This window comes from Hevea brasiliensis, chromosome 9 (assembly GCF_030052815.1).
Source record: "Hevea brasiliensis isolate MT/VB/25A 57/8 chromosome 9, ASM3005281v1, whole genome shotgun sequence".
Lineage (NCBI taxonomy): Eukaryota > Viridiplantae > Streptophyta > Magnoliopsida > Malpighiales > Euphorbiaceae > Hevea > Hevea brasiliensis.
Genome location: NC_079501.1, coordinates 64,396,578 through 64,468,666, shown reverse-complemented (window position 1 = coordinate 64,468,666; position 72,089 = coordinate 64,396,578).

Here is a 72,089-nt window from a genome sequence, read left to right as displayed (position 1 = left end):
TTAAATTCTTTTCTCTTCTCCAAATTACTGCTCGAGCTCTGACCCATAGGTTTCTCCCTCTTTTCTATTTCACACGACCCTTGTGGGGGTTGGGTTTGTGCTTGAGCTTGAGCTGACAGAGTATCAGCCATTTGTTGAAAGAAAGTGGCCATTTGCTTGGCCATTTATGCGATAATTTGTATGGTAAAACTAGTACAGTCGGGCCTTCGACACTTTGTGGAGCTGGGGCCTCAACTTGTACTTCTGCCATCATAGACTGTTCTATTGTCTTATTATTCTCTTCCATATCTTTTCACAGATTTTCTATTCCTGTACAACCAATACAAGGAGATTTCTCTCCATTACTTCATATTTATGATGTAAATGTACTATATGTATCAAACATTTGAGCAGTTGTAATTACTGACAAAAAGATTTCAAATTCACAGTTCAAAATGTACTTTAAAACCATTGCTCTAATACCAATAAAAATATCACACCCTACTCCTCCGTAAGATGTAACATGATCTCGTAGTACACCTAATGAATTACCGTACTTCGCCTACCGGTAACCCATTAAATATACTACAAGGGATTTTAAATCAATTTTCGTGAAATTTAAATCATCGATTAAATCTGGTGTTATAAAATTTTTTTTTCAAAATTTCAGTAGAGTGCTAGCTGTATTTTGAGAAAACTGTTCTTCAAACCTGAAAAAGAAAACACTCCCAATATGTTTTCTCAAATACAACTCAAATAAATTTCATTTCATCTCACAATTCAATCTCAATAATCAATCATTTCATTTTCAAACCAACCTCATCATAAAAGAAACATTTCATTGATTACAAGACTCAAAAATTAATATTACAAAACTATTCAGGTAAATGAAACCTCAAATTTACATTTACAATAATTTACATTTAATTACATACCAAAATATTTTATAGGAGTTTTTATACAACTGCTCAAATAATTTATATACATATTATTACGTGCATACATCAAAACCTGTGTACATGGATAAACCTAGAGCTGATCTGAATATCTCTTCAAAGAAGCTTACTCAATTGCTTTATGCACTTTTCACCTACGACAGCATACAAAGCTATCGCTGAGTGGTGAACTCAGTGGTGCACAACTATAATTTAAAACATAATATAATATACTTTAACAAAATTACAGCAAATAATTTGGAAATCTAGATACTCATCAAATTCCAAAACTCAAAATATTCATTGCCAATAATATAAATCATTTGTATAAAATGACTTTGATCACAAAATTCAATTTATCAAATCATAACTAACCATTTAAGGTAATTCCAACAAAATCAATTATACAGAAATATTAATTGAAATCACAATTCTTTATCTCAAAAACCATTCTTGATCTCAAAAGCCATTCTTTATCTCAAAAACCATTCTTTATCTCAAAAATCATTCTTTATCTCACTAACTATGCAAGACTAATCCGAAAGGGCCATCTTCAGGGTGATTCTAACTCCCTATGGTCGGGGAGGTTGAATCATATTCTAACTCCCTATGGTCAGGGAGGTCGAATCATCGTGCACAGTGCACATCACAATAATGAATCTTCCACAAGGGCCATAACATAAAAAACTTAGATCTAACCTCTAATAAGAGGAGAATCTAAGCCTGTGCACGTACTATGGTAATCAAAACACAACTAACTCCATTGTCTTCTCAACAAATGAGAGAGACGAGTAATAACCTAGTTAAGCATCTATAGTGAGATATAAAACAATATCACAATCCTTTCAGTGAGCATAAATCACAATACAATTCGATTCAAAGTCAATTCCAATATCCAATAATTTTTATGCTCATCACAATATAAATAATAAATTTTCATTTTTCCATGCAAATTGCCCATCACAATTCAAAACATGTTCTATCACAATTTTCGAAAACATAATTTATTCAATTCACAACAATGCTTAATACTTGTGGAAATACCATTTCATAAAGCTAAATTCGTACATACTATAACAATTTCAATAATCATTGAATTAAATACAATGCTTGTTAAACATAATACATAAGAAAAATATGTCATTTAATCATATGAAATATTCAGAAAAAAATGAGTTAAAAACTAGTTGTGCACAAACCTCTGATAACTGTCTCTTAGCCCTGACTCAGTGTTTCCTTCCCTTTGCCTGAGTCTTTGCTAACTGAGAAACACAATTTGAAGTGTTTCAGTACTCATGTAAACCGTTTCTAACAATAAGGCTTAATACTTAATTTATTGAATTCTATTATTTCCTTTAGTCAACCTAAAATATTGACCCTCGATGCACTCTAGGTGAATTAGGTTTTAATATTACCAAAATGTCACATTTTATGGCCTTTTAGTGTTGGTATATGTTACCCAATTCATTTTCATGTATAGTGCATTTTATTGCAATTTGTCAGATTCCAGTATACTAATTTGACCTAGCTGGATGACCTAGTTCCCTTGGTTTTCAGGTTTCGGTGTAAACTACAAACTTGTAGGTCTATGTCTTGTTGCACACGGGGCAAAATTTCAGGTCAATTTACCAATGCTGGACAGAATGCATCAAAATGGTCACTTTAGGTCATTTTTAGGTCACTTTTGGTTCGGCTAGTTTTTGGACCCGAATTTGTGCAATCGATTTGGCTTGGTTCTGGCCATTTATGGGCTTTGGTGTCTTCATAAGAATTGTAGAAATATGTCTCATCTATTCATGGTAAAAATTTCAGGTCAATTGGACCTGTTTTGAGTGAGTTATGGCCAAAAAACTAACTACTGCCCAAATGGTCAATTTTCAGGTTTTCCAAAGAACTAATCCAGATTTGGTCATTTTTCAAGTCACCTTCTAAGCAGAATTTTGGTAAGCTTCCTTCATGAAAGTTGGCAAATTTTGTGCCTAGTTTCACCTCCAATTGGTCTCATACCAATTGTAGTCACACACTTAAGGTTCTAAGCTAAAACCGCACTGCCCTGCAACATACTCTTCATCACATACCAAAGGACACATTCAACACTTACCAAGTCACTTCCTTCATGCGATTTCTGTTTTGTACCATAACATAAACACATTTAGCAACTCATTTTTGGTCATTTTGGCAGCTTATAACCACACTCAATATGCACATTATAGCCTAGAATTTTCTAAGTTCAAATTACAAATAATTTAATCACATGACAAGCTCATTTACATGTTCAACCTCAAACCTTTGTACACATATACAAGCTGCCATAACAAGCACCATAATTCAACAATATAATTCTATGAACCAAACCATGAAACAACACATTTTTGTCTACACTTCAAGTTGCCGATTGTACATGTCCTTCAATTAGCTTCCAAGCTTCCAAAATCAAGTGTACCATCACGTACATCTAGTATACATTATCCAATTTATTCCTACACACATAAACACTTACATCAACACTTTAATCTACCATTTACATGCAAGGATAAACTGCTCTTATTGAAGTTCCATGGCTGCCAAAAATATACCTCTCCCTTAACTCATCAAACTTCAAAAATCCTTCCACAATTCAACTACCCATAACCATCATTCAAACTTTAATGAAATAATAACTAAAAATACATACTTACCACTTTTGAAATTTGTCAAAACCTCACTAAAACTTGATTTTCTTATTGCCTATCTACTGCCCAAGTTGTGTAGAACAATTTTAATGAAGGAAAATATAAGAAAATTGGCATGGAGGTGAAGGGATGAAGCTTGCATGAAGCTTGTAACAAGTGGCCATGGAGGTTTTCTTCCTCCTTGGTCTCTGTTGGTCTTAGCAAGGTTGAAGAAGATGAATAATCTGTCCAAAATATGCTGATTACATGTCCACTTAAGTGGAGTTTGTGGACCACTAACTTAGATTAAGTATTTAATATTCTAAAGTTTTCATATTCCCACATTTAACTCCTATCTTTTGCCATTTAAATTAGGTACCACGAATTTAATTTTTCATGACATTTTCCAAGTGTAAAATCATTTATTTTTAATGGACATTTAGGTCAAAAGACAACTCGGGGTGTCAAATGACCACAATGCCCCTGTTCGGGTTGCATTCCTGATTTTTCGGTAACACCGTGTTTTGTCGTCTTCCCAATTTCCCATTTTTTCTTTGTACTAATTAATCAATTTTTTCTTTGATATTTCTAATGATATTTATACTTCAATAGATGTTCATTTAAGTCTTAAAAATATTTTCCAGGGTTCCCTGCAGTCCAGGGCTAGTCAACGGTCCACGCTATAACTTTCCGATACGGTCACCCATCGTAATGGTTCTCGGCTCGTTTAACTTGGTTACATTTCATTGCTATTATTTTTCCTTTGTTTTTCTTGTATTTTCTTTTCTTGTATTTCATTATTTTATGTCTTCTCATCAATATTTAATTGTAGTTCTAAGCATCCTAGCTGTCTGGACCACACTGGTCATCGGAACAGTACAACGCACTACCGACATAGGGGTGTTACAATATTGGCAGCATATTGAATTACAATTTATGACATGTTGATGCTAGAATCAACTTATCCATATTACCTAAAAAGATTAACATTTATATTGACTTGTGAATTACATGATAACTAGTAAACTCAAAGAAATGAAGAATCAAACAATTAATTTGTAATGTGCCTTAGTTTGCCTAGTTGACTAGTTTGGATAGGTTGGTATGCCAATAGGATTCTGACAGCTGTTCTGTAAATGGCTTCATGCCATACTGTGTTTTTATGGCTTATTATGCCGCATTGTGACTTTAATAGTCTACGGCTATACGTATTGTGTTACTATACTTAGCTTATCGCCGGATTGACTATATGGCTTTTTAGCCACACTGTTTGCACACTGAGAGATACTTTGTGACCGATGGTGTGACGGCCCGAGGTATAAGGTACCCAGTGCTAGTATATCCGTGTATCCAGTCTAGTCAATGCATAGGCTACACGGGTAGTTAATTTAAGCATTATTAAATTCAAATAGCTAAATTTAGTTTATTAACATACATCACCAAAATTAGCAAAAATGAAAGGTTAGCAAATAAAAGTAGAATCAATAACTGGAAAGAATATCGATGTAATAAATTCATAAATAATTCATTTATTTTATTTTAGTGTATATTTCTTTATATTTGGCACCACTAAGCAGAATTGCTTAGCGCGTTGCTTTTTCTACGCGTAGGCATTGGAGACACAGTTGGGAAGCCCAGTAGACCTACGACCGGGTGAGACATCAGATCTGTACAGGAGTCCAGAGTCATCTGCACTACACTGCATACATGGTAGGACTTAGGATCTTGTGTAATGACTATCAGTTGTATTTTGACATTTTGTTATGTAATTTTGTATATTCTAAAACTTTAAGGTTTGTAATAATTTGTATATATTAAACTCCTATAGAGAGTGTTTGGATGAATGTAAATTATGATGGATTGTATTTTGAAACTATGAAATAGCTGAGATTTTGAGAATATTATTGTATTGAACTTTTTTTAACAGGTTTAGAAGGATAGTTTGTTCGAATTACAGACGGCACCTTGCCGAATTTTTATTACTATTTTGAAACATTGATATTATTAAAGCATGAAAATAAAACCAGTATGATATGAACTTTACGTAAAAGACTTCTTAAAATCAAATTGAGTTCATGAATTGAGATAATCACAGACTAGGTGTTTCGGCACGCCGTGTAGCACACCTTGCTCGGCTATACTGTTGACGGGTGAGGGGTGTTACATTTAGTGGTATCAGAGCACGATTTAGGTGTTTCTAGACCTAGATAGATTGCATATCATGCATTGCATTGTAAGTGTTAAGATGACTCTAATGCAGATCTTTGGATTTGTTATTTTGATTAGAATATGGACTCTACATCACAGAGAGCAGTCGATGAGGAGGTGGAGAGTCATGCTCCATCTATGACTGAACCAAGAGACAGGAGGGAACCTACTCCACCAGTACCAGATGCACCAGCCACATTTCCACAAATGGCTGAGTTCTTTAGACAAATGGCAAGAGTTAAGCCACCACCACACCTCTACATCAATAATCTCATATGGAGAAACTCAGGAAGTTCGGAGTAGTGGATTTTCTGGGAAAAAGGGAAGATGATTCTGTCACAACTGAAAACTGGTAGGACAGAATTGGAAGAGTCTTAAAACAACTTCATTGTACTCCAGAGCAGAATTTGAAAGTCGCTATATCACTACTGCAAGATGATGCATACCAATGGTGGGATACAGTGACTAGTGAGGTAGCACCAGAACAAATAACTTGGGATTTCTTTCTCACTGAGTTCAAAAAGAAGTATGTGGGTAGTGTATACCTGGAAGAGAGAAGAAGGAAATTTATTACCCTACGCCAGAGACAGCTGACAGTGGCTGAATATGAGAGAGAATTTATCAGACTGAGCCGCTATGGGCAGGAAATAGTCCTTAATGAGGCTAAGAGATGCAAGAGATTTGAGGAAGGACTCAATGATAACATTAAACTAATGATTAAAGCCTTGGGGATTACAGAGTTAGCCAAGTTAGTAGAAGCCGCACTGAAGGTCAAAAAAGTTATAATAAATGAGCAGAACAGAAGGGATAGACAGCAGAAAAGAGGTCAGGGCCAGACCAATACATCTTCTGCCTCTAGTAAGAAATTCAGAGGTTCGCCTACTCAGGGTTTCAGTAGAGCACCAAGTCAAGGTCAGTCACAGAGGCCCAAATCTCAGTTTGCACTAAGGAGAGGCCAGTCCACACCTTCAGTGGCTAGCTCTCCAAGGGCAGGGTTCAGGGGACCAGCCCCAACAGTATCTATTGCTTGCCCACATTGCCAAAAATGGCATAAGGGTGAATGTTGGAGGATGATAAGTGCTTGTTTACGGTGTGGGTCTACAGACCACCTAATCCGAGATTGTCCGCATAGAACTACTCCATCTACTCCGGTATCAACTGGTAGGCTTGCCCCTCCAGCTCCAAGGGGTAGAAAGCCGGGTAAGACTGAGGTAGCCAGTACTTCATAGAAACTTATATCAGAGTCTGTGGAAAGAGCAGAAGGTAGAAAACTAGCCAGAGCCTATGCTATAAGGGCGCAGGGGGAACAGGATGCTCCAGATGTCATCAAGGGTACGTTCCTCCTCTATAATACTTTTGTGCATGCATTAGTGGATCTTGGATCAACTCATTTATATATTTATATCAAGCTGCACATAGAAAAGGGAATACCAGTAAAGGAAAGTGACCAAGACATCCTGGTCACAAATCCGCTGGGCCACAGTAGTAGTAAACAAGGTATATAAGGGCTGTCCATTGAAGATTCAAGGGAAATAGTTCTTGGCAGACTTAATCGAACTACCTTTCCATGAGTTTGATGTGATTTTGGGAATGGACTGGTTATCCCATCATTAGGCAATGGTAGATTGTAAATTGAAGAGAATCTCTCTGAAAACTACTGAGAATAAAGAAATAACAATTGTGGGTGAATGGACAGATTTTTTGTCTAATGTTATCTCAGCTACAGTTGTAAGGAGATGGTTGAGAAAAGGGTGTGAAGCCTATCTAGCACACGTGATTGACACTAGGTAGGGTAAATTTCACTTGTCTGACATACCCACAGTAAGGGATTTCTCTGAGGTATTTCTTGAGGAATTGCCTAGTTTGCCACTAGAAAGGGAAGTTGAATTTGCTATTGAGATTATGCTGGGTACAGCTCTAATTTCAATTGCTCCGTATAGAATGGCACCTGCTGAATTGAAAGAGTTGAAAATACAGCTGCAAGAATTACTAGACAAGGGGTTCATATGCCCTAGTGTGTCACCGTGGAGAGCTCCAGTACTGTTTTTAAAGAAGAAAGATGGGACACTGAGGTTATGTATTGACTACCGATAGTTAAACAAAGTAACAGTGAAGAACAAGTATCTGTTGCCTAGAATTGACAATCTGTTTGATCAGTTGAAGGGAGCCGGTGTGTTTTTTAAGATTGATCTCAGATCAGAGTATCATCAGCTAAGGGTTAAAGATGCAGATGTGCCTAAGACTGCATTCAGAACCCGGTATGGGCATTATGAATTCCTGGTGATGCCATTTGGGTTAACAAATGCTCCAGCAGCATTCATGGACCTTATGAACCATATCTTCCATCCATATTTAGATCGGTTCATAGTGGTCTTCATTGATGACATCCTAGTGTATTCCAAGGATAAAGCAGAACACGATGAGCATTTGAGAATTGTTTTGCGGACTCTTAAAGAAAAGAAATTGTATGCTAAATTGTCCATGTGTGACTTCTGGTTGAATGAGATTGCATTCCTTGGACATGTAGTATCAGCTGAAGGGATTAGAGTGGATCCCAAGAAGATTGAAGCGGTGATGGAATGGAAGCCTCCCAGGAATACAACTGAGATCAAAAGTTTCTTGGGGTTAGCTGGATATTATAGAAGATTTGTAAAGGGATTTTCCCTGATAGCTGCTCCAATGACCAAATTACTACACAAGAATATGAAATTTGACTGGAATGACAAGTGTCAAGCAAGTTTTGAGAGGCTAAAGGTTATATTGATAGAGACACCAATGTTAACACAGCAAGTGTTGGGAAAAGACTTTGTAGTCTACAATGATGCCTCACATAATGGGTTAAGGTGTGCACTCATGCAAGAAGGGAAAGTGGTTGCATATGCTTCCAGGCAGTTAAGGCCACATGAAAAGAATTACCCTACTCATGATTTAGAGTTAGCAGCAATTATCTTCACATTGAAGATATGGAGGCATTACTTGTATGGAGAAAAATGCTACATATACACAGACCATAAGAGCCTGAAGTATCTGCCAACCCAGAAGGAACTTAATTTGAGACAGAGGTGATGGATTGAATTCCTGAAAGATTATCATTGTGTGATTGACTACCACCCTGGGAAGGCAAACGTAGTCGTTGATACCTTAAGCAGAAAATCTATTGTAGCATTAAGATCTCTGAATACCCAACTATCCTTAACTCATGATGGAGTTATTTTGGCTGAGTTGCTAGTGAAGCCGAATTTGTTACAACAGATACAGGATGGGCAAAAGACAGATGAGAAATTAATGGTTGTTATGGGCAAAATCACTGAGGGAAAGGAAACTGAATATGAAGTGAAAGAAAATGGGTGCTTGTACCATAAAAAAAGAGTGTGTGTACCAAATGATAAAAAGTTGAAACCAGTATTCTGAAAGAAGCACATAAAAGTGTGTATACTATGCACCCAGGAAGCACAAAAATGTACCATGACCTGAAACTTCAATACTAGTGGCTAGGTATAAAGAAGGACATAGCTGACTATGTAACTAGATGCTTGACATGTCAGCAAGTCAAGCAGAACATCAAGTTCCATCAGGTTTGTTACAACCTATAAACATACTTGAATGGAAATGGGACCAAATCACTATGGATTTTGTCAGTGGTCTGCCTCTCACTCAGAAGAAGCATGATGCAGCATGGGTAATTGTGGATAGGTTGACCAAATCAACACATTTTCTGCCAGTCAGAACTGACTACTCACTGGAAAAGCTAACAGAATTATAGATTAGTGAGATAGTTAGACTACATGGAATGTCGCTTTCCATTATATCTGATAGAGACCCAAGGTTTACATCTAGATTTTGGAAGAAATTACAAGAATCCTTGGGCACACAACTCCATTTTAGTACGGTTTTTCATCCTCAGACGGATGGACAATCAGAAAGAATAATCCAGGTAAATTTTGAAACTCATTGAGTTATTGCAAATAATAAATTGATAATGATAATAATAACCAAATATATGTGATAGGTCCTCGAGAATATGCGAAGAAGTTGTGTTATTGAGTTTGAGGGAAGCTTGGACAAATACCTTCCACTAGCATAATTTGCATACAATAATAGCTATCAAGCTAGCATACAAATGGCACCCTATGAAGCACTGTATGGTAAATGCAGAAGACCTGTATGTTGGACTGAATTGGGTGAAGATAAGCTAGTGGGACCAAACCTGGTAAAACAGACAGAAGAAAAGGTGAAACTGATAAAAGCCAATTTAAAAGTTGCCTCGGACCGACAGAAATCTTATGCTAACTTGAAAAGAAAGGACATTGAATATGAAGTTGGCGAGAAGGTATTTCTCAAAGTATCACCGTGGAAGAAAGTGCTGAGATTCAAGAAAAAGGGAAAATTAAGCCCTAGGTTCATTGGCCCATATGATGGCATTGAATTATAGACAGTTTATATAATTGCCATGAAAGTGTATGTGTAATATAAGTGTTAATGTACATTGAATTTGGGTGGATGTAGATGTTGAATTTTAATGGTTTATTGTGTGCATTGAGCACTTGAGTGTTCTACCCAAAATGCTTGCTGGAATTGTGTACAATATACATAAAAGTGCCATGATTGAATATTTAAAGTATTGGAAGGAGGAGGATTGTCAAAATTGGAAGTGTGATGTTCAAATGCAGGTTATGTATGTTGGCAACACTTAAATTAGGTCATAAGTGAAAAACTGTTAAACCCAATTGGTATGAGGCCAATGGGGAGTGAAACTAGACACCAAATAGGCCAACTTTCATGTGGAAATGTTGACCAAATTTTGCACTAAAGGTGGAATCTGTCCAGCTTTAGTAAGTTGACCATATCTTAGTCTATACAACTCAGAATGACCTGAAATTTATGCCAAAAGTTCAATAAGACATAGAGCTACAATTTTTCTTCTTTGACCAGAAGCTAAAAACCAAGAGAAATAGGAAATTAAGATAGACCAATCTAGCACACTAAAATTGAAAATTTGACATTTACATACGATGATGCTTGAAGTAATTTAGTAATGAAAGCAAACTTGTGAAAAGGGGAAATTGCACTATATTGGCAGCATATTGAATTATAATTTGTGACATGTTGATGCTAGAATCAACTTATCCATATTAACTAAAAAGTTCAACATTTACATTGACTTGTGAATTACATGATAACTAGTAAACTCAAAAAAATTAAGAATTAAACAATTAATTTGTAATGTGCCCTAGTTTGCCTAGTTGACTAGTTTGGATAGGTTGGCATGCCAATAGGATTCTGACAGCTATTCTGTGAATGGATTCATGCCATACTGTGTTTTTACGGCTTATTATGCTGCACTGTGACTTTAATAGTCTACAGCTATACGTATTGTGTTATTATACTTGGCTTATTTCCGGATTGACTATATAGCTTTTTAGCCACACTGTTTGCACACCGGGAGACACTTTGTGACCAATGGTGTGACGGCCCAAGGTACAAGGTACCCAGTGCTAGTATATCCGTTTATCCAGTCTAGTCAGTGTATAGGCTACACGGGCAGTTAATTTAAGCATTATTAAATTCAAATAGCTAAATTCAGTTTATTGACATGCAGCATTACCAAAATTCGCAAAAAAGAAAGGTTAGCAAATAAAAGTAGAATCAATAACTGTAAAGAATATCGATGTCATAAATTCATAAACAATTCATTTATTTTATTTTAGTGTATATTTCTTTATATTTGGCACCACTAAGCAGAATTGCTTAGCGCGTTGTTTTTGCTACGCATAGGTATTGGAGACATAGCTGGGGAGCCTAGCAGACCTATGACCAGGGGAGACATCAGATCTGTACAGAAGTCCAAAGTCATCTGCACTACACTGCATACATGGTAGCACTTAGGATCTTGTGTAATGACTATCAATTGTATTTGGCATTTTGTTATGTAATTTTGTATATTCTAAAACTTTAAGGTTTGTAATAGTTTGTATATATTAAACTCTTAGGGAGAGTGTTTGGATGAATGTAAATTATGATGGATTGTATTTTGAAACTATGAAATAGTTGAGATTTTGAGAATATTATCATATTGAACTATTTTTAACAGGTTTAGAAGGACAGTTTGTTCGAAATACAGACGGCACCTTGCCAGAGTTTTATTACTATTTTGAAACACTGATTTTATTAAAGTATGAAAATAGAACCAGAATGATATGAACTTTACATAAAAGACTTCTTAAAATCAAATTGAGTTCAAGAAATGAGATAATCACAGACTAGGTATTCCAGCACACCGTGTAGCACTTCTTGTTCGGCTATACTATAGACAGGTGGAGGCTGTTACAGAGCAGGCATATTTTCCAAGATTGATCTCAGATCAAGGTATCATCAGCTGAGAGTAAAGGATGCAGATGTGCCTAAGACTGCATTCAGGACTCGGTACGAGCACTATGAATTTCTAGTGATGCCATTTGGGTTGACCAATGCACCAGCAGCTTTTATGGACCTTATGAACCGTATCTTCCATCCATACTTAGATTGATTTGTAGTAGTCTTCATTGATGATATACTAGTGTATTCTAAGAACAAAGAAGAACATGATGAGCATTTAAGGATTGTTCTGCAAACTCTGAGAGAGAAGAAGCTATATGCTAAGTTATCCAAGTGTGACTTCTAGTTGAGTAAGATCTCCTTTCTTGGACACATAGTATGAGCTAGGATTAGAGTGGATCCCAAGAAAATTAAAGCAGTGATGGAATAGAATCCTCCCAGAAATGCAAATGAGGTAAGAAGCTTTTTGGGGCTAGCTGGTTACTACAGAAGATTTGTGAAGGGGTTTTCCTTAATAGCTGCTCCACTGACCAAGTTGCTGCATAAAAATGATAGGCTTAACTGGAATGATAAGTGTCAAGTCAGTTTTGAGAGGTTGAAGGCTATGTTGACAGAGGCACCAGTTTTAACATAACCAGTGTCTGGAAAAGACTTTGGGGTCTACAGTGATGCTTCCCATAATGGGTTAGGGTGTGTGTTGATACAAGAGGTGAAAGTGGTTGCCTATGCTTCCAGGTAGCAAAGGCCATATTAAAAGAACTACCTTACTTATGATCTAGAGTTAGCAGTGATCATATTTGCACTGAAGATATGGAGGCATTACTTGTATGGTGAAAAGTGCTACATTTATACAAACCACAAAAGTCAGAAATATTTTGTAACACCCTAATTTGTATAGCCTGATATATTTCACTATTCTGGTGATCGGTGTCGGTCCGGACAATTAAGGGGATTAGAACCACACTTAAGACAACTAGATAAGCCCTGAACACAAATAATTAGTAATTGTCAATTAGTTAAGTATAAATAAGAAAAACAGAACACAAGAAGTTAAATGAGCCGAGAGTCACAGCGATGGGTGACCTTCTCGGGAAGGACTGCGAAGTCGATTTAAACTCAAATTTCAAACTGTAAAATGTGACGTCGCGGTCCTTAGGACTATTGCGAACACATTGGAAAAGAGAAAATCATGAAAAATAATTGTTAAGCTGATCAAATAATTAAGTCAGGGATTTGGAAGAAATATTAAATTATTTACAAACTAGGTCGAACCAGCGAGGGGCAATTTGGTCAATTGACCCCAAGAGCTGACTCCTGACCTAACTGTCAAATAAAATCGAAGAAAATAAAATGTCACACCTTACCCCTCTGTAAGGCATAACATGATTGAAGGAACAGAAGCGTGAAAAATACAAGTTTATACCATTGAATTCAAAAATTTTCACCTAGGGTCACATGCATCATGCAAGATTTATTTTTATCTATTTGATTTCAATGATAAAAAACATATTAAAACTCTTTTAATATGTTTTTGGATCTGTATTTGCCATTTAAGATTTTAAAATTAATCAGATTAATTTTAGAACCCTAGATTAAATCAAGAACGATTACACTAACCTCTTGATGCACTGCAGCGTGTCTGCGCCTTTGAGATTCATCTTCAGGACACCAGATGTTGTCCTTCTAGCTTTTCCACACCAAGAACACCTATGGCAGCCCTTGAACAGCTTCTAAAGCCTTTTCTATTAATTAGAAATTCAAGTTCTGCCTTTTAAGAGATTAGAGATGTAAACAGGACACATGAAATAATTTCTAGTGTTCTTAATTCAAGAGATTGATGGCTAATCTCTTTGAATTGATGAGAGATGAAGAAGAATAGAGGGAGGGCTGCAAAATGGCGTGACCAAGGAGTGTGACTGCTGGTTGTATTTTATTTTCTCATAACAACACTTAAATAGCTAGGTTAACACATTAAACCCTTGCCACATGTCACCCTTTGATTAGCTCTAGGTTTAAGTGACCCAATCACATTGTGCCAAGTGTCAAACCTATATTTAATCTTGATTTTAATCATCTTACATGATTAAAAAACATTTGGCAAGCTTATGTGTTATGCCATGTGTCACCATCTCATGGTGCCACGTGTCACACTGTGAAATGACCAAAATGCCCCTGTGTCTTAATTTTGAGTTCTCAACCCAAAATAATTATTTTTCTTCTTCTAATTAATTTATATGAAATATAAATTAATTAATTAATCTCTATTAATTAATTTCTCATTAATTAAATTCATATTTAAACACTTTAAATATAAATTTAACTTATATTATACATCCAATAATCTAGATTTGGTTTAAAGTCATGCTAGGGACTTTGCAAACTAATTGCAAACCAAACCTATTTAATTAATGAATTAAACTCTTTAATTTATTAATTAAATCATATTTAATTAGGTGATAACTTGTGTATGTGTGTGACTTACTAGGCTCATCACTAATTGGCAATGAGACATGATATCAACTCTTAATATCATCAGAACTCTTTCTTACCATAAATGATTTCTATAAATCATTTTATGAACCTCATAGACCATGGTTAACACCTAGCATAGCATGCCATGGCCACCCAATTAGTAATAAGGTTTACCTTAAATGAACCTATAATCATATGTTACCATGCACTAGAATCTCTCTGTTACAAAATCCCAACTCAAGCTGGAGTCATGGTTTATGTCAAACTCCATTTGCCATGAATATTATGTTCTCTTTTAATTCCAGTTCTTGATTAAAAAGATTTTCTCATCAGAAACTCTTTTCTGAATAAATCTATCTGTCCTGGCCAGGAACTTGAAACATCAAGAACAATTAAATGAACATAGGATTTTATCTCTATTTACTTAGAGGAATAGATTCCATCTTGATCAACACCTACCTCCATATATAACTAGTAGAAGCCAACACATGCCCATATACCCATACACAGTACAAGTATGAAAGCAGTATCAAACTCAAACTACCTATATACAAGATAACTGTGCTATCTCAAGTCTAAAGATTATATGCACTGATATGATTTATGACAAAACATTGACAAGAGTAAACTCCATGTGCTTGTCATAAGTGTCACTGGTTCGGCCTACTTATCATATATAAGTGCCTATCATGTTTGTTTTATGGCATGAGACTCACCATTCCATCTTATTTATATCTCATATAAATAACTTGGGAACAAACATGAATACAATCTTTCTGGATAAGTCATGTCCTTATTATGAAGAATCCTTGATTGTGAACCTATTTATGATACTTCATGCTAGAAATATTGTCACTCATATTATTAACAACTTAAGAATAATATTTTTAACAAAATATCAATGGGCCTTTTCTATTACACATAAATATATTATGTAAACGAAAAAGTGGAAATGCCTTTTATTAATAAAAATATGTACAAGATACATACTAAATGATATGCTCTAGGGCATACTACTAACAATGATCCCGTAGTATACCTAATGAATTACCAAACTTCACCTACTGATAACCCATTAAATACACTACAAAGGATTTTAAACCTTTTCTTACTTCTTCTTACAGTGGTGAGCACTATTGACAGGTGTTAAAAATTTTTTTAATTTAAGTGAAACTAGATAACACATTTGAAGTATTAATAATTTCTGTAAAAATTTTCGCAAGTGCCATCTATATTTTGAAAAAAACAGTTCTTCAAAAACCTGTAAAAAGCACTTCCAATATTTTGTTCAATTCTCAAACTCTAATATCCAATCAATACAATAAGTTTCTCAACATTTGCCAACTCAAATCCACAATAATTTTCCAGTGTTTTGAAAAGTTGAAATAAAAGAAATATAACACAATATTTACAAGCCAAAATAATTTACAAATTTAGTTTACAATTTTAATGTACAATTTTAATTTACAACTGCTCAAAACCAAGAACAATATATACATACAGTGAACATACATTACAATACAAAATGCAAAATATAGTATACTCAATATGCCCGATGAACTCTCAATGTAGCACTAGCAGCCTAGTCTACTACCCTATCAGTCTGTCTACCTGCAACAGCAATGAAAAGCTATTGCTGAGCCAATGTCTCAGTAGTGCACAAAATTAACAAAATACAACTTTAAGTCATAAATTATAAGTCATATAAATAGTGGATACTTAAAACCATAGTTAAATTCAAAGACAGTGAATGTCATAAAGAATTTAAATTCCATTTCACAATATCACAATAAATATCAATAAATCACACACACAGCTTAATCATGTTCCAAAGTCCAATTCGTTACAAAAGCCGATGGCTAGTGAGGAATAACATAGCTAACTAGTAATAATATGAGTACTCATTCTATTCGTCCTCAACAGGCACACACCTCAACACTTCAGCCAGAGTGGGAATTCAAAGTCAATTCGTCCCACTAGACAAGCTAGCGAGGATTCAATTAATATACATGATAGTTGTGGTTTCAAATCATTTACAATGTTTTTCAAGCAATAAGTATCCATCAAATATCATTGAAACAAATTTTGACAATTTAAACAATACTAGACAAATTATCATAATTCATTTCAATTAAAAATTCAAAAGAAATATCTGTTATGCACAAACCTCTGATAAATGTCTCTTAGCCCTGACTTAGTGTTTTCTTCCCTTTTTCTGAGTCTTTGCTAATTGAAACACACAATTTAAAGTATTTCAGTACTCATTTAAACTGTCTCTAGCAATAAGGTTTAATAATTAATTTATTGAATTCTATTATTTTCCTTAGTCAACCTAAAATGTTGACCCTCGATGCACTCTAGGTGAATTAGGTTTAATGTTACCAATATGTCACATTTTGTAGCTCTTTAGTGTTGGTATATGTTACCAAATTCATTTTCAAGTGTATTGCAATTCATTGCAATTTGCCGGATTTCGGTATACTAATTTGACCTAGCCGGATGACCTAGTTTCCTCGGTTTTCGGGTTCCGATCCAAAATAAAAACTTTTAGGTCTATATCTTATTGCACGCGGGACAAAATTTTAGGTCATTCTGAGTTGTGTAGACAAAGTTATGGTCAATTTACTAATGCTGGACAGAATGCACCAAAATTGTAGGTTTAGGTCCTTTTTAGGTCACTTTTGGTTCGGCCAGTTTTGGTATCTGAACTTTTGCAAGCTATTTGGCTTAGTTCTGGCCATTTCTGGCTTTGGTGTCTTCATAAGAATTGTAGATATATGTCTAAACTATTCATGGTAAAAATTTCAGGTCAATTGAACCTGTTTTGAGCAAGTTATGGTCAAAACACTAACTACTGCCCAAATAGTCAATTTTCAGGCTTTCAAGTCACTAATCCGAATTTGGTCATTTTTTAAGTCACCTTCTAGGCAGAATTTAGGTAAGCTTCCTTCATGAAAGATGGCACTTTTTGTGCGTAGTTTCACTTTCAATTGGTCTCATACCAATTGGAGTCATACACTTAAGGTTCTAAGCTAAAACATACACTGCCCTGCTACACACTCTTCATCACATACCAATTACACATTCTATCCTTACCAAGCTAATCCTTTCATGCCAATTCTGGTTTGTACCATAACATTAACAAAATTTACATCACATTTTGATCATTTTGGATAGCTTGTAACCATTCTCAATATGCACACTATAACACAAAATTTTCTAAAGTCCATTTACACCTTTTAACTACATGAACATACCCCATTTACATACCCAATTCCAAAGAATTATACACATATACATGCTGCCATCAATAACAACATAATTCAATAAACCAAACCATGAAACAACACATTTTAAACTACACTTTAAAGTTGCCAATTTACACATCTCCTTCAAATAGCTTCTAAGCTTCCAAAACTAAGTGCACTATCACACATACACATAGTATACATTATCCAAATTATTTCTATATACATAAACACTTATATTAACATCTTAAACAACCATAAACAAGTAAGAACAAGCTACAAATAGTGAGTTTCCATGGTTGCCGAAATGGTGTACCACCAATACTCCATCAAACTTCAAAATCTCTTCCACAAAACAACTCTCTACAACATCCACTCAAAGTTTAATGAAGCAAGATTGAAAAATACACACTTACCTCTTATGGACTTCTTCAAAACTCCACCAAATCTTGTTTTTCTTGTTGCCAATATCTTCCCCAAGGTAAGTATGCAAGGTTGAATGAAGGAACCAAGTGGAAAAAGTGGCTAGAACATGATTGCATAGAACTTTAAGTTTGGCCGGCCATGGAGTTTTTAGGAAGAATTTGGTTCGGCCATGGGGAGAATTTGAGGAAGAAGAAGGTTTACAGAAGTTAGTGGAGAGTGACAGAATTTTTATTGATTTTCCAACTGTTTAGTGGTCCACTAATGTAAGAATATTATTACTTTAATTCAACTTTCAATTATTCAACATTATACCCCTTTTTTTTCACTATTTAAACTATGGACCACCATTTTAATTTTCATGGTATTTTCAAAGTTTATTACCATTTATTTTTAATGAACATTTTGGTCAAAAGGCAACTCGGGGTGTTAATTGACCATAATGCCCGTATTCGGGTTACTTTTCAGCTTTTTCGGTAACACCGATTTTTATTAGTTTCTCAATTTTTCATTTTTATTTGTACTAATTAATTAATTTTTCTTTGATATTTCTAATGAAATTTATATTTCAATAGATGTTTATTTAAGTCTTAAAAATATTTTCCATAGTTCTCCGCGGTCAAGGGCTAGTCAACGGTCCACGTTGAAACTTCCCGGTGCGGTCAGCCATCGCTATGGTTTTCGGCTCGTTTAACTTGGTTACATTTCATTGCTATTATTTTTCCTTTGTTTTTCTCGTATTTTCCTTTCTTGTATTTCATTATTTTATGTCTCCTCACTAACATTTAAATGTAGTTTTAGGCATTCTAACTGTCCGGACAACACTGGTCACCGGAATAGTAGAATGCATTACCGAACATAGGGGTGTTACAATTCTCCCCCCCTTAAAATAAATTTTGTCTCAAAATTTTACCTGGCATCAGTTTCTGAATAGCTGTGGGTGCTGTCTCCTCATATCCTCTTCACGTTCCCAAGTAGCTTCCTAGCTTGAATGATGGTTCCACAACACTTTAACCAGGTGTATCTGTTTATTCCTCAGCTGCTTCACCTCATATGCAAGAATTTTTATGGGTTCTTCCTCATATGAGAAGTCTGGATTTACCTCAATCTCTTCAACTGGTAGTACATGAGATGGGTCAGATTTGTACCTCCTTAACATGGACACATGGAAGACACTGTGTATCCTTTCTATGTCACACCCTACCCCTCTGTAAGGTATAACATGATCCTGTAGTATACCTAATGAATTACCAACTCCGTCTACTGATAACCCATTAAATATACTACAAGGGATTTTAAAAACTTTTCTTATTTCTTTTATAGTGGTCAGCACTATTTACAGGTGTTAAAAACCTTTGTGAACTGAAGTGATAGAACTAACACATTTGGACAATTAGTAATTTCTATAAAAATTTTGGCAGAGTGCCATCCGTATTTTGGATAAAACAGTTCTTCAGAAAACCTGTAAAAAGGCACTTCAATATATTTTCAAATTTCAACTCCAACATATTTCTCAACACAACATATTTCTCAACTCAAATCCACAGTGATTTTTCAAAGACTGAGATAAAAGAAAAATAATGCAATTTTTACAAGTCAAAATAACTCATAATTTACTTGACAACTTCAATGTACAATTTTAATTTACAACTGCTCAAAACCATAAATATTATGTACATACAGTGAACATACATTACAGTACAAAATGCAAAATGTGGTATACTCGTTATACCCGAAAATCTCTCGCTGGATGTACTAGCAGCCTAGTCTCACGCCTCGTCTGTCTATCTACTGCGACAAAGAATAAAGCTATCATTTGAGACAATGTCTCAGTGGTGCACAACATTAACCAAATACAACTTTAAATCACAATTCACAAATTATATAAATAGTGGATACTTAAAACCATAGTAAAATTTAAGACAGTAAATGTCAACAAGAATTTAAACTCCATTTCTCAATATCACAATAATTTCAATAAATCAAATCATGATTAAATTCAAAAGACAGTGAATGTCAATAAGAATTTAACTCCATTTCACAATCTCATAATACATATCAATAAATCACACACAGCTTAATCATGTTCCAAAGTTCAATTCGTCCCAAAAGCCGATGGCTAATAAGGTATTCAATTCGTCCCAAAAGTCAATGACTAATAAGGAATAACATAGCTAGCTAGCAAAAATATGAGTACTCATCCAATTCGTCCTCAACAGGCACACACCTCAACACTTCAGCCAGAGAGGGAATTCAATTCGTCCCACTAAACAAGCTAGCGAGGAATATAATTAATATACATGATAGCTGTGGTTTCAAACTTTTTCTAATATTTTTCAATCAATAAGTATCCATCAATATCATTCAAACAATTTCTCACAGTTTCAAACCATTTACACTGCTTTTCAAGCTATAAATATCCATTCAAACACATTTCCACAATTTAAAACAATAATGTACAAATAGTCATAATTCATTTCAATTGAAAAATTCAAAAGAAATAGTTGTTATGCACAAACCTCTGATAATTGTCTCCTGGTCTTGACTCAGTGTTTCCTTCCCTTTTCCTGAGTCTTTGCTAACTGAGAAACACAATTTGAAATGTTTCAGTACTAAATTAAACTGTCTCTAACGATAATGTTTGATAATTAATTCACTGAATTCTAATATTTGCTTAGTCAACCTAAGATGTCGACCCTCGGTGCATTCTAAGTAAATTAGGTTTTAATGTTACTAACATGTCATATTCGATAGTCTTTTAGGGTTGGTACATGTTACCAAATTCATTTCCGTGTATACTGCATTTTCTTGCAATTTGCTGGATTCCGGGATACTATTTTGACCTAGCCGGACGGCCTAGTTCCCTCGGTTTTCGAGTTTCAGTCAAAACTACAAACTTGTAGATCTATGTCTTATGGAACGCGAGGCAAAATTTCAGGTCATTCTGAGTTATGTAGACCAAGTTATGGTCATTTTACTATTGCTGGTCAAATTGCACCAAAATTGGTCATTTTAAGTCACTTTAGGTCATTTTAGGTTCGGCCAGTTTTTGGACCCAAATTTGTGCAACCTGTTTGACTTGCTTATGGTCATTTATGGGCTTTGGTGTCTTCATAAGACTTGTTTATATGGGTCTTAACTATTCATGGTTAAAATGTCAGGTCAATTGGACCTGTTTTGAGTGAGTTATGGCCTAAATACTAACTGCTGCCCAAATGGTCAATTTTCAGGCCTCATTTGCACTTAATCCGGATTTGGTCATTTTTCAAGCTACCTTGCAAGCAGAATTTTGGCAAGCTTCCTTCATGAAAGTTGGTACATTTTGTGCCTAGTTTCACCTCCAATTGGTGTCATACCAATTGGAGCCACACACTTAAAGTTATAGGCCTAAAACTCAAACTGCCTTATTGAAATTCTTGCATACACATCAAGCATCACTTTTAACACTCACCAAACTTAACATTCAAACCAATTTTGGTTGTACCACAACCTAAACATAATTTATAACATATTATAGGTCATTTTGGCAGCTTGCAATTACATTCAATGTGCACCAACAAGTGCAGAATTTGTCCAACTCAATTTACAACAATTCAATCACCGATTCATGCTTATTTACATGTCCCACTTCACACCACCATACATACACTCAAACTGCCATAACAACCAACACATTTTAACATCATTAATCCATAAACCAAGCATGAATTCCAGCATTCTTCAAGAGTTAGCAAACTGCCACAATGGTACACTTACATTCCATTACTTTCCAAGCTTTAAATTTTATTTTACATTTACATATACTAAGTATACATCACCCAAACAATTTCCTACATAATATACATTTAATCAATCATTTAATTCACCTTTTACAAGCACAAATAAACTGCCTTCAAAGTGTTTCCATGGCTGCCAAAAGTACACACCATCATAACTCACCAAAAACTCAAAATTTCTTCATCAATCATTTTATCTCAAGCTTCCCATAAACTTTACTTAAGAAAAAACATAATTTAAACACTTACCTATTATTGGGGCTTGTTAAATCTTCACCAAATTTCTTCCTTTTTGTTCCCTATAATCTGCCCAAGAGGTGTGGACCAAGTTTAATGAAGAGAATTTATGGTTTTATGTTGAAAATGGGAGAGAATTAAGCTTTGCATGGAAAATTTCCCATGGAGAATTGGGAGTGACAATCGGCCATTGTTGGAAGCTTAAAGAAAATGAGTTAGTTAGTGGAGAAATCTGCCCATTTAATGGTTATTATAATCCTTAGTGCTCCACTCACCAATTATAAACTATATTATATGTTTAAATGTGTTAATTAGTCAATTTACCCTCCATTTTTACTATTTACATTAGGTACCCCTAAATTAATTTTTCATTATATTTTCCAAGTGTAATATTATTTATTTTTAATGGAAATTTAGGTCAAAAGACAACTCGGGATGTCAAATGATCACAATACCCCTGTTCGGGTTGTATTCCCGATTTTTCGATAACACCGGGTTTTGTCCGTTTTTCGATTTCTCACTTTTCTTTGTATTAATTATTTAATTTTTATTTAATATTTATAATGATATTTATACTTCAATAAATATTTATTTGAGTCCTAAAAATATTTTTCAGGGTTCCCGGCTAGTCAACGGTCCACGCCGTGACTTCCCAGTGCGATCACCCATCGCTAGGGTTCTCGGCTCGCTTAACTTGGTTAGATTTCTTTGCTATTATTTTTCCTTTGTTTTTCTTGTATTTTCTTTTCTTATATTTCATTATTTTATGTCTCCTCACTCATATCGAAGTGTAGTTCTAGGCATCCTAGCTGTCCGGACAACCCTGGTCATCGGAAGAGTAGTACGCACTACCGAACATAGGGGTGTTACAATTCTCCCCCCCCCCCCTTAAATAAATTTTGTCTCGAAATTTTACCGGGCATTAGTCTCTGAATAGCTGTGGGTGTTGTCTCCTCATATCCTCTTCATGTTTCCAAGTAGCTTCCTAGCCTGAATGATGGTTCTATAGCACTTTAACCAGGTGTATTTGTTTGTTCCTCAGTTGCTTCACCTCATAAGCCAGAATTTTTATGGGTTCTTCCACATATGAGAGGTCTGGATTTTCCTCAATCTCTTCAACTGATAGTACATGAGATGGGTCAGATCTGTACCTCCTTAACATGGACACATGGAAGACATTGTGTATCTTTGCTAATTTTGGAGGTAATGCCAACCAATATGCCAAAGGACACACTCTTTCTAGAACCTCATATGGTCCGATGAAATGAGGACTCAGTTTCCCCTTTCTGCCAAATCTCATAATCCTCTTCCAAGGAGAAACTTTGAGGAATACCTTATCACCCACTGCATATTTAATATCTCTTCTCTTCATATCAACATAGGACTTCTGACGGTCTGATGCAGCCTTGAGTCTATCTCTGATCAATCTAATCTTTTCCTCTGTTTGCTGAACAATTTCTGGCCCAATCATCTTCCTTTCACCTACTTCATCCCAACATAAGGGAGTTCTGCACTTTCTGCCATACAAAGCTTCATATGGAGGCATCCCAATGCTTCATTGGTAGCTGTTGTTATAAGCAAACTCAATCAAAGGCAAGTGTGTATCCCAACTACCTTCAAACTCAATCACACAAGCCCGTAGCATATCTTCCAATATCTGAACAACCCTCTCAGACTGGCCATCTGTCTGTGGGTGGATGAAGGAACGGAAGCGTGAAAACACAAGTTTATACCATTGAAATTCAAAATTTTTCACCTAGGGTCACATGCATCATGCAAGATTTATTTTTATCTATTTGATTTCAATGATAAACAACATATTAAAACTCTTTTAATATGTTTTTGGATCTGCATTTGCCATTTAAGATTTTAAAATTAATCAGATTAATTTTAGAACCCTAGATTAAATCAAGAACGATTACACTAACCTCTTGATGCAATCGCAAATGTCTGCGCTTTGAGATTCATCTTCAGGACACCAAATGTTGTCCCTCTAGCTTGTCCACACCAAGAACACCTATGGCAGCCCTTGAACAGCCTCTAAAGCTTTTTCTATTAATTAGAAATTCAAGTTCTGCCTTTTAAGAGATTAGAGATGTAAACAGGACACTAGAAACAATTTCTAGTGTTCTTAATTCAAGAGATTGATGGCTAATCTCTTTGAATTGATGAGAGATGAAGAGAAATAGCTGGAGAGGCTCAAAGTGGCGTGACAAATGAAAGGAGAGGCTGCTGGTTGTATTTTATTTTCTCATAACAACACTTAAATAGCTAGGTTAACACATTAAATCCTTACCACATGTCACCCTTTGATTAGCTCTAGGTTTAAGTGACCCAATCACATTGTGCCAAGTGTCAAACCTATATTTAATCTTGATTTTAATCATCTTACATGATTAAAAAACATTTGGCAAGCTTATGTGTTATGCCATGTGTCACCATCTCATGGTGCCACGTGTCACACTGTGAAATGACCAAAATGCCCCTGTGTCTTAATTTTGAGTTCTTAACCCAAAATAATTATTTTCTTCTTATAATTAATTTATATCAAATATAAATTAATTAATTAATCTCTATTAATTAATTTCTCATTAATTAAATTCATATTTAAACACTTTAAATATAAATTTAACTTATATCATACATCCAATAATCTAGATTTGGTTTCAAGTCATGCTAGGGACTTTGCAAACTAATTGCAAACCAAACCTATTTAATTAATCAATTTAAACTCTTTAATTAATTAATTAAATCATATTTAATTAGGTGATAACTTGTGTATGTGTGTGACTTACTAGGCTCATCACTAATTGGCAATGAGACATGATATCAACTCTTAATATCATCAGAACTCTTTCTTACCATAAATGATTTCTCTAAATCATTTTATGAACCTCATAGACCATGGTTAACACCTAGCATAGCATGCCATAGCCACCCAATTAGTAATAAGGTTTACCTTAAATGAACCTATAATCATATGTTACCATGCACTAGAATCTCTCTGTTACAAAATCCCAACTCAAGCTGGAGTCATGGTTTATGTCAAACTCAATTTGCTATGAATATTATGTTCTCTTTTAATTCCAGTTCTTGATTAAAAAGATTTTTCTCATCAGAAACTCTTTTCTGAATAAATCTATCTGTCCTGGTCAGGAACTTGAAACATCAAGAACAATTAAATGAACATAGGATTTTATCTCTGTTTACTTAGAGGAACAGATTCCATCTTGATCAACACCTACCTCCATATATAACTAGTAGGAGCCAACACATGCCCATATACCCATACACAGTATAAGTATGAAAGCAGTATCAAACTCAAACTACCTATATACAAGATAATCTGTGCTATCTCAGTCTAAAGATTATATGCACTCGATATGATTTATGACAAAACATTGACAAGAGTAAACTCCATGTGCTTGTCATAAGTGTCACTGGTTCAAATTTACTTATCATTTATAAGTGCCTATCATGTTTGTCATATGGCATGAGACTCACCATTCCATCTTATTTATATCTCATATAAATAACTTGGGAACAAACATGAATACAATCTTTCTGGATAAGTCATGTCCTTATTATGAAGTATCCTCGATTGTGAACCTATTTATGATACTTTGTGCTAGAAATATTGTCACTCATATTCTTAACAACTTAAGAATAATATTTCTAACAAAATATCAATGGACCTTTTCTATTACACATAAATATATTATGTAAACGGAAAAGTGGAAATGCCTTTTATTAATAAAATTATGTACAAGATACATACTAAATGATATGCTCTAGGGCATACTACTAACAATCTCCCACTAGCACTAGAGCCATTCATTACAATATCTTAGACCTATCTTCTCAAGATGTCGGCCTAACTGAGCCTGTGACATAGGCTTAGTGAATGGATCAACTAGATTTTCAGCTGATGCTATTTTCTGCATGGCTACATCGCCTCGCCCAACTATATGTCTGATAATGTGGTAGTGCCTTTCTATGTGTTTGGATTTTGGGTGAGACCTTAGTTCCTTAGCTCAGATGATCGCTCCATTATTGTCACAAGGTAGTGGAACCGCCGACTCAATGGAAGGAACTCTGTAAGTTCTGTCATGAACTTCTTTATCCAAAGCGACTTCCTTTGCAAAGATCTGATGCAGCAATATACTCAGCCTCAGTAGTGGAATCTGCAGTCGTGCTCTGTTTGGAACTCTTCCAACTGACTACACCTCCATTACAAATGAACACATATCCAGAGGTAGACTTTCTATCATCGATATCTGATTGGAAATCATAATCAGTATAACCATCCAATTGTAAGTCTCCACCTCCATAAATCAAGAATAAATCCTTAGTTCTTCTCAAGTACTTAAGGATATTCTTGACAGCTATCCAGTGTTCCAAACCTGGATTGGATTGATACCTGCTAGTCAAACTAACAGCATATGCAATTTCTGGCCTAGTACACAACATTGCATACATTATACTTCCAATAGCCGAAGCATATGGAATCCTGGCCATCTTATCTCTTTCTTCAGGTGTCTTTGGAGACATCTCTTTAGAAAGATGGATACCATGTCTCACTGGTAACAATCCTCTCTTGGAATCAAGCATGTTAAACCTCTTTAACACCTTTTCCAAGTATAGACTTTGGGATAAACCAATTATTCTTTTCGCTTTATCTCTATAGATGCGAATCCCAAGAATATAGGTTGCCTCCCCCAAGTCTTTCATGGAGAATGTATTTGACAACCATACCTTTATAGTCGTCAACATACCTATGTCATTACCTATCAACAGTATGTCATCCACATATAAGACAAGGAAAGTGATAGCTCTGTCACTAACTTTCTTATATACACATGGCTCATCCTCATTTTTGATAGAAACCAAAGGATTTAATGGCTTCATCAAAACGGATGTTCCAACTCCTCAAAGCTTGTTTCAACCCATAAATGGATCGCTTTAGCTTGCATACCTTGGAACCATCTTGGGATTCAAATCCCCTAGGTTGTTCCATGAAAATGTTTTCTTCAATGTATCCATTGAGAAAAGCTGTTTTGACATCCATCTGCCAAATCTCATAATCATAGTATGCAGCTATTGCTAATAAAATCCTAATTGATTTAAGCATGGCAACAAAGCAGAAAGTCTCCTCATAGTCTATTCCTTGCCTTTGGCGAAACCCTTTCGCTACTAGCCTTGCCTTATAGGTCTCTACCTTTCCATCAGAACCAATTTTCTTCTTGAAAACCCATTTGTTCCCTATAGGTACAATACCTTTAGGTGGGTCAACAAGATCCCAAACTTGATTCTTATACATGGAATCAATCTCAGATTTCATAGCATCAATCTATTTTGAAGAGTCTATATCTGATATAGCTTCTTCATAGGTAAGTGGATCATCTCCATGATCTACTTCTTCATGAGTAGACAACTCTTGTTCTTCTTCATGAAGAAAACCATATCTCACTGGTGGGTGAGATACCCTGGTTGTTCTACGAGGAACAGCTTTAGATGTTTCATCAACGGGTATAGGTTGACTAGATGGATCTATATCCATCTGATATGTTGGTTAGTCAGAATTCTCCAATTCTAACTCTATTTGCCTTCCTTTGCCTCCTTCTTGAACAAACTGTTGTTCAAGAAATGTGGCATCTCTACTTATCACAACCTTTTGTGAAGTAGGCAAATAAAAATAATATCCAAAACTATCTTTTGGATATCCAACAAATCGATCCTTTTCTGATCTGGTCTCCAATTTATCAGTGTTCAGCTTTTTGATATAAGCTGGACAACCCCAAATCTTAACATGCTTAAGACTTGGTTTTCTTCCATGCCATATCTCATAAGGTGTGGAAGAAACTGATTTTGATGGAATCCTATTTAGAATATACAAAGCTGATTCTAATGCAAATCCCCAAAAGGAGATTGGCATATCAGTATAGCTCATCATACTACGTACCATATCCAATAGGGTACGATTTCTCCTTTCAGATACACCATTCACCGTATGGCGTTCTCGGAGGAGTCACCGAGAAACAATGCCATGCTCTCTCAAGTATTCATCAAATTTAGTACTCAAATATTCACCTCCACGATCCGATCAAGAGCTTTAATATTCTTTCTGTTTGATTTTCTACTTCAGATTTAAATTCTTTGAACTTTTCAAAAGATTCATGTTTGTATTTCATCAAATACAAATACCCAAACCTTGATTTATCATCAGTAAAGGTAATAAAATAATGAAAACCCCCTCTAGCCATTTCTTTGGACCACATACATCACTATGTATTAGCTCTAAAAATTTTCAGCTCTTAGCCCCTGTCCAACAAAGGGTGATCTAGTCATTTTGCCCTGAAGACAAGATTCACAAGTTGGAGTAGGCTCAGAGCCCAATGAGGATAGAATCCCCATTTTCTCCAGTTTTGCAATCCTATCTTCTGCAACATGACATAACCTTAAGTGCCAAATATATTTTGAACTTGAGTTGGTTTTCACCATGGCATTGCATTCTTTTAGATTGCTATACTCTAGCCATTGGAAACACTTTCTTACTGGCAATGGAAACACTTTCCTATTGGCAGTGGAAACACTTTCCTTTGCCTTTGTCAGCTTTGGTCTTCCCTTTCTGTTTAGCTATTTTCTTGGAAGGACCAGAATCAAGTTTCTTTTTCTTATTGCCCTTCTTCTTGTTGGACTTTCCAGCAGAAGAAGATGCAACCAAAGCTACCTCTTTTCCTTTATTGCCTGGCATATTCTTTTGGGCAATAACCAGCATGTTGAGTAAACCAGCTAAGGTGCATTCTTGTTTAGTCATATGGAAATTTGTCACAAAATTCCCAAAAGACTCAGGAAGGGACTGAAGGATCAAATCCGTCTGTAGTTGAAAATCCATGTTAAAGTCAAGATGTTCCAACTGCTCAATCAGCCGAATCATCTTGTGGACATGATCCCCAACATTCTGTCCCTCAGACATCCTCATACGGAATAGCTGTCTAGATATCTCATACCTAGCATTCCTGTTGTGCTCACCATACAACTCTTGTAGGTGAAGGAGGATCTCACTCGCACTCTGCATGTTCTCATGTTGCTTCTGTAACTCATTACTCATGGAAGCAAGCATGTAACACTTAGCTCTCATATCATGCTCCTTCCACTTGTCCAAAGTTTCATGTTCCTCTTGTGTGGCCTCTGGAGGTAAGGGACCAGGAACATTTGAATCTATAACATATTCTATATGTTCAAGGTTCAGGACAAGTTTCAAATTTCTTAGCCAATCAGACAGATTAGGTCCTGTCAACCTATTGTGATCAAGTATGCTTGCAAGGATATAGGATGGTGGTGGTTGTTTTGTGCTCATTTTTATCAGAAAATTAACTGCAGAAAATAACCAGATTTATTAGTAAATGTATCATGTAATTAACCAAAATTATTATGGTCTTTTAATCAAATTGGTCCTCCCACTAACTTAGCGAATCCTACACTTCCAAAGTAGAAAACGGAAATCCTAGTTGGATGGATTTCTAGTGGGTGATTGAATTCTTATAATTCTATTGATCATCCTCAGGTACATCCATTATTGGAATTACAATAAACTATAAGTGAGCAACTCTTTGCCCATCACATCTCATGTGAGGTTCAATCCTTTACCTAGCCCCTAATGCTCAAAATCTCATGTACATCCATTATTGACTTATCTTGCATTAGTTAAGTTGATCCCATTGAGCCAGTAATTATGCAAATAATTTTAATGTCCTCAGGTACATCCAATATTGGCCACTAAACCATTTACATATTTACAACATCTCATGCTTAACAATTATTCTTAAGAAAATCTCTTAAATAAATTGCATCTTATGCAACTATTTAAAATTTCTTAAAATAATTGCCCCAATGGAGGGCCTATGTTATAATTACTTTAATTATAGCATTTCCAACTTAATCATTTGTTTGGAAGATTTTATGGTCATTCTATTTACTATTAAGGTCTCACTTTGCACATTATCCATTTAGCATGCATATATCATATAATTGCATACATTCCCATACATCTCATGCATTCATGGATAAGCAGTAAATATGGTATGATCATGGACTTTCTAAGGGATTCAATTCTGAGCCACCAAGAATTGAATCAGGGCATTCCTAGGTGCATTTCATTCATTCATTTTACAGGAGTTGCTGAAGGAGTACATAATCAACACTTGATCTTGAATTCCTCCCACTGGTCTCACCAATGCTCTTGACCTCCTTGAACTTCTTGCAATCCAATATTACATAGTAATCCTTGGCATACCAAGGCGAATTTACAAGAACTTAAATAAATGAAATTACAACCCAAAAATTATTACAAACTTAATAATACATGCCCAAAATAAATTAAAATAAATTAATTAATTTACAATCCCAAAGAAACATAAAAGAAATAAATCCAATCACATTGGTCATTTATAGTCCATGATCATCCATCATGCATATCACTATTTAACAATTAAATAAAACATATATACTTAAATTAAATTGAATATCTCATATTCAACTTAAAAATTCAGATTTGAATATGATTCAAATAAATTTAAAAATTCAGATTTGAATCTCATTCAAACAAATTTAAAAATTCAGATTTGAATCACATTCAAACATTTTTTAAAAAATCAGATTTGAATCACATTCAAATATTTTTTAAAAAATCAGATCTGAATTTTATTCAATCAATTTTAAAAAATCAGATTTAAATATGATTCAAACAACTTTAAAAATTCAGATTTGAATCACATTCAAACAACTTTTAAAATTCAGATTTGAATCACATTCAAACAATTTTTAAAATTCTGATTTGAATCATAATTTAATTGTGTGATAAAAATTCTAATTAAACAATTTAATTAGACATAAAATGGATCTTAAATCATACAACAAATGCACATTCACCATCCATTTACCTTTGCACACCATTGTGATGCATCAACCATGCACACCATGGTGTTCATCATTTATCCCGCCACTTTTACTTTGCAACCAGCAATAAACTCTTAATCTCATGATCAAACACACAATTAAATCATATAAACATCAATCTAAATGGCAAATATAGTGGCTCTGATACCAATTGAAGGAACGGAAGCGTGAAAACACAAGTTTATACCATTGAAATTCAAAATTTTTCACCTAGGGTCACATGCATCATGCAAGATTTATTTTTATCTATTTGATTTCAATGATAAACAACATATTAAACTCTTTTAATATGTTTTTGGATCTGCATTTGCCATTTAAGATTTTAAAATTAATCAGATTAATTTTAGAACCCTAGATTAAATCAAGAACGATTACACTAACCTCTTGATGCACTACAGCGTGTCTGCGCCTTTGAGATTCATCTTCAGGACACCAAATGTTGTCCCTCTAGCTTGTCCACACCAAGAACACCTATGGCAGCCCTTGAACAGCCTCTAAAGCTTTTTCTATTAATTAGAAATTCAAGTTCTACCTTTTAAGAGATTAGAGATGTAAACAGGACACTAGAAACAATTTCTAGTGTTCTTAATTCAAGAGATTGATGGCTAATCTCTTTGAATTGATGAGAGATGAAGAGAAATAGCTGGAGAGGCTCAAAGTGGAGTGACAAATGAGAGGAGAGGCTGCTGGTTGTATTTTATTTTCTCATAACAACACTTAAATAGCTAGGTTAACACATTAAACCCTTGCCACATGTCACCCTTTGATTAGCTCTAGGTTTAAGTGACCCAATCACATTGTGCCAAGTGTCAAACCTATATTTAATCTTGATTTTAATCATCTTACATGATTAAAAAACATTTGGCAAGCTTATGTGTTATGCCATGTGTCACCATCTCATGGTGCCACGTGTCACACTGTGAAATGACCAAAATGCCCCTGTGTCTTAATTTTGAGTTCTTAACCCAAAATAATTATTTTCTTCTTCTAATTAATTTATATCAAATATAAATTAATTAATTAATCTCTATTAATTAATTTCTCATTAATTAAATTCATATTTAAAAACTTTAAATATAAATTTAACTTATATCATACATCCAATAATCTAGATTTGGTTTCAAGTCATGCTAGGGACTTTGCAATCTAATTGCAAACCAAGCCTATTTAATTAATCAATTTAAACTCTTTAATTAATTAATTAAATCATATTTAATTAGGTGATAACTTGTGTATGTGTGTGACTTACTAGGCTCATCACTAATTGGCAATGAGACATGATATCAACTCTTAATATCATCAGAACTCTTTCTTACCATAAATGATTTCTCTAAATCATTTTATGAACCTCATAGACCATGGTTAACACCTAGCATAGCATGCCATAGCCACCCAATTAGTAATAAGGTTTACCTTAAATGAACCTATAATCATATGTTACCATGCACTAGAATCTCTACATTACAAAATCTCAACTCAAGCCGAGTCATGGTTTATGTTAAACTCCATTTGCTATGAATATTATGTTCTCTTTTAATTCCATTCTTGATTAAAAGATTTTTCTCATCGTAAACTCTTTATGAATAAATCTATCTGTCTGGCCAGAACTTGAAACATCAAGAACAATTAAATGAACATAGGATTTTATCTCTATTTACTTAGAGGAACAGATTCCATCTTGATCAACACCTACCTCCATATATAACTAGTAGGAGCCAACACATGCCCATATACCCATACACAGTACAAGTATGAAAGCAGATCAAACTCAAACTACCTATATACAAGATAATCGTGCTATCTCAGTCTAAAGATTATATGCACTGATATGATTTATTACAAAACATTGACAAGATTAAAATCCATTGGCTTGGCATGATAGTCACTGATTCGGCCTACTTATCATTTATAAGTGCCTATCATGTTTGTCATATGGCATGAGACTCACCATTCCATCTTATTTATATCTCATATAAATAACTTGGGAACAAACATGAATACAATCTTTCTGGATAAGTCATGTCCTTATTATGAAGTATCCTCGATTGTGAACCTATTTATGATACTTTGTGCTAGAAATATTGTCACTCATATTCTTAACAACTTAAGAATAATATTTCTAACAAAATATCAATGGACCTTTTCTATTACACATAAATATATTATGTAAACGGAAAAGTGGAAATGCCTTTTATTAATAAAATTATGTACAAGATACATACTAAATGATATGCTCTAGGGCATACTACTAATAGTGGAATGTTGTGCTGAAGTTCAATCTAGTTCCTAGGGCTCTCTGAAGACTACCCTAGAATCTAGAAGTGAACCTAGGATCTCTGTTAGACACAATTGATACTGGCACTCCATGCCGTTTTACAATCTCATATATGTACAATTTGGTCAATCTTTCCAAGCTATACTGCATCCGCACTGGCAAAAAATGAGCATACTTGGTCAATCTGTCAACTATAACCCATATTGCATCATGACTACTCTGTGTCCTTGGAAGTCCTGTAACAAAATCCATAGTTATTCATTTCCATTTCCACTCTGGTACTGACAAAGGGTGTAACAAACCAGCTAGAACTTGATGTTCTACCTTTACTTGCTGACAAGTTAGGCATTTGGAAACAAATTCAGCTATATCTCTCTTCATACCCATCTACCAGTAATGCTCTTTCAGCCCTCTGTACATTTTAGTTCCACCAGGGTGCATAGCAAAAGGAGGCTCATGTGCTTCCTTCATAATGATTTGTCTCAATTCCACATCACTAGGAATGCACATTCTGCCCTGATGTAGCAATAAACCATCATCTTTCACAGAAAATTCAGGTTTCTTGCCCTGCTGGACTTCTTTCAGTAGCTTCTGATATTTTTCATCACTCTGAGCAGCCATTTTGATCTGATCAATCAACACTGGCTATACATGCCATGCAACTACTGTCTGTCCCTCATCATCAATCTCTAAACTAGCATGCTATGCTTTCAATTCATATACCATGGACAAAGGAAAAACTCTGAGACTTGCCATAGTCTTGCGACTTAAGGCGTCAGCCACCACATTTGCTTTCCCTGGCTGATAGTCTATTAAGCAATCATAATCTTTAATGAGTTCTAACCATCTCCTTTGCCTCAAATGCAATTCCTTCTGGGTGTCTAAATACTTCAAGCTCTTGTGATCTATGTAAATGTAGCATTTCTCCCCATACAAATAGTGTCTCCAGATCTTCAGAGCAAAAACAATAGCTGCTAGCTCCAGATCATGTGTTGGGTAGTTCCTTTCATGCGGTTTCAGCTAGCGTGATGCGTAAGCAATGACATTCCAATCTTGCATCAGTACACAGCCTAACCCTTTGTGAGAAGCATCACTATAAACTGTGTATTCTTTACCCGGAGTAGGTAAAGTGAGAACTGGAGCTTCAGTTAAACACCTCTTTAACTCATTAAAACTCTGCTAGCATTTATCAATCCACTGAAATTTTACATCTTTCCAAAGCAATTTGGTCCGTGGAGAAGATAACATAGAAAACCCTTTCACAAACCGACGGCAATATCCAGCTAAACCCAAAAAACTACGAATTTCTGTGATGTTCCTGGGCGGCTTCCAATTAAGGATAGCTTCTATCTTGCTAGAATCTACCTTGATCCCTTCAGCTGACACAACATGTCCCAAAAAGGAGATTTCTTTCAGCCAAAATTCACATTTCGACAATTTGGAGTATAACTGTTTCTCCCTTAAAGTCTGCAGTACAATCCGTAGATGTCTGTCATGCTCTTCTGCATTCCTCGAGTATATCAAAATGTCATCAATAAACCCCACCACAAATTGATCGAGATATGGTCTGAAGATAGTGTTCATCAGATCCATAAAAGCAGTTGGAGCATTTGTTAACCCGAATGGCATTATTAGAAACTCATAGTGGCCATACCGAGTTCTGAAAGCAGTTTTTGGAATACTCTGCTCTTGCACCTTCAACTGATAATAACCAGATCGCAAATCAATTTTGGAGAATACAACTGCACCCTTTAATTGGTCAAACAGATCATCAATGCGAGGCAATGGATATCTGTTCTTTATTGTCACCTTATTCAACTGCCGGTAGTCAATGCATATGCGGAGAGTACCATCCTTCTTCTTAACAAACAACACTGGTGCTCCCCAAGGTGACACACTAGGGCGAATGAAGCCCTTTCAAGTCCTTCTTGCAATTGTATCTTCAACTCCTTCAACTCTGCTAGTGCCATTCTGTATGGCGTTATGGAGATTGGATCCACACTAGGCATAACATTAATTTCAAACTGCACTTCTCTTTCCGGAGGTAATCCTGGCAATTCATCAGGAAACACATCTAGAAAGTCATATACTGTAGGGATGTCCTTCAATGCTGGACTCCCCACTTGGGTGTCTACCACATGTGCCAACTATGCTTCACACCCCTTTCTGATCATTTTTTGGCTTGTATAGCCGAAATGATGTTTGATGGCAATAACTGCCTCTCCCCATGTATTACCACATCACTGTACTGAGGGAGACCAAAAGTGACTGTCTTCAGCCTACAGTCAATCATGGTATGATGCCTAGCTAACCAATCCATGCCCAAGATGATATCATAATCTCTGAAGGGCATTTCAATGAAATCAGACAGAAAAGTGTGTCCTTGGATCACCAAAGGACAATCCCTATATATTCTATTAACCCTGACCTCCTGTCCTAATGGACTTGTTACTAGCACCTCAAAGTCCATTTTTGTACATGGAACAGCAATGCAATCAATGATACTAGCACTCACATAAGAATAGGTAGAGCCTGGATCAAATAATACAAACACATCTTGATTAAAAGTTGAGAAGGTACCAGCCACAACATCAGATGTCTCTGCCTCTTCCCTCTGTCTCATTACATAAACTCTGACTGGAGCACTGTCTTGCTCTGAATGTTTCACTGTGCCTTGGCTGCCTGCTGGGCTGCCTCTACCCCTGCTTCTACCTCTGCTGGGTGGTTATGAACTTCTGATGACAGGACTCTGAACTGACCCTTCTGCAGTAGTAGGAGGTGGTCCAACTCTGCGACTACTTGTGCAGTCCTTGGCAAAGTGTCCTGTTCCTCCACAGTTATAACAGGCTCCAATAGCCTTGTAGCATATCCCACCATGATTTCTTCTACAAGTTTCACATTGGCGGGGAGGGTAGGAACCTCTGGTACTCTGCTGACCAGATAGAGGAGGCTTCTGTCCTGAATATCTTCCCCTACCAGACTTCTTGCCACCTCTGCCATGTCTCCCATGATTCTTCCTCTTTCCAGTAGGACTACTGGAACTCTGTTCTATTGATTTTCCCTCTTTCTCTATCTTCTCTGATTTCTTTTTCTCAGGAGCTGCTTCAAACTCAATTCTTTCCAACTCTAGGGCTTGAGAAACAAGTTCAGAGAAGTTAGTGTGTTTGAAGCTGACCACTTGTAATCTGATACTGGGCTTCAAGCCAGTTTCAAACCTCTTGCATCTCTCCCTGCTAGTAGAAAGTAAACTCACTGTATAATGGCTTAGGCGAGAAAATTCTCTTTCATACTCAGCCACTGATCTGCTCCCCTATTTCAGACTTAGGAATTCTTGTAATTTCTGGTCTACATAAGCATCAGGGACATATTTTTGTCTGAATTCCCTGAGAAAATCATTCCATGTTAGCACTATAGGTTCTACTAGACTGTGGGGAATGGTTTTCCACCAGTCATAAGCATCCCCCTGTAACAAAGATACTGAGTATTCAAATCTGAGCTCTTCCGTGCAATGCAATTTCTTGAATACCCTATCCATCCTCTTTAACCATTGTTCAGCTTCTAGAGGATCTACTGTCCCCTTGAACTCTGTAGCCCCATACTTCATCAATTTGTCATACTGCCTAGTAGGAGACTGTGGTTGTACCACTGGTGTCTGTATTGGGACCTGAGTAGGCACATTACCAGCCATTTATTAGAACATTGTAGCCATCTCTGGCGAGCGAGCGAGCGTAGTGCTGCAAGGGTGGTGCTACTGAATCACTGACATTATGTAGGCCTAGGGCATCCCCTTGCACCTCAGCCTCAATAGATTGATCGACTGAACGATCACCCTCTTCCATAGTCAATGCGAGGATTTTAGATCTCCTGAACAAATAACACAAGGAGATTTCCTCCCGTTAGTGCATATTTATAATGTAATGTACTGTATGTATCAAACAATGATGTTGAGCAGTTGTACTATGAAGAAAGAATATTCAAATAACATGTGAAAAAAGAATTTAAAAACTTTGCTCTGATAGCACTAAAACATGTCACACCCTACCCCTCTGTAAGGCATAACATGATCCGTAGTATACCTAATGAATTACCAACTCCGTCTACTGATAACCCATTAAATATACTACAAGGGATTTTAAAAACTTTTCTTATTTCTTTTATAGTGGTGAGCACTATTTACAGGTGTTAAAAACCTTTGTGAACTGAAGTGATAGAACTAACACATTTAGACTATTAGTAATTTCTGTAAAAATTTTAACAGAGTGCCATCTGTATTTTGGATAAAACAGTTCTTCAGAAAACCTGTAAAAAGGCACTTCAATATATTTCCAAATTTCAACTCCAACATATTTCTTAACACAACATATTTCTCAACTCAAATCCACAGTGATTTTTCAAAGACTGAGATAAAAGAAATACACAACTCAACTCAACTCAACTAAGCCTTTATCCCAAAAATTTGGGGTCGGCTATATGGATTCGTTTTTCCACTCTGAACGATTTTGGGTTAAATCCTCAGAAAAAAGAAATATAATGCAATTTTTACAAGTCAAAATAACTCATAATTTACTTTACAACTTCAATGTACAATTTTAATTTACAACTGCTCAAAACCAAAAACAATATGTACATACAGTGAACATACATTACAGTACAAAATGCAAAATGTGGTATACTCGTTATACCCGAAAATCTCTCATTTGGATGTACTAGCGGCCTAGTCTGCATACTGTCGTCTGTTTACCTGCGACAGCAATAAAAAGCTATCGCTGAGACAATGTCTCAGTGGTGCACAACATTAACCAAATACAACTTTAAATCACAATTCACAAATTATATAAATAGTGGATACTTAAAACTATAGTTAAATTCAAGACAGTAAATGCCAACAAGAATTTAAACTCCATTTCTCAATATCACAATAATTTCAATAAATCAAATCATGATTAAATTCAAAAGACAGTGAATGTCAATAAGAATTTAACTCCATTTCACAATCTCATAATACATATCAATAAATCACACACAGCTTAATCATGTTCCAAAGTTCAATTCGTCCCAAAAGCCGATGGCTAATGAGGTATTCAATTCGTCCCAAAAGTCAATGACTAATAAGGAATAACATAGCTAGCTAGCAAAAATATGAGTACTCATCCAATTCGTCCTCAACAGGCACACACCTCAACACTTCAGCCAGAGAGGGAATTCAATTCGTCCCACTAGACAAGCTAGCGAGGAATACAATTAATATACATAATAGCTGTGGTTTCAAACCATTTCCAATATTTTTCAATCAATAAGTATCCATCAATATCATTCAAACAATTTCTCACAGTTTCAAACCATTTACAATGCTTTTCAAGCTATAAATATCCATTCAAACACATTTCCACAATTTAAAACAATAATGTACAAATAGTCATATTTCATTTCAATTGAAAAATTCAAAAGAAATAATTGTTGTGCACAAACCTCTGATAACTGTCTCCTGGTCTTGACTCAATGTTTCCTTCCCTTTTCCTGAGTCTTTGCTAACTAAGAAACACAATTTGAAGTGTTTCAGTACTAAATTAAACTGTCTCTAACGATAATGTTTGATAATTAATTCACTGAATTCTAATATTTGCTTAGTCAACCTAAGATGTCGACCCTCGATGCATTCTAGGTAAATTAGGTTTTAATGTTACTAACATGTCACATTCGATAGTCTTTTAGGGTTGGTACATGTTATCAAATTCATTTCCCTGTATACTACATTTTATTGCAATTTGCTGGATTCCGGGATACTAGTTTGACCTAGCTGGACGGCCTAGTTTCCTCGGTTTTCAGGTTTCAATCAAAACTACAATCCTGTAGATCTATGTCTTATGGAACGCGGGGCAAAATTTCAGGTCATTCTGAGTTATGTAGACCAAGTTATGGTCATTTTACTATTGCTGGTCAAATTGGACCAAAATTGGTCATTTTAGGTCACTTTAGGTCATTTTAGGTTCGGCCAGTTTTTGGACCCGAACTTGTGCAAGCTGTTTGACTTGCTTATGGTCATTTCTGGGCTTTGGTGTCTTCATAAGATTTGTAGACATGGGTCTTATCTATTCATGGTTAAAATTTCAGGTCAATTGGACCTGTTTTAAGTGAGTTATGACATAAACACTAATTGCTGCCCAAATGGTCAATTTTCAGGTCTCATTTGCACTTAATCCAGATTTGGTCATTTTTCAAGCTACCTTGCAAGCAGAATTTTGGCAAGCTTCCTTCATGAATGTTGGCACATTTTGTGCCTAGTTTCACCTCCAATTGGTCTCATACCAATTGGAGCCACACACTTAAAGTTATAGGCCTAAAACAAAAACTGCCTTATTGAAATTCTTGCATACACATCAAGCATCACTTTTAACACTCACCAAACTTAACATTCAAACCAATTCTGGTTGTACCACAACCTAAAAATAATTTATAACATATTATAGGTCATTTTGGCAGCTTGCAATTACATTCAATGTGCACCAATAAGTGCAGAATTTGTCCAACTCAATTTACAACAATTCAATCACCAATTCATACTCATTTACATGTCCCAATTCACACCACCATACATACACTCAAACCGCCATAACAACCAACACATTTTAACATCATTATTCCATAAACCAAGCATGAATTCCAGAATTCTTCAAGAGTTAGCAAACTGCCACAATGGTACACTTACATTCCATTACTTTCCAAGCTTTAAATTTCATTTTACATTTACATATACTAAGTATACATCACCCAAACAATTTCCTACACAATATAAATTTAATCAATCATTTAATTCACCATTTACAAGCACAAATAAACTGCCTTCAAGGTGTTTTCATGGCTGCCAAAAGTACACACCATCATAACTCACCAAAAACTCAAAATTTCTTCATCAATCATTTTATCTCAAGCTTCCCATAAACTTTACTTAAGAAAAAACATAATTTAAACACTTACCTATTGTTGGGGCTTGTTAAATCTTCACCAAATTTCTTCCTTTCTGTTCCCTATAATCTGCCCAAGAGGTGTGGACCAAGTTTAATGAAGAGAATTTATGGTTTTATGCTGAAAATGGGAGAGAATTAAGCTTTGCATAGAAAATTTTCCATGGAGAATTGGGAGTGACAATTGGCCATTGTTGGAAGCTTGAAGAAAATGAGTTAGTTAGTAGAGAAATCTGCCCATTTAATGGTTATTATAATCCTTAGTGCTCCACTCACCAATTATAAACTATATTATATGTTTAAATGTGTTAATTAGTCAATTTACCCTCCATTTTTACTATTTACATTAGGTACACCTAAATTAATTTTTCATTATATTTTCCAAGTCTAATATTATTTATTTTTAATGGACATTTAGGTCAAAAGATAACTCGGGATGTCAAATGACCACAATGCCCCTGTCCGGGTTGTATTCCCGATTTTTCGGTAACACCGGGTTTTGTCCGTTTTTCGATTTCTCACTTTTCTTTGTACTAATTATTTAATTTTTCTTTGATATTTCTAATGATATTTATACTTCAATAAATATTTATTTGAGTCCTAAAAATATTTTCCAGGGTTCCCATGATCAGTAGCTAGTCAACGGTCCACGCCGTGACTTCCCGGTGCGGTCACCCATCGCTAGGGTTCTCGGCTCGCTTAACTTGGTTACATTTTTTTGCTATTATTTTTCCTTTGTTTTTCTTGTATTTTCTTTTCTTGTATTTCATTATTTTATGTCTCCTCACTCATATCGAAGTGTAGTTCTAGGCATCCTAGCTGTTCGGACAACACTGGTCACCGGAACAGTAGTATGCACTACCGAACATAGGGGTGTTACATTCTAGCTTTGGAGGTAATGCCAACGGATATGCCAAAGGACCCACTCTCTCCAGAATCTCATATGGTCCAATGAAACAAGGACTCAGTTTCCTCTTTCTGCCAAATCTCATAATCCTCTTCCAAAGAGAAACTTTGAGGAATACCTTATCACCCACTGCATATTCAATATCTCTTCTCTTCAAATCAACATAGGACTTCTGACGGTCTGATGCAGTCTTGAGTTGATCTCTGATCAATATGATCTTTTCCTCTGTCTACTGAATAATTTCTAGCCCAATCATCTTTCTTTCACCTACTTCATCCCAACATAGGGGAGTTCTACACTTCCTGCCATACAATGCTTCATATGGAGGCATCCCAATGCTTGATTGGTAGCTGTTGTTATAAACAAACTCAATCAAAGGCAAGTGTATATCACAACTACCTTCAAAATCAATCACACAAACCCGTAGCATATCCTCCAATATCTAAATTACCCTCTCAGACTGGCCATCTGTCTGTGGGTGGAATGCTGTGCTAAAGTTCAATCTAGTTCCAAGGGCTCTCTGAAGACTACCCCAGTATCTAGAAGTGAACCTAGGGTTTCTATCCGATACAATTGATGTTGGCACTCCATGCAGTTTTACAATCTCATTTATGTACAATCTGGCCAATCTTTTCAGGCTATAGTCCATCCGGACTAGCAAAAAGTGAGCAGACTTGGTTAGTCTATCAACTGTAACCCACACTGCATCATGACTATTTTGTGTCCTCGAAAGTCCCATCACAAAATCCATAGTTATCCGTTCCCATTTCCACTCTAGTACTGGCAATGGATGTAACAAACCTGCTGGTACATGATGTTCTGCCTTCACTTGTTGACAAGTTAGGCATTTGGAAACAAAATCAGCTACATCCCTTTTCATACCCATCCACTAGTAATGCTCTTTCAGCCCTCTGTACATTTTAGTTCCACCAATATGCATAGCAAAAGGAGACTCATGTGCTTCCTTCATAATGATCTGTCTCAAGTCAACATCATTAGGAATGCACATTCTGCCCTGATGTAATAATAAACCATCATCTCTCACAGAAAATTCAGGTTTTTTGTCCTGCTAGACTTCTTTCAGTAGCTTCTGATATTTATCATCACTCTGAGCAGCCATTCTAATCTGATCAATCAACACTGGCTGTACATGCCATGCAACTACTATTTGTCCCTCATCATCAATCTCTAAACTGGCATGCTGTGCTTTCAACTCATGTACCATGGACGAAGGAGAAACTCTGAGACTTGCCATAGTCTTGTGACTTAAGGCGTTAGCCACCACATTTGCTTTCCCTGGCTGATAGTCTATTAAGCAATCATAGTCTTTAATAAGTTCTAACCATCTCCTTTGCCTCAAATTCAATTCCTTCTAGGTGCCCAGGTACTTTAAGCTCTTGTGATTTGTGTAGATGTAGCATTTTTCTCCGTACAAATATTGTCTCCAGATCTTCAGAGCAAAAACAATAGCTGCAAGCTCTAAATCATGTGTTGGGTAGTTCCTCTCATGCGGTTTTAGCTGGCGTAATGCATAAGCAATGACATTCCGATCTTGCATTAGTACACAGCCTAACCCATTGTAAGAAGCATCATTATAAACTATGTATTCTTTACCCGATGTAGGTAAAGTAAGGACTGGAGCTTTAGTCAAACACCTCTTCAACTCATCAAAACTCTGCTGGCATTTATCTATCCATTGAAATTTTACATCTTTTCGAAGTAGCCTGGTCAGTGGAGAATCTAACATAGAAAACCCTTTCATAAATCGGCAGTAATATCCAGCTAAACCTAGAAAACTGCAAATTTCTGTGATATTCCTAGGTGGCTTCCAATTAAGGATAGCTTATACCTTACTGGAATCTACCTTGAACCCTTCAGTCAACACAACATGTCCCAAGAAGGAGATTTCTTTCAGCCAAAATTCATATTTCGACAATTTGGTGTATAGCTGTTTCTCCCTTAAAGTCTGCAGTATAATCCGCAGAAGTCTGTTATGCTCCTCTGCATTCCTCGAATATATTGAAATATTATCAATAAACACCACCACAAATTGGTTGAGATATGTGTTAGTAGTATGCCCTAGAGCATATCATTTAGTATGTATCTTGTACATATTTTTATTAATAAAAGGCATTTCCACTTTTCCGTTTACATAATATATTTATGTGTAATAGAAAAGGTCCATTGATATTTTGTTAGAAATATTATTCTTAAGTTGTTAAGAATATGAGTGACAATATTTCTAGCACGAAGTATCATAAATAGGTTCACAATCGAGGATACTTCATAATAAAAAAGATTGTATTCATGTTTGTTCCCAAGTTATTTATATGAGATTTATCCAGAAAGATTATATTCATGTTTGTTCCCAAGTTATTTATATGAGATTTAAATAAGATGGAATGGTGAGTCTCATGCCATATAACAAACATGATAGGCACTTATAAATGATAAGTAGGCCGAACCAGTGACACTTATGACAAGCACATGGAGTTTATTCTTGTCAATGTTTTGTCATAAATCATATCAGTGCATATAATCTTTAGACTTGAGATAGCACAGTTATCTTGTATATAGGTAGTTTGAGTTTGATACTGCTTTCATACTTGTACTGTGTATGGGTATATGGGCATGTGTTGGCTCCTACTAGTTATATATGGAGGTAGGTGTTGATCAAGATGGAATCTGTTCCTCTAAGTAAATAGAGATAAAATCCTATGTTCATTTAATTGTTCTTGATGTTTCAAGTTCTGGCCAGATGTATAGATTTATTCGTAAAAGAGTTTCTAATGAGAAAATCTTTTAATCAAGAACTGAATTAAAAGAGAACATAATATTCATAGCAAATGGAGTTTGACATAAACCATGACTCACTTGAGTTGGGATTTTGTAATGCATGATTCTAGTGCATGGTAACATATGATTATAGGTTCATTTAAGGTAAACCTTATTACTAATTGGGTGGCTATGGCATGCTATGCTAGGTGTTAACCATGGTCTATGAGGTTCATAAAATGATTTAGAGAAATCATTTATGGTAAGAAAGAGTTCTGATAATATTAAGAGTTGATATCATGTCTCATTGCCAATTAGTGATGAGCCTAGTAAGTCACATATATACACAAGTTATCACCTAATTAAATATGATTTAATTAATTAATTAAAGAGTTTAAATTGATTAATTAAATAGGTTTGGTTTGCAATTAGATTGCAAAGTCCCTAGCATGACTTGAAACCAAATCTAGATTATTGGATGTATAATATAAGTTAAATTTATATTTAAAGTGTTTAAATATGAATTTAATTAATGAGAAATTAATTAATAGAGATTAATTAATTAATTTATATTTGATATAAATTAATTAGAAGAAGAAAATAATTATTTTGGGTTAAGAACTCAAAATTAAGACACAGGGGCATTTTGGTCATTTTGCAGTGTGACACGTGGCACCATGAGATGGTGACACATGGCATAACACATAAGCTTGCCAAATGTTTTTTAATCATGTAAGATGATTAAAATCAAGATTAAATATAGGTTTGACACTTGGCACAATGTGATTGGGTCACTTAAACCTAGAGCTAATCAAAGGGTGACATGTGGCAAGGGTTTAATGTGTTAACCTAGCTATTTTAGTGTTGTTATGAGAAAATAAAACACAACCAGCAGCCACACTCCTTTGTCACGCCACTTTGAGGGTTTTTATCACTTCTTCTTCATCTCTTATCAATTCAAAGAGATTAGCCTTCAATCTCTTGAATTAAGAATACTAGGAATTGTTTCTAGTGTCCTGTTTACATATCTAATCTCTTAAAAGGCAGAACTTGAATTTATAATTAATAGAAAAGGCTTTAGAAGCTGTTCAAGGGCTGCCATAGGTGTTCTTGGTGTGGACAAGCTAGAGGGACAACATCTAGTGTCCTGAAGACGAATCTCAAAGGCGCAGACACGCTGCAGTGCATCAAGAGGTTAGTGTAATCGTTCTTGATTTCATCTAGGGTTCTAAAATTAATCTGATTAATTTTAAAATCTTAAATGGCAAATACAGATCCAAAAACATATTAAAAGAGTTTTAATATGTTGTTTATCATTGAAATCAAATAGATAAAAATAAATCTTGCATGATGCATGTGACCCTAGGTGAAAATTTTTGAATTCAATGGTATAAACTTGTGTTTTTCACGCTTCCGTTCCTTCAATTGGTATCAGAGCCACTATATTTGCCATTTAGATTGTTGATTATATGATTTAATTGTGTGTTTGATCATGAGATCAAGAGTTCATTGCTGGTTGCAAAGCAAGTTGGCGGCATACTTGAAAAAACACCATCAATGGTGCGCATGGTTTAGCTTCCATGGGTGGTTTAACGTTTGGCTTTTAATTCTGCAATTGTTGTATGATCTAAGGCCTATTCTTTGACTAATTAAAGTGTTTAATTAGTAGTTTTTATCACACAATTAAATTATGATTCAAATCAGAATTTTAAAAATTGTTTGAATGTGATTCAAATCTGAATTTTAAAAGTTGTTTTAATGTGATTCAAATCTGAATTTTTAAAGTTGTTTGAATCATATTTAAATCTGATTTTTTAAAATTGATTGAATAAAATTCAGATCTGATTTTTAAAAAAATGTTTGAATGTGATTCAAATCTGATTTTTTAAAAAAATGTTTGAATGTGATTCAAATCTGAATTTTTGAAGTTGTTTGAATGTGATTCAAATCTGAATTTTTAAATTTGTTTGAATGAGATTCAAATCTGAATTTTTAAATTTATTTGAATCATATTCAAATCTGGATTTTTAAGTTGAATATGAGATATTCAATTTAATTTAAGTATGTATGTTTTATTTAATTGTTAAATAGTGATATGCATGATGGATGATCATGGACTATAAAAGACCAATGTGATTGGATTTATTTCTTTTATGTTTGTGATTGGATTTATTTCTTTTATGTTTCTTTGGGATTGTAAATTAATTAATTTATTTTAATTTATTTTGGGCATGTATTATTAAGTTTGTAATAATTTTTGGTTTGTAATTTCATTTATTTAAGTTCTTGTAAATTCGCCTTGGTATGCCAAGGATTACTATGTAATATTGGATTGCAAGAAGTTCAAGGAGGTCAAGAGCATTGGTGGGACCAGTGGGAGGAATTCAAGATCAAGTGTTGATTATGTACTCCTTCAGCAACTCTTGTAAAATGAATGAATGAAATGCACCTAGAAATGCCCTGATTCAATTCTTGGTGGCTCAGAATTGAATCCCTTAGAAAGTCCATGATCATACCATATTTACTGCTTATCCATGAATGCATGAGATGTATGGGAATGTATGCAATTATATGATATATGCATGCTAAATGGATAATGTGCAAAGTGAGACCTTAATAGTAAATAGAATGACCATAAAATCTTCCAAACAAATGATTAAGTTGGAAATGCTATAATTAAAGTAATTATAACATAGGCCCTCCATTGGGGCAATTATTTTAAGAAATTTTAAATAGTTGCATAAGATGCAATTTATTTAAGAGATTTTCTTAAGAATAATTGTTAAGCATGAGATGTTATAAATATGTAAATGGTTTAGTGGCCAATATTGGATGTACCTGAGGACATTAAAATTATTTGCATAATTACTGGCTCAATGGGATCAACTTAACTAATGCAAGATAAGTCAATAATGGATGTACCTGAGATTTTGAGCATTAGGGGCTAGGTAAAGGATTGAACCTCACATGAGATGTGATGGGCAAAGAGTTGCTCACTTATAGTTTATTGTAATTCCAATAATGGATGTACCTGAGGATGATCAATAGAATTATAAAAATTCAATCACCCACTAGAAATCCATCCAACTAGGATTTCCGTTTTCTACTTTGGAAGTGTAGGATTCGCTAAGTTAGTGGGAGGACCAATTTGATTAAAAGACCATAATAAGTTTGGTTAATTACATGATACATTTACTAATTAATCTGGTTATTTTCTGCAGTTAATTTTCTGATAAAATGGAGCACAAAACAACCACCACCATCCTATATCCTTGCAAGCATACTTGATCACAATAGGTTGACAGGACCTAATCTGTCTAATTGGCTAAGAAATTTGAAACTTGTCCTGAACCTTGAACATATAGGATATGTTCTAGATTCAAATGTTCCTGGTCCCTTACCTCCAGAGGCCACACAAGAGGAACATGAAACTTTGGACAAGTGGAAGGAGCATGATATGAGAGCTAAGTGTTACATGCTTGCTTCCATGAGTAATGAGTTACAGAAGCAACATGAGAACATGCAGAGTGCGAGTGAGATCCTCCTTCACCTACAAGAGTTGTATGGTGAGCACAACAGGAATGCTAGGTATGAGATATCTAGACAGCTATTCCGTATGAGGATGTCTGAGGGACAGAATGTTGGGGATCATGTCCACAAGATGATTCGGATGATTGAGCAGTTGGAACATCTTGACTTTAACATGGATTTCCAACTACAGACGGATTTGATCCTTCAGTCCCTTCCTGAGTCTTTTGGGAATTTTGTGACAAATTTCCATATGACTAAACAGGAATGCACCTTAGCTGGTTTACTCAACATGCTGGTTATTGCCCAAAAGAATATGCCAGGCAATAAAGGAAAGAAGTAGCTTTGGTTGCATCTTCTTCTGTTGGAAAGTCCAACAAGAAGAAGGGCAATAAGAAAAAGAAACCTCAGATTCCTGGTCCTTCTAAGAAAATAGCTAAACAGAAAAGGAAGACTAAAGCTTATGGTGGCAAAGGAAAGTGTTTCCACTGCCAAAAGGATGGGCACTGGAAAAGGAACTGCCCAGAGTATCTTGCTTCTCTGAAGGACAAGAAGGATACACCTTCGGAAGGTATGTCCATATCTTGTTATTTAGATTCTGATGATACTCATAGTTCATCTACAGCTTGGGTTTTAGATACTGGTGCCAGTTCTCACATTTCTAATGATATGCAGGAACTAACAAATAGTAGCAGCGTGCGTTCTCAAGATGTTAGAGTCCGGATTGGCAATGGCTCAACTGTTGAAGCTTTAGCCATAGTATCTAAATCTTTTTACATGTTTGGGCATGTTTTGTGTTTGGATAATATTTTATATGTACCTGATGCTTTTAAGAACATCATTTCTATATCTAGTTTGACTAGAAATGGTTATGAATTTCAGTTCACTGATGATGTTTGCAATATTTATTTTAGAAATAAATATATTGGTTCGGGTTATATGAATGATGGTCTTTATTATTTGGATAATAATGACAAACACAAATTGAATGCAAGTGATCTAAAAGAATGCAATGCCATGGTGAAAACCAAATCAAGTTCAAAATATATTTGACACTTAAGGTTATGTCATGTTGCAGAAGATAGGATTGTAAAACTGGAGAAAATGGGGATTCTATCCTCATTGGGCTCTGAGCCTACTCCAACTTGTGAATCTTGCCTTCAGGGCAAAATGACTAGATCACCCTTTGTTGGACAGGGGCTAAGAGCTGAAAATATTTTGGAGCTAATGCATAGTGATGTATGTGGTCCATTTAAAGAAATGGCTAGAGGGGGTTTTCATTATTTTATTACCTTTACTGATGATAAATCAAGGTTTGGGTATTTGTATTTGATGAAATACAAACATGAATCTTTTGAAAAGTTTAAAGAATTTAAATCTGAAGTAGAAAATCAAACAGGAAAGAATATTAAATCTCTTCGATCAGATCGTGGAGGTGAATATTTGAGTACTGAATTTGATGAATACTTGAGAGAGCATGGCATTGTTTCTCACCGACTCCTCCAGAATGCCACAATGAATGGTGTATCTGAAGGAGAAATCGTACTTATTGGATATGGTACGTAGTATGATGAGCTATACCGATATGCCAATCTCCTTTGGGGATTTACATTAGAATCACTTTGTATATTCGAATAGGATTCCATCAAAATCGCTTCTTCCACACCTTATGAGATATGGCATGGAAGAAAACCAAGTCTTAAGCATGTTAAGATTTGGGGTTGTCCAAATTTATATCAAAAGTGAACACTGATAAATTGGAGACCAGATCAGAAAAAGGTCGATTTGTTGGATATCCAAAAGATAGTTTTGGATATTATTTTTATTTGCCTACTTCACAAAAGGTTGTGATAAGTAGAGATGCCACATTTCTTGAACAACAGTTTGTTCAAGAAGGAGGCAAAGGAAGGCAAATAGAGTTAGAATTGGAGAATTCTGACCAACCAACAGATCAGATGGATATAGATCCATCTAGTCAACCAATACCTGTTGATGAAACATCTACAGATGTTCCTCGTAGAACAACCAGGGTATCTCACCCACTAGTGAGATATGGTTTTCTTCATGAAGAAGAACAAGAGTTGTCTACTCATGAAGAAGTAGATCATGGAGATGATCCACTTACCTATGAAGAAGCTATATAAGATATAGACTCTTCAAAATGGATTGATGCTATGAAATCCGAGATTGATTCCATGTATAAGAATCAAGTTTGGGATCTTGTTGACCCACCTGAAGGTATTATACCTATAGGGAACAAATGGGTTTTCAAGATGAAAATTGGTTCTGATTGAAAGGTAGAGATCTATAAGGCAAGGCTAGTAGCGAAAGGGTTTCGCCAAAGGCAAGGAATCGACTATGAGGAGACTTTCTCGCCTGTTGCCATGCTTAAATCAATTAGGATTTTATTAGCAATAGCTGCGTACTATGATTATGAGATTTGGCAGATGGATGTTAAAACAGCTTTTCTCAATGGATACATTGAAGAAAACATTTTCATGGAACAACCTAAGGGATTTGAATCCCAAGATGGTTCCAAGGTATGCAAGCTAAAGCGATCCATTTATGGGTTGAAACAAGCTTCGAGGAGTTGGAACATTTGTTTTGATGAAGCCATTAAATCCTTTGGTTTTATCAAAAATGAGGATGAGCCATGTGTATATAAGAAGGTTAGTGACAGTGCTATCACTTTCCTTGTCTTATATGTGGATGACATACTGTTGATGGGTAATGACACAGGTATGTTGACGACTATAAAGGTATGGTTGTCAAATACATTCTCCATGAAAGACTTAGGGGAGGCAACCTATATTCTTGGGATTCGCATCTATAGAGATAGAGCGAAAAGAATAATTGGTTTATCCCAAAGTCTATACTTGGAAAAGGTGTTAAAGAGGTTTAACATGCTAGATTCCAAGAGAGGATTGTTACCAGTGAGACATGGTATCCATCTTTCTAAAGAGATGTCTCCAAAGACACCTGACGAAAGAGATAAGATGGCCAGGATTCCATATGCTTCGGCTATTGGAAGTTTAATGTATGCAATGTTGTGTACTAGGCCGGATATCGCATATGCTGTTAGTTTGACTAGCAGGTATCAATCCAATCCAGGTTTGGAACATTTGATAGCTGTCAAGAATATCCTTAAGTACTTGAGAAGAACTAAGGATTTATTCTTGATTTATGGAGGTGGAGACTTGCAATTGGATGGTTATACTGATTCTGATTTCCAATCAGATATCGATGATAGAAAGTCTACCTCTGGATATGTGTTCATTTGTAATGGAGGTGCGATCGGTTGGAAGAGTTCCAAACAGAGCACGATTGCAGATTCCACTACGTAAGCCGAGTATATTCTCGCATCGATGTCGCAAAGGAAGTCGCTTGGATAAAGCGATTCGTGATGTAACTTACATGAGTTCCTTCCATTGAGTCGCCAGTTCCACTACATCGTGACAATAATGGAGCGATCATACTGAGCTAAGGAACCAAGGTCTCACCGTAAATCCAAACACATAGAAAGGCGCTACCACATTATCGGAGAAATAGTTGGGCGAGATGTAGCCATGCAGAAAATAGCATCACCTGAAAATCCAACCGATCCATTCACTAAGCCTATGTCACGGACTCGCTAGACCGACATCTTGAGAAGATAGGTCTAAGATATTGTAATGAATAGCTCTAGTGCTAGTGGGAGATTGTTAGTAGTATGCCCTAGAGCATATCATTTAGTATGTATCTTGTACATATTTTTATTAATAAAAGGCATTTCCACTTTTCCGTTTACATAATATATTTATGTGTAATAGAAAAGGTCCATTGATATTTTGTTAGAAATATTATTCTTAAGTTGTTAAGAATATGAGTGACAATATTTCTAGCACGAAGTATCATAAATAGGTTCACAATCGAGGATACTTCATAATAAGGACATGACTTATCCGTAAAGATTGTATTCATGTTTGTTCCCAAGTTATTTATATGAGATATAAATAAGATGGAATGGTGAGTCTCATGCCATATAACAAACATGATAGGCACTTATAAATGATAAGTAGGTCGAACAGGTGACACTTATGACAAGCACATGGAGTTTATTCTTGTCAATGTTTTGTCATAAATCATATCATGCATATAATCTTTAGACTGAGATAGCACAGCTTATCTTGTATATAGGTAGTTTGAATTTGATAAATCTATCATACTTGAACTGAGAATGGGTATATGGGAATGTGTTAGCTACTACTAGTTATATATGGAGGTAGGTGTTGATCAAGATGGAATCTGTTCCTCTAAGTAAATAGAGATAAAATCCTATGTTCATTTAATTGTTCTTGATGTTTCAAGTTCTGGCCAGACAGATAGATTTATTCGTAAAAGAGTTTCGATGAGAAAATCTTTTAATCAAGAACTGGAATTAAAAGAGAACATAATATTCATAGCAAATGGAGTTTGACATAAACCATGACTCAGCTTGAGTTGGGATTTTGTAAATGCATGATTCTAGTGCATTGTAACATATGATTATAGGTTCATTTAAGGTAAACCTTATTACTAATTGGGTGGCTATGGCATGCTATGCTAGGTGTTAACCATGGTCTATGAGGTTCATAAAATGATTTAGAGAAATCATTTATGGTAAGAAAGAGTTCTGATGATATTAAGAGTTGATATCATGTCTCATTGCCAATTAGTGATGAGCCTAGTAAGTCACACACATACACAAGTTATCACCTAATTAAATATGATTTAATTAATTAATTAAAGAGTTTAAATTGATTAATTAAATAGGTTTGGTTTGCAATTAGATTGCAAAGTCCCTAGCATGACTTAAAACCAAATCTAGATTATTGGATGTATAATATAGGTTAAATTTATATTTAAAGTGTTTAAATATGTATTTAATTAATGAGAAATTAATTAATAGAGATTAATTAATTAATTTATATTTGATATAAATTAATTAGAAGAAGAAAATAATTATTTTGGGTTAAGAACTCAAAATTAAGACACAGGGGCATTTTGATCATTTTGCAGTGTGACACGTGGCACCATGAGATGGTGACACGTGGCATAACACGTAAGCTTTCCAAATGTTTTTTAATCATGTAAGATGATTAAAATCAAGATTAAATATAGGTTTGACACTTGGCACAATGTGATTGGGTCACTTAAACCTAGAGCTAATCAAAGGGTGACATGTGGCAAGGGTTTAATGTGTTAACCTAGCTATTTAAGTGTTGTTATGAGAAAATAAAACACAACCAGCAGCCACACTCCTTTGTCATGCCACTTTGAGGGTTTTTATCTCTTCTTCTTCATCTCTTATCAATTCAAAGAGATTGGCCATCAATCTCTTGAATTAAGAACACTAGGAATTGTTTCTAGTGTCCTCTTTACATCTCTAATCTCTTAAAAGGCAGAACTTGAATTTCTAATTAATAGAAAAGGCTTTAGAAGCTGTTCAAGGGCTGCCATAGGTGTTCTTGGTATGGACAAGCTAGAGGGACAACATCTGGTGTCCTGAAGACGAATCTCAAAGGCGCAGACACGCTGCAGTGCATTAAGAGGTTCTAAAATTAATCTAGGGTTCTAAAATTAATCTGATTAATTTTAAAATCTTAAATGGCAAATACAGATCCAAAAACATATTAAAAGAGTTTTAATATGTTGTTTATCATTGAAATCAAATAGATAAAAATAAATCTTGCATGATGCATGTGACCCTAGGTGAAAATTTTTGAATTCAATGGTATAAACTTGTGTTTTTCACGCTTCCGTTCCTTCAATATGGTCTGAAGATAGTGTTCATCAGATCCATAAAAATAGCTGGAGCATTAGTTAACCCGAATGGCATTACTAGAAACTCATAGTGGCCATATCGAGTTCTGAAAGCAGTTTTTGGAATACTCTGCTCTTGCACTTTCAACTAATAATATCTAGATTGCAAATCAATTTTGGAGAATATAGTTGCACCCTTCAACTGATCAAATAGATCATCAATGCGAGGCAATGGATATCTGTTCTTTATTGTCACCTTATTCAACTGTCAGTAGTCAATACATAAGCGAAGAGTGCCAACTTTCTTTTTAACAAACAATACTGGCGCTCCCTAAGGAGACACACTAGGGCAGATGAAGCCCTTTTCAAGTAGTTCTTGCAACTGTATCTTCAACTCCTTCAACTCTGCTGGTGCCATTCTGTATGGTGTTATGGAGATTGAATCCACACCAGACATAAAATTAATATCAAACTGCACCTCTCTTTCTGGAGGTAATCCTGGCAATTCATCAGGAAACACATATGGAAAGTCATATACTGTAGGGATGTCCCTCAATGCTGGACTCCCCACTTGGGTGTCTACAACATGTGCCAAGTATGCTTCATACCCCTTTCTGATCATTTTTCTGGCTAGTGTAGCCGAAATGATGTTTGATGGCAATAACTACCTCTCCCTATGTATTACCACTTCACGAAACAACAATGCAATCAATGATGCTAGTACTCACATAGGAATGGGTAGAACTCGTATCAAATAATGCAAACATATCTTGATTAAAAGTTGAGAAGGTACCAGCAACAATATCAGATGTCTCGGCCTCTTCTCTCTGTCTCATTGTGTAAACTCTGACTAGAGCACTGCCTTGCTCTGATTGATTCATAGTGCCTTGGCTGCCTGCTAGACTACCTCTACCCCTGCCTCTACCTCTGCTAAGTGGTTGTGAACCTTTGGTGACAGGATTCTGATCTGACCCTTCAGCAGTAGTAGGAGGTGGTCCAACTCTACGAGTACTGGTGCAGTCTTTGGCAAAGTGCCCTATGCCTCCATAGTTATAACAGGCTCCTATAGCCTTATAGTATACCCCACCATGGCTTCTGCCACAAGTTTCACATTGGTGGGGAGGGTAGGAACTTCTGGTACTCTACTGACCAGATAGAGGAGGTTTCTGTCCCGAATATCTTCCCCTACCGGACTTTTTACCACCTCAGTTGTGTCCCCCAAAGTTCTTTCTTTTCCTAGTAAGACCACTAGAACTCTGATATACTGACTTCCCCTTTTTCTCTTTTTTCGTCTTCTCTGATTTCTTTTTCTCTGGGGCCGCTTCTGACTCAATTCTCTCTAATTCCAGTGCTTGAGAAATAAGCTCAGAAAAGTTACTATGTTTGAATCCGACCACTTGTAATCTAATACTAGGCTTCAAGCCAGTTTCAAACCTCTTACATCTCTCCCTACTGGTAGAAAGTAGACTTACTACATAATGGCTCAGGCAAGAAAATTCCCTTTCATATTCAGCCACCGATCTACTGACCTATTTCAGACTTAGGAACTCTTATAGCTTCTGGTCCACATAAGCATTAGGGATATATTTTTGTCTGAACTCCCGTAGAAAGTCATCCTAGGTTAGTATTAGGGGTTCCACCAAACTATGAGGAATGGTTTTCCACTAGTCATATGCATCCCCCTACAATAGTGACACCGAATACTCAAATCTCAGCTCTTCTGTGCAGTGCAGTTTCTTGAACACCCTATCCATTCTTTCTAACCATTGTTCTGCCTCTAAAGGATCTACTATCCCCTTGAACTCAATAGCCCCATATTTATTCAGCTTGTCATAATGCCTAGCTGAAGACTATGGTTGTACCACTGGTGTCTGTAGTGGGACTTGAGTAGGCATATTGCCAATCATCTGTTGGAACATTGCAACCATCTGCTGAGCGAATTGAGCAGGGAACTGAGGTACTGAGGGGGCTAGTGTGGCTGATCCACTGACATTGTGTAGGGCTGGGGCATCCCCTTGTACCTCAGCCTCTATAGATTGATTGGCTAAATGATCCCCTTTTTCCATAGTCAATTTGAGGATCTTAGATCTCCTGAATAAATAACATAAGGAGATTTGCTCCTGTTAGTGCATTTTTATAATGTAATGTACTGTATGTATCAAACAATGATATTGAGCAGTTGTACTATGAAGAAAGAATATTCAAATTACAAGTGAAAACAGAATTTAAAAACCTGGCTCTGATACCACTAAAACATGTCACACCCTACCCCTCTATAAGGCATAACATGATCCCGTAGTATACCTAATGAATTACCAAACTTCGCCTATTGATAACCCCTTAAATACACTACAAGGGATTTTAAACCTTTTATTACTTCTTTTTATAATGGTGAGCACTATTGACAAGTGTTAAAAAAATTTTTAACTGAAGTGAAACCAGATAACACATTTAAAGTATTAATAATTTTTGTAAAAATTTTGGCAGAGTGCCATCTGTATTTTGAATAAAACAGTTCTTCAAAAACCTGTAAAAAGCACTTCCAATATTTTGTTCAATTCTCAAACTCCAATATCCAATCAACACAATAAGTTTCTCAACATTTACCAACTCAAATCCACAATAATTTCTAGTGTTTTCAAAAGCTGAAATAAAAGAAATATATCACAATATTTACATGCCAAAATAATTTACAAATTTAGTTTACAACTTTAATGTACAATTTTAATGCACAATTTTAATTTACAACTGCTCAAAACCAAGAACAATATATACATACAGTGAACATACATTACAATACAAAATGCAAAATATGGTATACTCAATATACCCGATGAACTCTCAATGTAGCACTAGCAGCCTAGTCTGTTGCCCTGTCAGTCTGTCTACCTGCGACAGCAACAAAAAGCTATCACTGAGCCAATGTCTCAGTGGTGCACAACATTAACAAAATACAACTTTAAATCATAAATCATAAGTCATATAAATAGTGGATACTTAAAACCATAGTTAAATTCAAAGACAGTGAATGTCATAAAGAATTTAAATTCCATTTCACAATATCACAATAAATATCAATAAATCACACACACAGCTTAATCATGTTCCAAAGTCTAATGCGTCCCAAAAGCCGATGGCTAGTGAGGAATAACATAGCTAGCTAGCAATAATATGAGTACTCATTCTATTCATCCTCAACAGGCACACACCTCAACACTTCAGCCAGAGAGGGAATTCAAAGTCAATTCATCCCACTAGACAAGCTAGCGAGGAATTCAATCAATATATATGATAGCCGTGGTTTCAAACCTTTTATAATGTTTTTCAAGCAATAAGTATCCATCAAATATTATTCAAACAAATTTTCACAATTTAAACAATACTAGACAAATTGTCATAATTCATTTCAATTGAAAATTTAAAAGAAATAGCTGTTTTGCACAAACCTCTGATAAATGTCTCTTGGCCCTGACTCAATGTTTCTTTCCCTCTTCCTGAGTCTTTGCTAACTGAAACATACAATTTAAAGTGTTTGAGTACTCATTTAAATTCTCTCTAATAATAAGATTTAATAATTAATTTATTGAATTCTATTATTTTCCTTAGTCAACCAAAAATGTTGACCCTCAATGCACTCTAGGTAAATTAGGTTTAATGTTACCAATATGTCACATTTTATAGCCCTTTAGTGTTGGTACATGTTACCAAATTCATTTTCAAGTATATTACATTTTATTGCAATTTGCCGGACTTCGGTATACTAATTTGACCTAGCCGGATGACCTAGTTTCCTCAGTTTTCGGTTTCTGATCCAAACTACAAACTTGTAGGTCTATGTCTTATTGCATGCAGGATAAAATTTCAGGTCATTCTAAGTTGTGTAGACCAAGTTATGGTTAATTTACCAATGCTGGACATAATGCACCAAAATGGTAGGTTTAGGTCATTTTTAGGTTACTTTTGGTTCGGCCAGTTTTGGTGCCTAAATTTGTGCAAGCTATTTGGCTTGGTTTTGGCCATTTCTGGGCTTTGATGTCTTCATAATAATTGTAGATATATGTCTAAGCTATCCATGACAAAAATTTCAGGTCAATTAGACCTATTTTGAGTAAGTTATGGTTAAAACACTAACTATTGCCTAAATGGTTAATTTTCAGGCTTTCAAGTCACTAATCCGGATTGGTCATTTTTCAAGTCACCTTCTAGGCATAATTTAGGTAAGCTTCCTTCATGAAAGTTGGCACTTTTTGTTCCTAGTTTCACCTCCGATTGGTCTCATACCAATTGGAGTCACACACTTAAGGTTCTAAGCTAAAACATACGCTGCCCTACTTCTCACTCTTCATCACATACCAATTACACGCTCTATCCTTATCAAGCTAATCCTTTCATGCCAGTTTTGGTTTGTACCATAACATTAACACACCTTACATCACATTTTGGTCATTTTGGACAGCTTGTAACCATTCTCAATATGCACACTATAACATAGAATTTTCCAAAGTCCATTTACACCTTTTAACCACATGAACATACCCCATTTATATACCCAATTCCAAACCATTATACACATACACATGCTGCCATCAATAACAACATAATTCAATAAACCAAACCATGAAACAATGCATTTTAAACTACACTTTAAAGTTGTTGATTTGCACATCTCCTTCAAATAGCTTCCAAGCTTCCAAAACCAAGTGCACTATCACACATACACTTAGTATACATTATCCAAATTATTTCTATATACATAAACACTTATACCAACTTCTTAAACAACCATAAACAAGTAAGAACAAGCTACAAATAGTGAGTTTCCATGGCTACCGAAATGGTGTACCACCAATACTCCATCAAACTTCAAAATCTCTTCCACAAAATAACTCCCTACAACATCCACTCAAAGTTTAACGAAGCAAGATTGAAAAATACACACTTACCTCTTATGGACTTCTTCAACACTCCACCAAATCTTATTTTTCTTGTTGCCAATATCTTCCCCAAGGTAAGTATGCAAGGTTGAATGAAGGAACCAAGTGGAAAAAGTTGCTAGAACATGATTGCATGGAACTTTAAGTTTGGCTGGCCGTGGAGTTTTTAGGAAGAATTTGGTTCGGCCATTGGGAGAATTTGAGGAAGAATAAGGTTTGCAGAAGTTAGTGGAGAGTGATAGAATTTTTATTGATTTTCCAAGTGTTTAGTGGTCCACTAATGTAAGAATATTATTACTTTAATTCAACTTTCAATTATTCAACATTATACCCCTTTTTATCACTATTTAAACTATGGACCACCATTTTAATTTTCATGATATTTTCAAAGTTTATTACCATTTATTTTTAATGGAAATTTAGGTCCAAAGGCAACTCGAGGTGTCAATTGGCCACAATGCCCGGGTAACTTTTCGACTTTTTCGGTAACACCGATTTTTATCGGTTTCTCAATTTTTCGTTTTTCTTTGTACTAATTAATTAATTTTTCTTTGATATTTCTAATGACATTTATACTTCAATAGATGTTTATTTAAGTCTTAAAAATATTTTTCAGAGTTCCTCGCAGTACAGGGCTAGTCAATGGTCCACGCCGCAACTTCTCAGTGCGGTCACCCATCGTTATGGTTTTCGACTCATATAACTTGGTTACATTTCATTGCTATTATTTTTCCTTTGTTTTTCTCATATTTTCCTTTCTTGTATTTCATTATTTTATGTCTCATCACTAACATTTAAATGTAGTTCGAGGCATTCTATCTGTTCGGACAACACTAGTCATCGGAACAGTAGAACGCATTACCGAACATAGGGTGTTACAGAAAATTTTAGAATCGGGAATTAAATTAAAGAACTAATGGAAAAATAAATAGAAAAAAAAAAAGAAAAACAGAAAAGTGAAAAGTGATAACATCATGCATGACATCAAGCATGATGCAATAAATATTATGATTAAAATTTAATTGATTTAATTTATGATCTTCCTAAAGGATAAATTCATAAAAGAAAAAGAAAAGAAAGAAAAAAAAAAGACTCATCTTCATCCCTTAGCCATGACCTCTCTCTCTCCTCCCTCTCCCTCACCAAACTCCATTAAAGCTCATTGTTTGAGCTTGAAAAACTTAGTTTTGCCCCATAATTTAAACCCTAAACCTAAAGAAACCTTGTTAACTCAAGAAGAAAAGAAAATTGAGGAAGAAAGAAAAAAAAAAAAAAAAGGAAGAGGTTTGAAGGGAAAGAAATTTTCTGCACTAAGGTTAGTAATCAAACTTCAACCTTTTAGTTTAATTAATGTATTTATAGCATAAAGAACTTATAAATATGCTTAAAATGAAATGAAAACATCCTTGGGGGACAAGAGTAAATTTCAGCCAGCTAGGGTTTGTGATGGAAATCCTTGTGTTTTGATTGAATTGATTATGTTAGGAAGCTTAATTGAGTGATGGAGTGATGTTGGTATGCTTTGAATTAGTTAAATGTAACAATTAGTATAGTTAGGATTTTGGCACCTAGGGTTTGGAAGAAAAAAATTTGGAGAAGTGGTCAAATGGTGTGTTTGACCTTGTTTGACATGAGAAATGGTGCTCCTAGGCTGCACTAGTTCTCCTAGATTCGGTCTAGTTCCTGCTACTGCAGAAGGATCTATTCTGAGTCCTGCTCCCAGAGGTTCATAACCAGTTGGAAGAGTAAGAGGCAGAGGTAGAGGCACTACTTCTGGCAGTCAGGGTACTGTTGGTCAGTCAACACAAGGAAGTGCTTAAGCCAGAGTTTATACGATGAGACAGTGAGAAGAGGCTAGGACTTCCGATGTGGTAGCCGGTACAGTCTCTATCTCTGATCAAGAAGTATTTGTGTTGTTTGATCCGGGTTCAACCCACTCGTATGTTAATGCTAGCATAGTCAGTTCACTTGCTATTTTGTGTGTCTGAATGGGTTTTGAAGTGCTAGTAACTAGTCCGTTAGGATAAGAGGTTTGGGTTAATAGAATCTATAAAGACTGTCCTTTGGTGATCCAAGGACATGTTTTTTTGTCAGATTTGATTGAAATGCCCTTCAGAGATTATGATATTACCTTGGGCATGGATTGGTTTGCCAAGCATCACGCCATGATTGACTGTAGACTGAAGATAGTCACTTTTGGTCTCCCTCTCTACTGTGATGTGGTAATACATGGGGAGAGGCATTTACTGCCATCAAACATTATTTCGGCTGCACTGGCCAGAAGGATGATCAGAAAAGGGTGTGAAGCATACTTGGCACATGTGATAGACACCCAAGTGGGGAGTCCAACACTAAGGGACATCCCTACGGTATGTGACTTTCTAGATTTGTTTCCTGATGAATTGCCAAGATTAACTCCAGAAAGAGAGGTGCAGTTTGAGATTGATGTTATACCTGGTGTGGACCCAATCTCTATAACACCATATAGAATGGCACCTGCAGAATTAAAAGAGTTGAAAGTGCAATTGCAAGAGCTGCTTGATAAGGGCTTTATCCCCTCTAGTATGTCACCTTGGGGAGCACTAGTATTGTTTGTAATGAAGAAAGATGGCACTCTCCGCTTATGTATTGACTATCGGCAGTTGAATAAGGTGACAACAAAGAATAGATATCCATTGCCCCGCATTGATGACTTGTTTGATCAGTTGAGGGGTGCAACTCTGTTCTCCAAAATTGACCTAAGATTAGGTTATTATCAGCTGAAAGTACAAGAGTAGAGTATTCCTAAAACTACCTTCAGAACCCGCTATGGCCATTATGAGTTCTTGGTCATACCATTTGGGTTAACTAATGCTCCGGCCATTTTTATGGATCTGATGAACACTATCTTCAGACCATACCTCGACCAGTTTGTCGTGGTATTCATAGATGATATATTGGTCTATTCGAGGAGTGCAGAAGAGCATGATAAACATCTGTGGATTGTTCTACAGGCTTTGAGGGAGAAACAGCTATACGCCAAATTATCGAAGTATGAATTTTGGCTGAAAGAAATATCTTTCTTGGGGCATGTAGTATCAGCAGAGGGCATCAAGGTAGATCCAAGTAAGATAGAAGTTGTCCTTAATTGGAGGCCACCCAGAAATTTCACAGAGATTTGCAGTTTTTTGGGTTTAGCTGGATACTACCGTCGTTTTGTGAAGGGATTTTCCATGTTGGCATCTCCATTGACCAAATTACTTCGCAAAGATGTGAAATTTCAGTGGACGGATAAATGTCAACAGAGTTTTGATGAATTAAAGAGATGTTTGACTGAAGCTCCAGTCCTAACTTTACCTACTGCGGGTAAAGAATACACAGTTTATAGTGATGCTTCTCACAATGGGTTAGGTTGTGTATTGATGCAAGATCAAAATGTCATTTCCTATGCATCACACCGGTTGAAACCGTATTAGAGAAATTATCCAACACATGACTTGGAGCTTACAACTATTGTGTTTGCTCTTAAGATCTGGAGACACTATTTGTATGGGGAGAAGTGCTACATCTACACAAATCATAAGAGTTTAAAGTATTTAGGCACTTAGAAGGAGTTGAATTTGAGACAGAAGAGATGGTTAGAGTTGATAAAAGACTATGATTGTCTGATAGACTATCAGTCAGGGAAAGCTAATATTATGGCTGACGCTTTAAGTCGCAAGGCTATGGCAAGTCTATGGGTTACTCCTTTGTCTATGGTACATGAGTTGAGATCATTAAATGCCAGCTTAGAGATTAATGATGAAGGGCAGACAGTAGTTGCATAGCATGTATAGCCAGTGTTAATTGATCAGATAAGAATGGCTGCTCAGAATGATCAGAAGTATCAGAAGCTATTGAAAGAAGTCCGGCAAGGCAAGAAACCAGAATTCTCAACAAGAGATGACGGTTTACTACTACACCAGGGCAGAATGTGTGTTCCTAATGATGTTGATTCGAGGAAGATCATTTTGAAGGAAGCACATGAGTCTCCTTTTACCATGCACTCTGGTGGCACAAAAATGTATAGAGGGCTAAAGGAGCATTACTGGTGAATGGGTATGAAAAGAGATGTGGCAGAATTTGTTTCCAAATGCCTAACCTGTCAACAAGTGAAGGCAGAGCATCAAGTACCCGCTGGGTTATTACATCCACTACCAGTACCAGAATGGAAATAGGAGAGAATAATGATGGATTTTGTGATGAAACTTCCGAGGACACAGAACAGTCATGATGCAGTTTGGGTCATTATTCACAGACTAACCAAGTTTGCTCATTTTGTGCCAGCACATTGATGAGATAGTAAGACTACATGGGGTGCCAGTATCCATTGTATCAGATAGAGATCCTAGGTTCACTTTTAGATTCTGGGGTAGTCTTCAGAGAGCCCTAGGAACTAGATTGAACATCAGTGTGGCATTCCACCCATAGACAGATGGCTAGTCTAAGAGGATAATTCAAATCTTGGAGGACATGCTACGGGCTTATGTGATTGAATTTGAGAGCAGTTGGGACATACACTTGCCTTTGATTGAGTTTGGTTACAACAACATCTACTAATCAAGCATTGGCATGCCTCCATATGAAGCTTTGTATGGCAGAAAATGCAGAACTCCCCTGTGTTGGGATGAGGCAGGTGAAAGAAAGATGATTGGGCCCGAAATTGTTCAGCAAACCGAAGAGAAGATCAGGGTGATCAGAGATTGACTTAAGACTGCATCAGACTGTCAGAAGTCCTATACTGATTTAAAGAGAAGGGAAATTGAGTATTCAGTGGGTGAGAAAGTATTCCTCAAGGTTTTCCTTGGAAGAGGATTATGAGATTCGGCAGAAAGGGGAAATTGAGTCCTCGTTTTATTAGGCCATATGAGGTTCTGGAGAGAGTGGGTCCTTTGGCCTATCGTTTGGCACTACCTCCAGAGTTAGAGAAGATACATAACGTCTTCCATGTGTCTATGTTGAGGAGGTATCGGTCAGACCCATCTCATGTACTACCAGTAGAAGAGATTGAGGTGAATCCAGACCTCACATATGAGGAAGAACCCATAGAGATTCTGGCTTATAAGGTGAAGCAGCTACGGAACAAGTAGATACCGTTAGTGAAAGTGCTATGGAACCATCATTCGGGCTAGGAGGCTACTTGGGAACGAGAGGAGGACATGAGGAAACAGCACCCACAGCTATTTAGAGACTGATACCAGGTAAAATTTTGAGACGAAATTTATTTAAGGGGGGGAGAATTGTAACACCCCTATTTGTATAGCCTGGTATATTTCACTATTCTGGTGACCGATGTCGGTCTAGACAATTAAGGGGATTAGAAGCACACTTAAGACAACTAGATAAGCCCTGAATACTAATAATTAGTAATTGTCAATTAGTTAAGTATAAATAAGAAAAACAGAACACAATAAGTTAAATGAGATGAGAGTCACAGTGATGGGTGACCTTCTCGGGAAGGACTGCGAAGTTGATTTAAACTCAAATTTTGAACTATAAAATGTGACGCCGCGGTCCTTAGGACTATTGCGAACACAGTGAAAAAGAGAAAATCATGAACAAGAATTGTTAAGCTGGTCAAATAATTAGGTCAGGGATCTGAAAGAAATATTGAATTATTTGTAAACCGGGTTGAATCGGCGAGGGGCAATTTGGTCAATTGACCCCGAGAGCTGACTCCTGACCTAACTGTCAAATAAAATAGGAGAAAAGAAAATTTCAAAATCGGGAATTAAATTAAAGAACTAATGAAAAAATAAATAGAAAAAAAAAAGAAAAAGGGAAAAGTGAAAAGTGATGACATCATGCATGATGCAATAAATATTATAATTAAAATTTAATTAATTTAATTTATGGTCTTCCTAAAGGATAAATTCATAAAAGAAAAAGAAAAGAAAGAAAAAAAAAAGACTCATCTTTATCCCTTAGCCGTGACCTCTCTCTCTCTCCTCCCTCTCCCTCACCAAACTCCATTGAAGCTCATTGTTTGAGCTTGAAAAACTTAGTTTTGCCCCATAATTTAAACCCTAAACCTAAAGAAACCTTGCTAACTCAAGAAGCAAAGAAAATTAAGGAAGTAAGAAAAAAAGAAAGGAAGAGGTTTGAAGGGAAAGAAATTTTCTGCACTAAGGTTAGTAATCAAACTTCAACCTTTTAGTTTAATTAATTTATTTATAGCATAAAGAACTTATAAATATGCTTAAAATGAAATGAAAAGATCCTAGGGGGACAAGAGTAAATTTTGGCCAGCTAGGGTTTGTGATGGAAATGCTTGTGTTTTGATTGAATTAATTATGTTAGGAAGCTTAATTGAGTGATGGAGTGATGTTGGTATGCTTTGAATTAGTTAAATGCAATAATTAGTGTAGTTAGGATTTTGACACCTAGGGTTTGGAAGGAAAAAATTTGGAAAAGTGGTCAAATGGTGTGTTTGACCTTGTTTGTGGTGAGAAATGGTCATTTGTGACCAATTGGGATATGTTGGAAGTGTTGGAATTGAATGGAGATTTGGATTGGATGTGGGCAGTATGTAGGCAGTATGACCAAGGTCCCTTTTAGGGACCAAAACTAAAAATTTACAAGCTTAATTGGTGTGAGGCCAATTGGGAATGAAACTAGACACAAAATGACACATTTTGCATTCAGGAATCATGCCCAAAAAGTGACTAAAACCTAGTGAACAAATTGACCAAATCCGGATTAGGCAATCTGACCTGTACAAAAATGACCAAATGTTCATTTGGCCATAACTTGGGCTAGGCAGGTCAAAATGACCTGAAATTTACCAGTAGAGAGTTGAGATATAGACCTAAAACTTTTATGAAGAACACAAACCCAAATCATGCCCTTAACCAAGTCATTTAGCCACCCTAAGTTGGTGACCTAAAACTGCCAGAACCCAGAAATTTGCCCATAAAATTGGGTAAGTCCAATCCAGCAGCCATGATTCAAATGGCTATAACTTGAGCTACAAAACTCCAAATGGAGTGATTCAAAAAGAAGAATAAAGTCAAGACAATAAGGAACAATTTCTATAAAGAAAATTTAGCCAAATTCTAATAGCAAAATGACCAATGAAATAGTGCAACATAAGACACCAAAACTAAAAATTTGCAAATTTCCCTAAAAGACTTAGAATTTGAGTAAACAACTAAAACCAACAAATTTAGTAACCAAAATGTGGTATGTGGGTCAAATTGGAATTCCCATACCTATTAAGCATTAGAAAGTCAACAAATTGACTTGAATAGTGTAGTGAATAGTAACCCTGAAACACAAATTTTAAAGAACGTCAATTTTAGCATATTAAAGCTAGGTAAAAGTAAATTTGAATTTATTTTTGGATTTATGACAAGTTATGATACTGAAACACTATGAAACTATGTGTTTTAATGGAAAATAATACTAGAAAAGAACTCGAAGTGTCGAGTCAAGGCCAAGAGGCAACTCCTATAAGGTTTGTGCACAACATAAAATTTCTATAAATTTTCTTCTGCACATCATTTTGAATGAATTGAAATATTACATTGTGATATCATTGTCTTGAAATGTTTATTATGCTTTTGACTTAAATTGTTGAAAGTTTACTTGTGTGTGTTTAAAATGGCAATAAATGTTTGATAAATTGTTAAGATAGTTTTGAAACCACAGTGTCATGACCATGCATTTGAATACCTCACTAACTTGACTAGTGGGGGAAAACAGTTTCGAATTTTGATTCCTTCTCTGGCTGAAGTGTTGAGGTATGTGCCATTAGAAGAAGAAAAAGAATGGGTTCCCATATATTGAGCTAGCTAGCCTTGTGTTGTGACTTCTCCTTAGCCTCTGGCTATTGAGATGATATTTGTTTCGAATGGCATGATATAACTGTGTGTTTTTATGAAATTTTTTTTGAGACTTTTGAAATGAAATTGATTGGATTAAAATTTTATTTTTTTGAGACTTTTGAAATGAAATTGATTGGATTAAAATTTTATAAGTCATGTTTGAATGTATTGCTCATGTTCAATTTAAATTTTGAATAAATACGATTTAAATTCCACACAAAGTTTATTTTAGTATGTTGTGCACCACTGAGTCCTAGTACTCAGTGATGGCTGTTATTGCTAACGCAGATATAGAGACTAGAGGAGCAGCAGAGTGAGCTGCTGAGGATTGAGGAGCTACCTACTCTGAAGTTTATCGGGTATATTTTATACCCTAATTGTAAAAATTATTTTGATGTATGTAAATATATGGACATGTTAAATTGGTTATGAGCAGTTGCATAAAGTTGTATAAAGCTTGTAATAAATTTTGGTTTGGATTTTTCCTAATGTAAATATTTAGAGTGATGTACATAAATTGTCTTATCTTTAATGAAATATGAATGCAAGTATGTTGTTTTAATTTGAATGAAATTGATTAATAGTATTTTGATGATTGTTGAATTTTGGAAATTGAGGAATAATGTTGAAATTGGTTGTGGAATTGATGAATTGGTTTGGATTCTTCCTAATGCAAATATTTAGTGTGATGTATATAAATTGTCTTATCTTTAATGAAATATGAATGGAAGTTGTAACATCCCTATGTTCGGTAGTGCGTTCTAATGTTCTGGTGACCAGTGTCTGTCCGGACAGCTAGGATGCCAGGAATTATATTTAAATATTAGTGTGGAGGTATAAGGTATTGAAATACAATAGAGGAAAATACAAGAAAAATAAAAGATAGAAAATGGAACTAAGCTAAACGGACAAAATCTTACCGATGGGTGACCGTACCGGGAAGTTGCGGCGTGGGCCGTTGACTAGCCTTGGACCGTGGGGAACCCTAGAAAATATTTTTGGGACTTAAATAAACATTTATTGAAAAATAAATGGTATTAGAAATGTTAAAGAAAAATTAAATAATTAGTAAAAAGAAAAACAAAAAAATCGAGAAACCAACAAAAATCAGTGTTATCGAAAAAGCCGAAAAGCAACCCGAATAAGGGCATTGTGGTCAATTGACACCCCAAGCTACCTTTTGACCTAAATGTACATTAAAAATAAATGATATTAAACTTTGAAAATACCATAAAAATTAAAATGGTGGTCCATAATATAAATAAGGAAAATTATGGGTGTAATGTTGGATAAATGAAAGTTTAACATTTGATTATATTTTTTAATCACTTAGTGCTCCACCAACATGAGATAAGTGACACATATCCAAGCTTTGGACAGCCACCTCCACTAAACAGCCATCTTCTTCCTCAAACTATCTCCATTGCCGAAACCAAGCTTTCTCCAAGTCTTCCATGGCCGTCCACCATGCAAAGGATAATCCACCACTATCAAGCCATTAGTTCTTCTAGGTTTCTTCACTAAAGTTGTTCTATACAGCTTGGGCAACATTTTGGGAGCGAGAAAGGAAAGTTTTGGTGGAGTTTTGAAGAAGTCCAAAAGAGGTAAATATGTATTTTTCAATCTTGCTTCATTAAACTTTGAGTGGATGTTGTAGGGAATTATTTTTGCGGAAAAAATTTTAAAGTTTGATGGAGTAATGGTGGTACACCATTTTGGCAACCATGGAAACTTACTATTTATTGTTTGTTTTCACTTGTAAATAGTTGTTTAAGATGTTGGTATAGGTGTTTATGTGTATAGAAATAATTTAGATAATGTATACTAAGTGTATGTGTGATAGTGCCCTTAGTTTTGGAAGCTTGGCAGCTATTTGAAGGAGATGTGTAATTTGGAAACTTTTAGAGTGTAGTTGAAATGTGTTGTTTCATGGTTTGGTTTATTGAATTATGTTGGTTATGGTGGCAGCATGTATATGTGTATAATAGTTTGGAATTGGATATGTAAATGGGGTATGTTCATGTGGTTAAATTATTGTAATTGGACTTTGAAAATTCTGAGTTATAATGTATATATTGAGAATGGTTACAAGCTGCCCAAAATGACCAAAATGTGATGTAATGTGTGCTAATGGTATGGTACCAAATCAAAATTGGCATGAAAGGTTAACTTGATAAGTATAAAATGTGTAATTTGTAAGTGATGAATAATATGTAACAGGGCAGTGTATATTTTAGCTTAGAACCTTAAGTGTATGACTCCAATTGGTATGAGACTAATTGAAGGTGAAAGTAGGCACAAAATGTGCCAGCTTTCATGAAGGAAGCTTACCTGAATTATGTCCGCAAAGTGACATAAAAATTGACCAAATCCGGAATAGGTAAGTGCAGGCCAGAATTTTTGACCATATGAATAGTAGTCATTAGCATGACCATAACTCACTCAAAACAGGTCCAATTGAGCTGAAATTTTTACCATGAATAGTATAGACATAGATCTACAATTCTTATGAAGACACTAAAGCCCAGAATGGCCAGAACTAAGCCAAATAGCTTGTACAAATTCAGGTACCAAAACTGGCCGAACCAAAAGTGACCTAAAAATGACCTAAGCCTCCCATTTTAGTGCATTCTGTCTAGCATTGGTAAATTGACCATATCTTGGTCTACACAACTCAGAATAACCTGAAATTCTGCCCCACATACAATAAGACATAGACCTACAAGTTTGTAGTTTGGACCGAAACCCGAAAACTGAGGGAACTAGGTCATCTAGCTAGGTCAAAATAATGTACTGAAATCCAATAAATTGCAATAAAATGCAATACACTTGAAAATGAATTTGGTAATATATACCAACAATAAAGGACTATAAAATGTGACATATTGCTAACATTGGAATTGACTCACTTAGAGTGCATCAAGGGTCAACATTATAAGTTGACTAATGAAATGAATTGAAGGGGCTAGTACCAAGAAAATTTAGATATTGGATTTTATGGTTGGAAACAAATTCATTGAATACTGAAACACTTTAAATTGTGTGTTTCAGTTAGTAAGGATATTGAGAAGCATAAAGGATATTGAGTCAAGGCCTAGAAGCGACTCAAATCAGGTTTGTGCACAACTAGTTTTTAACTAATTTTTTTCTGAATATTTCATATGATTAAATGACATATTTTTCTTATGTATTATGTTTAACAACATTGTATTTAATTCAATGATTATTGAAATTGTTATAGTATGTATGAATGGTATTTCCACAAGCATTAAGCATTGTTGTGGATTGAATAAATTATATTTTGGAAAATTGTGATAAAACATGTTTTGAATTGTGATGGGCAATTTGCATGGAAAAATGCAAATTTATGATTTGAATTGTGATGAGCATAAAAATTATTGGATATTGGGATTGACTTTGAATCGAATTGTATTCTGATTTATTCTCACACAAAGAGATTATGATATTGTTTTGTATCTCACTATAGATGCTTGACTAGGTTATTACCCATCTCTCTCATTTGTTGAGAAGTCAATGGAGTTAGTTGTGTTTTGATTACCATGGTACGTGCACAGGCTTAGATTCTCCTGTTATTAGAGGTTAGATCTAAGTTTTTATGTTATGGCCCTTTCAGAAGATTTATTATTGTGGTTTGTACTGTGCACGATGATTCGTCCTCCCCGACCATAGGGAGTTAGAATCTGATTCGACCTCCCCGACCATAGGGTGTTAGAATCACCCCGAAGATGGCCCTTTCTGATTAGTCTTGCATAGTTAATGAGATAAAGAATGATTTTTGAGATAAAAAATGGTTTTGAATAGTAAAGAATTTCGATTTCAAATGGAATTTATGTATAATTGATTTTATTGGAATTAATCTTTTTTTCCATAAATTGTTGGAATTACCTTAAATGTTTAGTTGTGATTTGGTAAATTAAAATTCGTGATCAAAGTCATTTTATATAAATGATTTATACTATTGGCAATGAATATTTTGAGTTTTGGAACTTGATGAGTATTCAGATTTCCAAATTATTTGCTGTAAATTTTGTCAATGTATATTGTACTATGTTTTAAATTATAGTTGTGCACCACTGAGTTCACCACTCAGCGATAGCTTTGTATGCTGTCACAAGTTAAAAGAGCATAGAGCAGTTGAGTAAGCTTCTTTGAAGAGATATTCAGATCAGCTCCCGGTATACCCATGTATATAGGTTTTGATGTATGCATGTAATAATATGTATGTAAATTATTTGAGCAGTTGTATGAAAACTCTTGCAAAATATTTTGGTATGTAATGAAATGTAAATTATTGTGATATAAATGTTGAGTCTTGTAATCAATTAAATGTTCTTTATGATGAGATTGATTTGAAAATGAATTGATTTGATTATTGAGATTTGAATTGTGAGTTGAAATGAAGTTATTGGAGTTGTATTGGAGAAAACATATTGGGAGTGTTTTCCTTTTCAGTTTTGAAGAACTGTTTTCTCAAAACACAGCCGGCACTTTGCCTAAATTTTGAAAAAAATTGTATAACACCAGATTTTAATCGATGATTTAAATTTCACGAAATTTGTTTTAAAATCCCTTGTATTATATCTAATGGGTTATCGGTAGGTGAAGTACGGTAATTCATTATGTGTACTACGGGTTCATGTTATATCTTATGGGGGAGTAGGGTGTGACATGTTTTGTGGTATCAGAGTAATGGTTTTAAAGTAAATTTCAAACTGTGAATTTGAAATCGTTTTGTCGGTAACTACAACTGCTAAAATGTTTGATACATATAGTACATTTACATCATAAATATGAACTAATGGAGAGAAATCTCCTTGTGTTGGTTGTACAGGAATAGAAAATTCTGTGAAAAGATATGGAAGAGAAGAATGGGACAATAGAACAGTCTGTGATGGCAGAAGTACATGTTGAGGCCCCAGCTCCACAAAGTGTCGAAGGCCCAACTGTACCAGTTTCACCGGTACAAATTACTGCACAAATGGCCAAACAAATGGCCACTTTCTTTCAACAAATGGCTTATACTCTGTCAGCTCAAGCTCAAGCACAAAGCCAACCCCCACAAGGGCAGTGTGAAATAGAGAAGAGGGAGAAACCTATGGGTCAGAGCTCAAACAGTAATTTAGGGAAGAGAAAAGAATTTGAGGAACCCCGAGCTCAAGGATATGACAGAGGCGGATCATCAGGGGAGAGAACACCAAGATCTAGCCGTCAAACAACCAAAAGTTCCTATTCTACCCGTTTCTGCCATGTTTGTGGTAAGCTACATGGAGGTATTTGTCGTAAGGCCACTAGAGCCTGCTATAATTGTGGAAAGCTTAGACACTTTGTTAGAAATTATACTAGAGCACCTCGATCTGCTCTCGAAAGTTCACAAACAGTTAGTAGAGGTCAAGATAGAAATAGAGTTGGTACTCCTCACAACCATAACATAGTGAATTAACCCGAACATAGTAGCGCATCAGTTAGAGCGTCCACTATGCGTCAAGGGGAAAGAACAGAAACTTTAGATATAGCTACTGGTAAGTTCTTAATTTTTGAAAGAAATAATTAATTATTTTTGTTTGATCCCAGCACTACTTAGTTGTATATTAGTGTTAGAACTATATGTTCTGTTGTTATTCCTTTACATGGGAATAAATTTTAATGCAGTAGTGATTAGTCCTTTAAGATAATGAATGTGATAATAAGTGAAATTAGTTATAAAAGAGTTTATCAGCGAAAAGTATTTTCTAACACACCATAAATTATAAAGCTAATTAGCGAGCCTACTTAATGTAAGGTAAGAGGACATAAAAGTAAGTTGCGATAATAGAATTGCTCTAGATGAGGGCAGAGATGTTACTGTTAGTAATTGTTAATG